General features: G+C 32.7%; 3 long non-coding RNA genes across 3 annotated transcripts; 2 read left to right on the top strand and 1 right to left on the bottom strand.

Moving 5' to 3' along the window:
- Positions 1-22,978: 22,978 nt before the first annotated feature.
- LOC143079485 (uncharacterized) lies at positions 22,979-32,328 on the bottom strand. Its single transcript, XR_012979421.1, has 3 exons — positions 31,982-32,328; positions 24,295-24,501; positions 22,979-23,299 (listed from the first exon to the last, which is right to left on the bottom strand). It is a non-coding gene; the product is annotated as an uncharacterized LOC143079485 (long non-coding RNA).
- Positions 32,329-32,334: 6 nt separating this feature from the next.
- LOC143079484 (uncharacterized) lies at positions 32,335-52,343 on the top strand. The gene is made up of 4 exons (XR_012979420.1): positions 32,335-32,448; positions 44,179-44,265; positions 46,237-46,322; positions 51,989-52,343. It is a non-coding gene; the product is annotated as an uncharacterized LOC143079484 (long non-coding RNA).
- A 13,045-nt stretch (positions 52,344-65,388) lies between these two features.
- LOC143078117 (uncharacterized) lies at positions 65,389-65,823 on the top strand. The gene is made up of 2 exons (XR_012979063.1): positions 65,389-65,549; positions 65,736-65,823. It is a non-coding gene; the product is annotated as an uncharacterized LOC143078117 (long non-coding RNA).
- The last annotated feature ends 4,087 nt before the right edge of the window (positions 65,824-69,910 follow it).

Genomic DNA, 69,910 nt, shown 5'->3' with positions numbered 1-69,910 from the left:
AACCAAATACATGAATTTGGGATAGACAAGTACCGTGACACGTCTTATCGCAATGTGAATTTACACTCAAAAATAAGAGAAAACAAACGACACAACGTTATAATGTAATACACACAGAAACGAACTATAATATAACAATGACCATATTCCTGACTTGGTACAGGGCATTTTTAAAGGAAAAAATGGTGGGTTGAACCTGGTTTTGTGGCATGCCAAACCTCGCACTTTTATGGCCATATGAAATATAACATCAAAATGACAACACAGGACTACAATATAAATAAATTGGAGAACACAATTGACAAAGAATCACACGAACAACAGCCAACAAAAGGCAACAAGTTCAAAATTTTTATACGCCAGAAGTGTATTTTGTAACATGTTTAATGTGTATTTTGTCTTTTTCGATTCCGTAAATAACCAGATAAATAGTTTTTATAATTACTTAATACCTTTTTAGAAAACACAGGTATTCAATAAACATTATTCAATATTCTAACCTGTTGAATTATAATTATAAACAATCTGATGTCTTATGAAAGGGGAAATTTCTGTTCCAATATAACATATGTATTGCCTGTGATACTCTCGTTAATTTATGAATTAATTCCAGTTTCTCAGTCCCAGTAACCTTGCTGTGGTACATAAGGCTCATTCAATGATCTTATTACTTATCAAAAGATAATAAGATTTCCTGCATGAAATTTGCACACATCAGTTATTATCAAAAAATGCTGAGAGCAGATTCAATCATTTCAAATTAATTCACAAGAGGTGTCCAATGGAAATAATTTTATATCTCCGTGTTTTAAAGAGTATGCATCGGAGAACTGGCTTTAATTTTTGCATGTTGAAAATAGAAGAAAACTGGGTATAATTCAAAATTCTAATGCATCGTTCTGATGAACCAAGTATCTACATTGTGGTCATTGAGGAAATGTATGTTTTTAATTTATGTATCATTGTCATTTTCACGTTTAGTTTTTTTTTGTTACCTATTCCGACATCGGACTCGGACATCTTTTAAACTGAGCTTAACTGGGTGTATTGTTTTTTGTTTGTTTTTCTACATTGCCTAGAGTGTTTTTTTTTTTTTTAGCTTTTTACTGTTGCTCTTTATTATTTAATGAATTACAAATGTATATTCTGCTTTATTTATTTTCTGCTTTATTTAGATTTATTTTCAAATTTTTAACAAGTTAAAACAATTTTTAGCAATATTTTGTACATGTTATCACATTGTTTTTTTTTGCATTTTGTAAGTTTAAACATGTGAATCTTTCTGTATATGTTATCACATGTACAAAATCGCAACTTGTACACGAAATATACATTAGGTTTTAAGTTTTTGCTAAATGTATTGTATTCATATTTTTTTTAAATTATTCTATTAAACTTTGTGTGATTATATATAAATATATTTCTGTTTATACTATAAGATTGCACTCAATGTTAACTTGTGCTACTTCAACAACAACTCAACGATGCAGTAGAAAAGTACTTTTTGATAAACAACCGTGGTTTGATAAAATTGGAATTAAAATAAGAGTTTTACTCGTTTGACCGAAAATAACATCAAAATAATTAATGATTAAATTGTGTGTGCTGTTTATTGAATGATAACAATTAAACGAAACTGATAGTTAACAAATGCCATTAAACAGGAAGAACATAGCTTACTTTGTTTCATACTAAAAAGGAAATCAATTAAAGTGAAAGTAATTTATTTGAAACAATAATGGAAAAAATGGCGGGTTGAACCTGTTTTTGTGGCTAGCCAAACCTTGCGCTTTTATGGCAATGTTAAATATAACACTACATCACAGGACTACAATACAAATAAATGCAAGAACATTACGGACATAGAAATACACAAATAAACATTACAGTAGAATATTTCGACATGCTAATAGTTATCAAATGTACCAGGCTTATAATTTAATACACCATACGTGCGTTTCGTCTTCAATAGACTCAGCAGTGACGCTAAGATCAAAATAGTGAAGAAAGCAAACAAGTACAAAGTTGAAGAGTACTGAAACGAGTTTATGTGAAAAATATAAAGTTACGTCGACGCATCAGATATTATAGCAATAACTTGGATATTTACATAACACAGTTATTTGGACAATATATGATTTTTATAAGAACGTTTCTAACGAAGAAAGGTTGCTACATCATAAGTCCTTTTAATTCATTTCATAACAGCTAAAACACCTTCGTATTGTAAAGTTTTAACATTCTAACGTGAAATAGTTCTTAGTTGTCGAATTCTGAATTATTGGTGTTTCAATGAAATATGTAAACATTTGAATGAAATGTATAGAAATTTGAAAATGTGGAAAGACTTTTATCGGGTCGTTGATTTTCTCATTTCGGTGTTGACATGAATATCAATAATGTGATCATTTTTATAAATTTTCTGTTTACAAAACTTTGAAATTTTCGAAAAACTAAGGATTTTCTTATTCCAGGCATAGATTACCCTAGCCATATTTGGCACAACTGTTTGGAATTTTGGATCCTCAATGCTCTTCAACTTTGTAACTGTTTGGCTTTATAAATATTTTGATATGAGCGTCACTGATGAGTCTTATGTAGACGAAACGCGCGTCTGTCGTACTAAATTATATTCTGGTTACCTTTGATAACAATTTTAATCACTGGGTCGATGCCACTGCTTGGTGGACGTTTCGTTCCCGAGGGTATCACCAGCCCAGTAGTTAACATTTCGGTGTTGACATGAATACCATAATGTGGTCATTTTTACAAATTTTCTGTTTACAAAACTTTGAAATTTCCGAAAAACTAAGGATTTTCTTATTCCAGGCATAGATTACCTTAGCCATATTTGGCACAACTGTTTGGAATATTGGATCCTCAATGCTATTCAACTTTGTAACTGTTTGGCTTTATAAATATTTTGATATGAGTGCGTCTGGCGTACTAAATTATAATCATGGTACCTTTAACTATTAAATTGTTCAAGTTAACATTTATCATGTCATGTTCTTTTATAAATTACTATACAGTATGTATCTTTCTCATTGCTTAAGGCCATATCGTGATCACATCTTTATCATTTGGTTTATTGTGGATAAATGTATCATGTGAAGGCATACTTTAATTTATGTATTTGGCTTGAGTTACGACGTCGCGTTTTACCGATTGGAACAGGATCTGCTTACCCTTCCGGGTCACCTGAGATCACCCCCAGTTTTTGTAGTGATTCGTGTTGCTTAGTCTTTAGTTTTCTACGTTGTTTTTTGTGTTTTATTACTTGTCTGTTTGTCTTTTTCTTTTCTTTTGTTTATTTTCTATCTATGTGTTTGACTGTCCCTCTGGTATCTTACGCCGCCCCTCTTTTAGACTGTGCACAAACAATATATATGAAGTAAACAATACGGTTGTGAAATTTGTCGAAATACTTGGGATTTTCTTCGCCAGAAATGAATTACCTTAGCTGTATTTGGCAAAACTTTTCGGAATGTTGGGTCTATGCAATTCTCCTTCGTACATTATTTTACGGTTGAATTCGTTTGATTCGGGTCTCATTGTTGAGTCTGATGTAGACGAAACGCGCGTTGGGCATACAAACTGTTAACCCTGTATACCATCATTCCCCATGTAAAATTATAAAAAAAATTTAAACGTTGAACGGCAAACTTATTTTATATCTATTCTTATGTGACGCTTACATTTTATGACGTCAAACGCGAGAAGCAATGCATGTGGTTTTTGAATTTGATGGATGTTCTTTGAGCTTTTTTGTTAAATATTTGTTTGTTTTGAGATTGTGACACAGTGATGACTGCTGTACCCATATTTTGACTATTTTACCTGTTGTGTCTGTTTTAATCACGCATCGTAATAAATATTATGGAATTTGATGCGACTGTCATACAAGTGAGAGATTCAGAGCTTTAAAACCAGGTTCAATTAACCATTTTCTATATTTGAAAATGCCTGTACCAAGTCAAAAATATGACAGTCGTTTGCTGAGTTTTATAATTTGATTTTGCCATTTCATTAAGAACTTTCTGTTTTGAATTTTCCTCGGAGTTCAGTATTTTTGTGATTTTACTTTTTAATCCTGGTATCTATGATGAGTTTATGTATAACCTATGTGCATTTTCTAACTTTCCATATCAAACTTGCCTATTTCAAGGAATTAAATGCACTAATTACATCGTTATAATTTATAATCGGCTTTGACGATCCATTTCTTGCTTTTATTAACCTTTATTATCAAACAAGTTTACTATCAAAATGAACAAAAATGGCATTGATTTCGACGGACATCATCAGTGAATCTCGCCCTTCTGCTATTGAAAATAGAAGAAGACTACAACAGGAAGTAAGGAAGGCTTCAAATTTCTATCTGAATGATTTACAAGATTAAATGGGTTAGTACAGTTTTAGCAATATACTTATCGTAGAGTGGTTGTATCGGATACAAATTAAGGCTTAGTAAACAAGAACGTCTGCTTGCAATGATACATGTATTGAACTCTGAAAAGCTAACGTCACAACAACGGTGACGTCGTGTACATGGAGAGCGGTAGCGGGAACACCTCATGTGCAATTCTTAACATTCTGGGGGCCCGCAAATGAATTTAATTACAATAAAATGAAAATAAATTATGAAAATTTCACTTTGAATTACTGTCTCTGAAAACTTTGAATAGCTTTAACTGTCTTTGATCATGAGCACGAATGAAATAAAATTATTTCTGTAATAAAGCACGAATAGTTAACAGTCCATGAAATTAAACGATAGTCTCATTTGGTCCACATCTTTATCTTTTCCTTTGCATCGGTCTTCGCTCGTCTGGCGGGTAGTATTTCATCACACGGTCCTGTGTGTTCATTAGATGTTAGTTCTAGAGGATATAACTTGCTAATAGGTCTAGACGTTTGACCATTTTTAGTCCGTAAAATAGCTGATCTGCTAAACCCATCTCGTCCTTGAATCAATTTGTCGATGATCCCTACATTCCAAGTTGTTCTTGAAGTTTCATCATGTATTAGAACTACCTCTCCAATATTAATGTTCTGTTTGTCCACTCCTTTAGTTCGATGTTGTTCTCTAAGTGATGTAAGGTATTCACGTTTCCACCTTGTCCAGAAATTGTCAATGATATGATTTTGAATCTGTAACAATTTATTAGCTGATGCGTGTGTTAAGTTTTTTGAATTTTCAATGTTTCCATCTAAAGTTCCGGTGTACGGTAAACTCGTAATTCTTCTTCCGTAGAGTAAATGTGAGGGTGTCAATGGTTCATTATCCGATGGATCAGATGATAGGTACGTCAACGGACGATCATTAAGAATAGCTTCCACTTCTGTGACGATAGTTTCAAGTACACGTAAACTCACAAATGCCTTTCCTAAAACTTTTTTAATACAATTTTTTGTCAAACCTATTAATCTTTCCCACCAACCACCGTACCATGGTGCACGTTTCGGTATGAACTTCCATACTGTTCCATACGAATTTAATTGTTCATTTAATAACGTGACTTGGTCAGAAACTCTATTTTCTTTGCCGAAGCTACATAGGTTGTACCATTATCTGATATCATGATTTTTGGTAACGACTTCCTGCTAGTAAATCGGCGAAACGCTAAAATAAATGTCTCTTCTGTAAGATCTTCTACAATTTCTAGGTGTACGGCCCTTGTATTCGCACAAGTAAATAGGCAAATGTACGCTTTTCCTCCAACTCCATTTTTAGTTTTAATGCTCAATGCACCAGTAAAGTCAACGCCTGTTACAGTAAACGGCGGTGAATCTCTTAGTCTGTCTGCTGGTAGAGGCGGTGGGTCCGGAGTAGGATACGGTCTTCCTGTAACCTTTCGGCAAGTGACACATTTGTGAATAATTGTTTTCACATATTGTCGGATTGCTGGAATCCAGTAAAACTGTCGTAAAGAAGTGACAGTACTTTCTAATCCGGAGTGAAGTAGTCTATTGTGGGCATCCATTATAATAAGAGTTGATAATGTATCCTTATTTGGCAATAATATCGGGAACTTGGCTGAAGCGGCAATAGGTGCGTTGTTTAAACGTCCGCCACAACGTATTAACTTTTTCTCGTCCAGGTACAATTTCAACTGCTTTACAAGATTATTTTTTGACGTTTTCTGTTGTAAACTGTGAAACACATCCGGGTAATTTCGAAGCTGTGAATCCTGTATCCAAGCAACGAATGCTATCTGAATTTCTTCTACATTTAAATTCCCACTACGTTTTTTCTCATTTTTACAGTTGTAAATAAATCTGTATACATATGCTGTTACACGTAAAAGTTTCTGGTACGCTCCATACCTATCTATATCCATGATTTTATTTATTCCCACTGTAATACTTGTCGCTGTATCGTTTGTGTTTGTTGATAAGTTATCTTTGGTTAGAGTTGTAAATATTAGAGCTTCTTTTTGCCACTGAGGCCATTTTGTAGTATCAACAATCCATCCGGGGCCTTTCATCCATAGATCACAATTTTTAAACCTTACAGCTGTCATTCCTCTTGAAAGTAAGTCTGCGGGGTTTGAATCAGTCGGACAGTATCTCCAGGAAAATCCATGCGTAAGCTGATTTATTTCCGCAACTCTGTTTTTGACGAAAATCGGTACTTGTTTCTTAGTCATTAACCAACTCAGTGTAATTTGACTGTCACTCCAAAGTGTTGCCTGTGAAAAGCTTATATGTGACTTCAAATGTTTCAGTAATCTACTCCCTATCACTGCTGCCATGAGCTCAAGTTTCGGAATTGTCATGTTTTTCAATGGGGCAACTCTGTTTCTAGACATAATCAGCGTTGACTGGTTCCCGCAAACTACATATGCACATGCTCCATACGCCTTTAAACTTGCATCTGTGAATATGTGTAGTGAAATATCTTCCGTTGATCTCCTTTCTTTAAAATACGGTCTTGAAATTTCAGTCTCTATACATTCATGTGTGTCTCGTTGAATTTCTTTCCATTCCATTATAGTTTCTGGCGATAGCGGTTCATCCCAATCCAGTTTTTTCTCCCATAGGGTCTGCATGAACATTTTACTCCTCACTGTTATCGGACTTATAATTCCTAGAGGGTCGTAAATTTTTGAAGATTGTCTAAGAATTTCACGCTTTGTAATCAAATGATCCTCCATTTCGACGTATTCCTGTTTTGCGAAAGTAAGGGTGTCCTTGTCTGTATTCCATCTAAGTCCTAATACTTTGATAAGTTTGTCATTATCAAGTACATTTTCTGACGTTGCGCGATCTTGTAAAGTCTTGTTGTTTGATGCCCAAGAGCGTAAATTAAATCCCGCTTTTGCAAATAAGGTACGAGATGTGTCAAAATATTGTAGTAATTGGCTCTCGGTTGGAAAACTTGACATTATGTTGTCAACGTAAAGATCCTTCTGTATAGTATCAGTCCATTCACATGTATTTTCACTTAGGTGCTTTTGAACAACGGCATTTAAAATAAATGGAGAACAGGTAGCTCCAAATAAGACGGGTTTGAATCGATAAACTGAGAGCGGACTTGTAGAGTCTGTAGGATTGGAAAACCAAAAAAATCTAGTTACATCACGGTCTTTCTCTTCTAATCCAACATTCAAAAACGCCTTTTCAATATCTGTTGAAACTGCCCATTGATTTAATCGAAATCTAAGTAAAATACCTGTTAACTCGTTTAGATCAGGTGGTGTATCCATTAAACAGTCGTTTAAGCTAGGAGTGTCTTGTCTTGCTCTACAGCTACAGTCAAACACTATCCTAATAGGTGTAGTCGACGATTCTTTTTTGACGGCATGATGCGGTATGTAGTGCACTTTGTTACTAGTTACTGTGTCTTCGCCTATCTTCTCTATCAATCCTCTTCTTTCTTGTTCACCTATTATTTCTCCGTATTTCTGTAATAAATGCGGTTCCTTCTTCAGTCGTTTAATTACGTTTTCTGTTCTGCGATGGGCTATCTCTTTGTTCATTGGTAATGGTGGATGCTCTTCTTTCCAGGGTAATGTAGCAAAATATCTGTTGTCATGGTAACTGATACATGTCTTCTCATATACTTCTCTTAATTCCTTATTCCCTGTTTCCTTCTCATCTATTTGTTCAATTCCAAGTGTTTCTAACTTCCAAAACTTCTCCAGGTCGCATTCTTCTGTCTTTCTTGATGTCATTACATTCATCATAGATGTTGGCTGGTCATTGTAACTTGGTGTACCGTGAAGTGGTCCTGACAGTAAATAACCTATTTTTGATTTCACGGCAGTAGGTCCCTCACCTCTAATGATATGGTTTTCTATAATTGACCAATAGTAGTCGGCTCCTACTAGTACTGAGACTTGGAAATTGTCGTTCGCGGTAACTGGATGTGCGAGTTTTATCTCGGATAAATATGACAATTTAGCAGCTTTGCGGATGTAAGTTTGGGGTGGTGCGGCGATTTCCGGTACGATCAATACTCTGATCGGCAATTTTCCTTCGTCTGTGAGCAAATAAATAGTTGCAGTTTTTAAGTGTCTAATTTTCGTACTTTCTGTACTGTCCCCGAACCCGGATAAATTTAAACTTTCTGTGCCAATTATTGATAACTGAAATTTAGCGGCTAAGTCTTCTGTGATGAACGACCTCTGTGCGCCCTCATCAAAAAGAATGTTGGCATCTAAAGATTGTAGTCCTGAACTTACAGGATTAATTGCGGTTTTGAGCATGACATTCGTGGTTGCCTGTGAATGTAAAATTGTGTCCGTTTCCTTCGCGTTGTGTTGAATGGTACTTACGTTCACACTATCTTCTTTATCTATTTGTGCATTATCCTTACATAAACTCGTGTGATGACGCTTATGACATTTTCTGCATGTTTTATTTGACTTACAATCAACCAAGTTATGATGTCCTAAACAGTTGAAGCATAGGCGGTCTCTTTTTACTATTGACATGCGATCTTTATAATCAGTTACTTTGGTACAATTTACCGAGGCGTGTGATTCGTGACAATAATCGCACTGTTTAGATTTGAAGTTAGTGTTTTGGTGATTCTTATTTTGGTGGCTGTGACTTGATTGTCGATTTCGCGGTTTTGTGTTGGTCAAAAATGCTGCAGTAGCGGTAGGATTTTCATGACTGTCTGTTGAGTTACCGGCTTCCATGATATTTATTTCATTAAATATGCCTTTTCGTAAGTCTGTTAAGCGTATGTTTGTGGACCCAAATTCTCTTGCGAGGTTTTTTCGAATTTCCCCTGGTACTTTGTTCAATATTATTGGCACTAACAGCGCTCCGTATGAATCATCAGTTTGTCCTAGTGATTCTAAACCTCTTATGTAAATTTCAATGTTGTCATAAAAATGTCGGAGGTTGAAAAGTGTGTACCTAGGCGACGTAATATCAATAAGTTCCTGCATATACCTCTGTGTAATTTTATGTTGCTGACCATATCTTTCTTGTAATAGGGAAATTGCCTTTTCATAGTTTGCATTAGTGAGCGCAAAACCTGTGACTGATTTTAGAGCGTCATCGTGAAGTAACGATTTCAAATAATTGAATTTTTGGACGTTGCTTAAGGTTGGGTTCGTATGCACGGCTGTCTCAAATGAGTCCCAAAATGATTGCCATTGAAGTATATCTCCATCGAAAGTAGGGAGATTCAACTTGGGTAGTTTGTTGTATTCACTAGTTGAGCTAAAGGATGGGCGAAAATCTGACAAACGGTAATTTGAGTTGTTCTGGTGTTCTGTATATGAAGAGTTTATAGTATGAACGGGTTGAGTAGTTTCTATGCGTGGAGTAAAACTGTCTGCGTGTGTATTCAACGATGTAGTTTTGACTAAGATAAATTTGTTGACTTGACGAATTTTACCTTCTAAGTTAAATGCATACTCATCTGCTCCAACGATCTCTGTTTCAATATCTCCGTCGTCCAGTTCCTGTACTATGTCCTCATCTAACTTGCGTAATATTTCTTGCTTCCGTTTCAAACTATCCAATATGTTTGACAAATCCTCCGTGTCCACGGTTCCATCTTCTTCCTGTTGAACGTCTTCAAATTTCTTTATCAGTCTGGAAACTGCACTTCTATGTCCTGCTCGTATCGAACGTAGCTTCAGATTCATCCTGGTCTCGGTACCAATATCGTAGAGTGGTTGTATCCGACACAAATTAAGGCTTAGTAAATAAGAACGTCTGCTTGCAATGATACATGTATTGAACTCTGAAAAGCTAACGTCACAACAACGGTGACGTCGTGTACATGGAGAGCGGTAGCGGGAACACCTCATGTGCAATTCTTAACAATACTTTTTAATTTTTGCTCCCCTAGCTCTCAAGAAATAAATTCTTGTATTGCTGTTGGTTATAGAAAACATATTTCTGCTGTTTTCGAAGCCTCAAATGGAAAATAAGATGCTTTGTCTTTCTGTGATTGTCAAAAAGTTAAGTTACAAGTGTTGAAAGTGATGATAATAGCGTAGCGTTATTTTGAGCTAACGGCCTTGCACTTTAATTGTGTCGTTCCCAACTTTCTAACGTCTTCTAAAGGAAAGTCTACCCCTTTCGTCTTCGTAAGTATGATTTGTTTATAATATCCTTGTATTTATTCCAAACTCTGCAATAGTGTCCAAAGAAAATTCAGTACTTTCAAATACTTGGTCAAAATCTATATTTTCGGTTTTTTCTTCGATAAACTGCTTACATATTTTTTTCAATATTAAATTGCAATTTTTGTTAAGATGGTAATTGGGACATTGTCTAAAGTATTGTACATTATGCAGATCATTTAAAGATGAGGAACATTTATGATTTTTTTTCTGTTTATGATAACATAAAAAACGCAAAAAATGACTATATGTTTCGGCATGCACAAACAATCCGTAGTTATCAAAAAGAGCTTCTGACTGGAATTTGATATAATTCATATATTCTTTCATCTCTTTAATAGCACAGTTGGAATTTTGGAGAATCCTGTATGGTTCCAAATGAAATTTCTTAGCCAGTTGTCTGAAACCGTATGATTGTAAAATAATTTTACTGTTGAATGATTGATTATGAAACAGTGTCGAAAATTCGATAGAGTACACAGCATTACTTATCCATTTAAGAGCGACATCAAGTACTTGGAGACATTCATCATATCTCTCATTGTTATAAAACCACGACGCTAAATTCAGTTTTGCCGTGATTTTGTCAACTTTATTCCCACGCAGCATAAACTGTAAAATTAACTTATTCAGAACGTAGTCATGTTTATTCGTCTTAGTATCTGTACATTTAAGCAATTGATAGCAAGGGTACAGTACTAGCTTTTTGAGAAATTTATGTATTGGCATATCACGTACGTCTGTTATAGAAAACTGACTATCAATGCTACATATTAGATGTTTCCACTCGAGAAAAAGAACATTTTTGTGATACGACAAAAACGCGAGACGATAGGCGTAAGCGTCATTTGCAATTCCCCATTCTTTGCCACTAATTATCTGGTGGCATTTGCTGACAGTTGAAAAGGCCCGAGCCTGCCAGATCAATCCTAAAATGTTTGAACTGACTGCATTTAAAATTTCTAAAAGTTCTGCAATTGATTCTTTTGGATATTTGTTTAGGTACATATTGCTTGTAAGAACGAAAAAATTAGGACAATTCATAGTTTTTACACATTTCCTTAGATATTCAATACATAACGTTATACATAGCATTATATTTGATGGCTGCCATAAAATTAGTTCATGATCTTCAGATACCCAAAATACTGCTGTTTTCAGTATATATGACGCAAATGCACTTTCATAACCGCATCTCGTTTCATTAAAAATCTCTTGAAATAGAATTTTCAACGCACCATATGTCATTAACTGGGTGTGGTTAAATGATCTTATTAATGCATTTTCTGCTTGTGAAAATGATAATCTCCATTCATGGCTAGTTAAATTTTCTGCTGACGACTTTGGTACAATATGACACCCAGACTCCTTTATGTGAACAACAAGCTCTTCAGAAGGCCATTCAAAGCACCTATTCCTATTTGTGAATTCAGCTGCAATGCGAGGCCATTTGTCAGATTTTAAGCAATAAACATAGTCGACTTCTATTCCCGAATTCGAAATAGATATTGATGGCCCATGTTCGTAGGTCAAAATGGCACTACTAACATTATATCTAAACTCGTTCTTTTGAACTAATTTGAACTGGCTACTACTGTAGTCGCTGTCTGAAATAGTTCCCTCGCTTACTTGTCTTATAGAAATATATCCAGGTGAGGAAGTGTCAGAAGTTGAATCAAAGAGGAACCCATCTCGAACTCGGATTGTTCCATCAATTTCATCTGCATTATCAGTTACATACATATGATCAGTATCACTGCCTTTAATGTCGAGACCTTCAGCTTTACTTCCGCTAACAAAACAGATATCTAAAGCCCCACATAAACCTGCAAATTTGTTATCCAATAAAGTCCTTCTTGTTTCAACAAGTTCCTCATCACCTATGTTTTCTTCAAGAAATTTGTACAATCTTCTTGACCTTCGATTGTACTCTCTTCTGTCGACGTCTGCAAAACGATATGAACAAATCAACATGAGTTATATGAAATTAAATACATCCTAACATTCATTAAAAGCATGTATATGTTTGATAAAAATCATTAATACCATCAAATAACAAAGGGGGACGAAATATACCTGAGGGACAGTCAAACTCATAAATCGAAAATAAACTGACAACGCCATGGCTAAAAATGAAAAGGACAAACAGACAAACAATAATATACATGACACAACATAGAAAACTAAAGAATAAGCATCACGAACCCTAAACTAAACAAAGCTGACAGGTTATCATGGTTATATAGATACAAAGAAATGCAGAAAAAAACTGAATGAAATAAGCTGATTCTGCTGCAGAAATTGACTATTTGTTTCACATCAAATATAAATATGTGTTTACGTTTAAAGATTTAGAAGCATTTAAGCCCTGGTTTTGGTCTAGGAAATCAAAGTTTGTTAGCTACAAGTAATTCAGATTTACAAGAAACAATAATATAAACTAAGAGAATATTTTTGAACATAATATAACCAAACACATAGAAAAATTGTTTCATTGGTGCGCACAAATTTTACCAAGCTATCATATGATTAAAGTTGAAGTAAAACAAGGAAAACTGAGTAATTTTACAAAATATACAAATTTCGTCATGATTTGTTGCCATAGAAACTCGATGGATGTAATTGATTTCTGAAAACGTCGACCTAAGCGTATTCAGTTAGGACAAATAAGAGAATAGGCATGTTAACTTTTTTAATTTGTTCCAAAATAAGCGCCCCAGTATTTCCTAGCATTTTTTTCGTTGCTTTTTCAACAGAAATAGAAAAAAAATACGTTGAGAATTATTTTTTGGCAATTTGGTAAAGTGTTTATATTGTTCAATTCTGGTTGAAGGCAATGATATAGGATATCTTTAAAGTAACCTTCTGCTTATAAATGATAGTATTTTGGCGGGGTAAATTTTAATGTCATGTACCCGAACGGGTTTTGACGTTATGTGTTTTCTGTGTCATTTTCGACATACCCAGCTCTTCAACTCTTTCTACATAGAGTTTGAATCAGGAACATGAGTCTCTCATCCTTCATATTTGGCTAGCAGAACGTAAAACTAACAAGTTTTCATAGTCTTCTTCATTTTCTTGAATACAAACATCAACATTTTCTTAAAGCATGTGAAAATTCACAACTAAAAGCAAGATTCGCTTTTTCGTTCTTAGACTTGTGTATATGCATAAAACGCAAATAGAAGAATGCCATCTAATCTATATGCATTGAAATGCCAATTTTTATGATTAAGACGTTCAGATCTATACAAAACCAATAGCTCCTTATCTCCTCTTTATATACAGAAGCAGACAGGTATGAAAAGACCACGTGACCCCAGGATTAAATCCCAGTACACATTTTAAACTCAAAAATAGAAATACAATATAACTAAATAATAAATCGCGAATTTAAAAATATTGAATATAGTCAATGAATAATGCACAAGAAATAAACTACATATTTTATCAATAATTTATATAAACGGTAATAATAATTTGTAATAGTCCATTATAAAGGGAAGTAAAACTGTTGACAAATTTTTAGGCTCTTCGTACGTTGAATTCATAATTTTAAAATCTTAAATTAATTTAGTAATTGATGGTCTGAGTATGTTTTACTTTTGCAAAAATTGGTATTGAAATAATGATAGACAATGATTTCGTCCTCTTTCACATGTTACACCTACCTCATATCATCTTTTAACGAGAAAGATTCCAATACAAAAAAAAATGTGGTATGATTACCAAAAGACAACTCTTCACAAGAGACAAAATGAATCAACATAAAATATATGTTTCAACAGGAACAGATACTATAGAATTGTTTTAACAAAGTTTCCAGAGAGAAGTACAAATGTATAAATCATAAATCATTTTCCTTCATACATGGATCTACCTTCATCATTGAAAATAATGCATATCCGTTATACATGTTAAAAAACGTCAGGGCAGCGAAAATACAGGTTATATTTTGCTTTTTATATATTTATGTAGCAAAATGCTGTTCTTGTGTTTTTATAAATATGTACTTAAAAACTGTAGAATTTTTATATTGGAAATTATTGATTCATAATAAAAATTTAAAAAAAAACAATTTACCAAATTCATCTTGAACAACTTAACTTAATTATTTCCTTTTAAAAGTATTTTACTATAGAATATTAATTTGTTTTATTCATTTAGTATGAAGGTCAGGTATTGAGTAATTTTACTCATATATATATATTCTTATATCTAGTTCTCATTGGTTGCAAACTACTGGCCGTTAAATTGAGTTTTCCTTTGTCCTCGCCAGGTTGAATTTACTTGAAATCTGATCTTATGAAGACGTCCATTTATATGTCCTATTAAATATTTACAACAAACCCATACTCACAGGTGGGCTTATTAGAACCCGGTTGTGTTTTCTCTCAGTCGATATTGTCTTTCGAACAGCGGTACACTACTATTGCCTGTATTATTCAACTCTTGTAACAAAGGCCTTTGACCATTATAACATATACATTTGTACTAGAACTCCAAAGAAACCCCTTCAAATTCATTAAACAAATGAATTACAGAATTTTAATAAACGTGACCGACATCACAAAATTAGATGAAAAAAAAACCCATCAAAAATCAACCTACGGTATTGATTATACAAAGTGTTAGAACCCCACGTGTATAGAATATCCCGAGAGAATCAGTGACCCCATTTCATTATCATCAAACTAGATATGACAGTTTCTACATTCGTTTATAACAGTCAAATGTTTAAAATATCGTTCACCCATAAAAAAGCATGAAGATTCATGTTATGATATTCTATGAATTCCTTGAACAATAGTTTTTAAACCTACCTTTTGAAATTCCTAGACTGTCTAAAAATTCATCTGTGTAGAAGAACTCCCCATTTGTGTAGTAAAATAGTGCAGGCATAGAAGTGATATTATCTGTGTTGAAGCGTTCTGCCTGAATATCATTGTCGTTGTTTTCTCCGTCAAGTGTGGAATCTTTTTGATAACTTCTAAAGATTTTACAGTTTGAATCAGGAATATAATTCCAATCTGCACTCTTTGAATTATTCTTTTCTGTACAAGAATTTAAGAAAAACTTACAATCCCTAAGTCGTTTCATGAGGTATTCAGAATGTTTCTGGTTTCTTTTATGAACATATTCTACAGAATCTAAAGATATTTCATTCAATTCAAATGTATAGCTTTTTGTAAAAATCGTTAATGTAGATTTTATTATCACTCCCTCCAGTATAGAAAGTGACAACAGATTCATAATCCAAAGACTTCCATATATCTCTATAGAACGATAGGTATCCAGGATCTACGTTCTTTCTTATATCTTCCATATTTTGTTATTTTCTTTGACATTTTACGAAAATAAAACGCATTTTTATATTATCATTTGGTATTATGTCTACGCTCACATATTATAACATGGTGTCAAATTAACACAACAACTAACTTAGATACATTTTAAAGGTAATGTATATAACTGTTAAAGGTAAGATACATTTTTTAAATTTAGGTCAAGACATTTAAATAAAATTTTAAAACATAATATTGAGTAGATTCGTTATCTTTGCATTGAAGACAATTGAATGCACTTCATTGCGGTATTAAGATTTATTAATGATCAATAAAAGTATATTTATACTTATAATAGTGTATTTCACAAGTTTATACAAACAAACCAAGTTTGTATTCTGTTGTCTTATATTGTTATTCTTTTCTGTAGTCTCATATTTATTTTTCTCAGTGTAATGTTGTATATTTATTGAGTCTCATGAAGTGGAATATTTTTTTTGTACTTTTAGTATGATGTTGTATTATTCTCCTTCCGGAGCTCCTGAGATCACCCCTAGTTTTTGGTGGGGTTCGTGTTGTTTATTCTTTAGTTTTCTATGTTGTGTCATGTGTACTATTGTTTTTCTGTTTGTCTTTTTCATTTTTAGCCATGGCGTTGTCAGTTTGTTTTAGATTTATGAGTTTGACTGTCCCTTTGGTATCTTTCGTCCCTCTTTTGTATAGTTGTTGGATTGAGTGGTTTGCCAATACTCCTTGTCTATGCCTCTAATGTCAGTGATCAAAACACTTACTCAAAGTGATACTTTCATAATAGAGCAAATTTCAATTAATGTCCAGATCTCATCCTTGTAATTGAGCAAATACCAGCTCCGAAAAACAATACCAAATGTAACATAAGGGATATATGTGTGTAAACCAAAAACATGGTCTTAGCAAATCATATTGGCTTAAAGCAGAAAGATATATTAGAATGAATAATAATTTTATTATAAAAAACAATTAATCAATCTGGTTTTGGCCTTAGGGAAACACTCAGCATACAAGACAATTTGTTCCTGCCTGAGCAAGTCAGCTTGCAACCTCCAGTATGAGGAAGAACCTGCCTGCCCGACAATACGCCAGCCGGGGAATGTGAAGCGAGGGTTCTCCACTTAGGTGATGAGACTAGGCGTCTCATCTGCATCCGGTGTGTCCAAGGTCTGCATGGGAATAGCCCATGTGCTAGTAGAGTAGCAGGGGTCTATCAAACTGGCGCTGGAATAAATTTGATAAAATTTTCCTCCGAAATGCTTGGGGATGAATGAAATTTTAGAAATAACCAGTGATAAAATTCCACCAAGGTCTAAAAACTCAGATGGAACAGCTGAGTGCCCCCAAGGATTTAGGATTAAGATTTATTCACCTTCAATAAAGTCATGAGAAAAAGAAAAAAAAATATATATAAAAAAATAACAATGGAAAAACCTATGTACATGATTGTGTAGATCTACAATCTTAAAACATTATAATGTTCATGTTAATATTTCCCTAACAAATCTTGTGCATATTTAATTGATGCAGATGACACTCTTATATACCTGCTGTAACTATCAGAGGACCAGCGTCCTAGTGTTTTGACCAAATGGTCTTCAATATGTGCTTTTCATGCAGTTGTGGCAGCTCCTATGCGCAGATTGTGACCATCGTAGTGATCAGGATTGAAGCCACATATACTAAGTACTTGTTTTATACAGTTAATAAAATAATTTCTTTCTAAGGTCAAAGAATTTTGTGAGATTAAAAGTGGATCAGATGGAAGATTTTGTTTAAGACTCTCTCATACTTGTAAATATTTAACTAAGATTTTAAAAGGACATATTTATCAAACTGGCACTGGAATAAATTTGATAAATTTTGTCCCCGAAATGCTTGGGGATGAATGACATTTTAGAAATGACCAGTGATAAAATTCCATTAAGGTTCAAAAACTCAGATGGAAACAGATGAGTGCCCCCATGGATTTGGGAGTTCGGATTTATTCACTTTAAATAAAAACATGAGAAAAAAAAATTAAAATATATGTTACATACTGATTCATAATAATGATACTAAATATATTATTAATGGTATTTAATATTTAAAGATTAGAAGTTAATGTTAAAATTCTTAACAAAACTGCATATACTTGTTGGGAAATCAAGCATGAAAATTTTATAAAAAATGGTATCCAGTATTCAAAACATTAAGTGATGCTATTAAAATAGAATTCAGTATCCCAATTTTGAAAATGTTATAAAAAATGATATTCAGTATCCAAACAAGATTAATTCAAAATTTTACATGTTTAAAGATTCAAACATGAGAATACTATCATTATCAAGTCAGTAATTCAATGATGAGAATGATATAAAAAGGATATTCAGTATTCAATAATCAGAATTTATAAAAAATGATATTCAGTATATTCAATGATAAGATGCTATAAAAAAATTATAATTCAGTATATTCAATGATTAGAATGCTATAAAAATGATATTCAGTATATTCAATGATTAGAATGCTATAAAAATGATTTTCAGTATATTCAATGATGAGAATGCCATAACAATGATATTCAGTATATCAATGATAGATTGTTTCAGTATCAGTTTCTGAAATGCAACAGCTGCACCAGATTGGCTGATAATAGATTTGAACATATAAGAAATGCATTCAGTATGCAATTCAGAGTGGGGGAGATATATAGTTATCAAAGGTACCAGGATTATAATTTAGTACGCCAGACGCGCGTTTCGTCTACATCAGACTCATCAGTGACGCTCATATCAAAATCTTTTAAAGCCAAACAAGTAAAAAGTTGAAGAGCATTGAGGATTCAAAATTCCAAAAAGTTGTGCCAAATACGGCTAAGGTAATCTATGCCTGGGATAAGAAAATCCTTAGTTTTGAAAAATAAATCAATGTTTTGTAAACAGGAAATTTATTAAAATGACCACATTATTGATATTCATGTCAACACCGAAGTGTTGACTACTGGGCTGGTGATACCCTCGGGGACGAAACGTCCACCAGCAGGGGCATCGACCCAGTGGTGTAAATAGTTATCAAAGGTACCAGGATTATAATATAGTACGCCAGACGCGCGTTTCGTCTACATAAGGCTCATCAGTGACGCTCATATCAAAATCTTTTAAAGCCAAACAAGTAAAAAGTTGAAGAGCATTGATGATCCAAAAGGAGAAACTGTCTGTATAACAATCTGCTAATTTAGAGAATGTGGAGCAAGGATTCTCCACGAAGAGGTGAGACTTGGCATCTCATTTGTAGATGTTTGTATGCAAGGTATGCATGGAGATATCCCATGTGCTAGTAGATTATCATACAGGCATGATAACTATAAATTCATTATTTAAACAAATTTTCCTCAACAAATTTGTGAAGAAAATGCCACTCTGTTCAGTTGAGGCAATATACAGTAATACTTTTCAGGCTTAAAAGCTCTCATCATTGAATACGATGTTATATTATGCAGTTATATATTTAATAATTTTTTCAAGGTGTTTGTCAAATTTCACAGCTATAAAGTACTGTTAGATTCTGGGGTAGATGTAGTATTAAATGCTATGTATACTGCCATCTACAATTTAAACATTGTGTGAGTAAATAAAAGTTTAAAATACATTATACTCTACAGTAAACATCACTATATCCCAAAGTATTAATATCTTTCACATCAATAAGAAGATATAAACAATCTCTATAATATCTTAAATTAATAGGAAAACTATATAGATCCTTGGTTTTGACATGTTTTAAATGTAAAGTTGTCTATTTAAAAAGTGTATGTTGTCCAATTTTAAAGATTCAAGTTGCTGGAATTAGCTATATCCCGAGTTATGGAGTAGGATTACAATCATGTTTGCTATAACATACTTCTGGACTGCTTGGGCACTGATGAGGCTGTAGTTTGTCCTTTATGGTACATCACGATTTACGGAGTAGGTTTACAATTTTGGTTCACAATCAGTAACAGTTACATACTTCTGGAATGTTTGCACGGGCACTGATGAGGCTGTAATTTAACTGCTTTGTATATGTGTAGTCAATTAGCTAATTGTGCTACATGATCTGATTGATAGGTTGGAGAAATAATATGTTCACACAGATAAAGGAACTGATATACACACTTATGTCCATGTTGAAATGCATTGAGTCTCATTTCAAAAAAGTTGAATATTTGCCATGTCTGTAATGTAATCCTGTTTGAAACATGGGATAATTCTGAACTTGATAAATGTGAGAACTAGTTGCTGAATGTGCTTTAAACCACTGATAAGTTGGTGATACTATGATAAGAATACTGGCAATGTTCATGCTCTGTATAATATGTAGGTACGACTGAGGTACAGTTGAATAAATGTAAAGTTTAATAAACAAAAGTGGAAATATTTATCCATGCCAAGTAAGTCAAGCTGTAATGCTACATTCAAAGTAAAATGAAGAACTCATCATGTTGATAATGACCAATCCTTTTGTTGCAAATCTGGTGAAACCCAAGTGCATACAGGACGTGTCTATGTCTCCATTTCCTCAGTGTCAAATATGCAATATAAGAAATGAAGAAAGGTGTCAGTAATAATTTTTTAAGGCAATATCAAAAGCTTTTGTAAACTGTATAACAATGTTGGCTCTTTATATAAATATTTTACAACGAGCAATATCAAGGGGTAGTATATCAACATAAAGGAATAGCCCGTGGTGAAATTAATACAAGTTCAAGCCACAATGAATATTTCTATACTAAAAAGACAAAGATAGCAATTATAGTGTTTCGACGCACTTTGGGTGAAGGGAAATGTTTTCTTTTCTCGTATTAGTATACAAAACGAAGAAAACTGAATAAAAAACATAGGCAACTTAAATAATTTAAATAAAATACTGACTGAACAAGGTATTAAATAAAACTGGAAATCAACATCAATTCTAGAAAACCTCCATTTCTTCTTACCTCTTAATTTCATGGTGTTAGTTCAATTATTTTTTAATTTGATGTAATTACCTTTTTTTCTGTTTAGTTGGTTTTTTTCATATTCAACCTATTAATTATGTTTTACATACATATTGTGCATTATAACTTACCTTAGGAAATAAATTGCAAAACTTGATAGTATGGCTTAACCTTTTCATGATTTGTAAACATGAAAACTTAGAAACTAAGCTTACTCCATGCATGCATGGACGAAGGTAACTAACGTTAACTTAGTCCATGCATGCATGGACTAACACAACAGACTTAGTCCATGCATGCATGCACTAAGGCAACTAACCCTAACTTAGTCCATGCTTGCATGGACTAACACAACAGACTTAGTCCATGCATGCATGGACGAAGGCAACCAAGGCCAACTTAGTCCATGCTTGCATGGACGAAGGCAACTAAAATTAACTTTTTAAAAGTTTAAAAAATTTATAAATGCAAAATATTTCAAAAAAATCAAATTTTTCAAAATTAAAAAAAAAAAAAAATATTTAAAAAAAAATTTCTTTTAAAATTTAATTCTTATAAAAATAAATGAAAAAAACATGAAAAATTTACAAAATTATTTTTTTCCAAAATGCTGAAAAAGTTTAAATTCCATTTTTTTTTTTCAAAATTAAACAAAAAGAAGAAAAAAATGGTTAATTATCACCACCAGATATAGGTACCCTTGGATATAGGTATAAATGCCACATGAGAATATTCACGTCTGCCAAAAGATTGGAATGTGTTCACATTTCATTTCAATGGTAAAAACTCTTCACTGAACAGATCAGTTGGAGACGGTCAGTTGGAGTTGATTTGTTTAACATAACCTGGTCAGTAGCTGCAATTAGTTCCTGAAAGTTCCTAATCATTTAGTAGTGGTAAGTGTTATTTTAGTTTGTTGTTATTATATCTGTAATAAACATGTTTTGTTGCACTATGATTTTTGCCTTTGTCTCAATAGCAGCTAACTTTTTGTATATATTGTACATGAACATGCATTTAGTCGTCAAATCATCAACCCAACAATGTAAGATCTGTAAATTTGCTTTCACAAATTTTTTGTTCTTCCCATGCCGGGATTCTAATCCATGCTACTTAGATATTGTGACACCAAATCTGTACAATTTTTAAACACCAGAGAAGAGCAGATGATTTAAACACTTTTGTGTAATCCAGCATTATATAAGATGTTTTTGTGTCTAATGTTATTATTGCAGTTTGAGCATTCAAAAACATGTTCATTGTGTCCACTGGTTGTGTTTGGTTGCTGTCTGCCATATTAAATGGATTTCCTTTTTTTTGTTATTTGCTTAAATTTGTCTATTAGCTTTCTCTTTTGAAATTAAATAAAAACAGTTCACAAATTAAGTGTGGTGGGCTTATTTTAATTAACCTTCATCAGAAACATACTAACAAAAATTTGAAAGCAAAGGATGTAGATACCATTATCTTGGGACTTAATAAGCCCATGTATAACGATCTTTAAATTCAGGCTTTTGCTCATTGTTGAAGACTTCAGGTGACCTGTACTTGTTTACATCAGTGCCCTACTATGCAGGGCTAGTAGTTGTCTCAATTGCAATCATTCAATGTATCCTTGCTTTTGTATCATTTAAAGAATTCAATTCTTTAATCATTTCAGTTAACACATTTTAATTTCAAAACATTCAACAGATATTTCCAAATAACAAATTTTGTAAACAACAGATATAATTGGTAACTGGTAATTATTTTACAGTCAATATGTTTTTATATTTATCAAGAGGCATCATAATCATGTTCATTAAATTCTTTCCTTGTCAGACTGTTACTGATCTCAAAACCAGTGAAAATTGCAAGTAGCTTTTAGTTTCTAGTAGTACTATTTTGATAAGATGTGTAATTTTTCGTCATTTCTTTTGATGTTCTGTCATATCCAGTCAGACTATTTCACATGTTGAACTTTACTCACAATTATATTTCATCTGTAAATGCTAAATTATGCAACTTCTAATGCAGGGAGACATGAGGGTTACTAATTTTTTAAATGTATAACTAGTTTTTATCTAATACAGTATATTTTTTAATATCAAAATAAAAATAACTAAAACTGAGTATTTAATAACAATATTTATTTGCAATTTTTTTCGTTTTCCGTTATCTAACTTTAGTTTGCCTCAACTAAATGTTATGAAACTTATAAATCTAGGAAATTTGTAGAACATATTGTTGTTAATTGACCATGTTGATTTGCCATAATTTATCACATTCACACATATTCATTGCAAAAACATCTTCTTTTTCATAAGTGTCTACAGGAGCTTGTGTTTCTGTGTCTTTTTTTTAAAGAATCATCATGATAGCTTCTGTTCCCTTCACATTCGAGACATAAATGAGATCTTCAGGAAAATATCTACTCCTTATATTTTAATCTGAAAAAACAAAACAAAAAATATGCTTAGACATAGTTTGACATATTTTTACAAGATTGTACATACTGAAATGTCTTGCCTGCTTTATTGTCATGATTGAACTTTCTGTTGCATGTTTCAATCTGAAGAATATACCACAATTAGTTCCTAAAACATATACACATGACTAAATTTTTCTTCCAACATGATTTTTATTTATTTACTAATCAAGGTGAGAGTAGACAATGAAAAGTAGATAAACATATATAGATTACCGTAGCTTCTCAACTTTAATTTGATATCAACAAAATGTATCGTGGCAACTTCTCAAATATCAGTGGTGGATCCAAGGGGAGGGTTCCGGTGGTTGGAACCCCCCTTTTTTTGAGACGATCAATGCACTTGAATGGAGACATTTAGTTTGAACCCTCCCTTTAGAAATGTCTGAATTCACCCCTGAATATAATACAGGTTACCCAATCATCACAGTTGGTTGACCATTATGGATAAACCATTTCACAGATGATATCGAATGTTTCTTACTTCGTACCTACAATCCCCTTTCCTTTTCATGAATGTGACCTACCGAAATAGACTATATACTAAGTTTGTAATAACATGTGCAACACGAAGGGTGCCACATAAGGAGCAGGATCTGCTTACCCTTCTGGAGACCCTGAGATCACCCCCAGTTTTTGGTGGGGTTTGTGTGGCTCAGTTTTTAGTTTTTAATGTTGTTTCTAGTGTACTATTAATTGTCTGTTTGTCTTTTTCATTTTTAGCCATGGCGTTGTCAGTTTATTTTCGATTTATGAGTTTGAATGTTGCTATGGTATATTTCATCCCTCTTTTTTTTAACAGGAGGTTAATAAGCTGTAATTAGCAATGGATGTTAGTAGCCATTTCATTCTTTTAAATTAAAACTAGTCTGAAGTACTGAACCATGTTTGATTGAAATATTTGTAGATGCTATAATGACACACTTCTTCAAACATCAGTAACAGTTATAATCATACCTTTGCTGACTTCAGCATTTGGTTATGTCTTCAGTTTCTTTTCTCATCTGTCATAGTATCAATATTATATATGTAGCATACCACCATCTTGATGCATTCTGTATTACAAATAGTTACTCAACAGTTTTATCGTAGCAATCTTTTGGTGTTTTTTTTATCAGGAACTACATGTTCTATATTCTGGAAATCTTACAATGCATGGAAAAGCTGAAATTATAAATTAGGTAAATAAATTTTAATTAATATGAAACGACACAATCAGCTTTTTTAATGATAAATGTGTACTAAGTTTCAAATTGATTGGACTTTAACTTCATCAAAAACTACCTTGACTAAAAAAACTTTAACCTGAAACTGAGGGAACACTTTTAATTTCTATGTTCAGTGAACCATAAAAATGGGGTCAAAAGTCTTTAATTTTGTTTTAAAATAAGAAAGATCATATCATAAGGAACATTTGTACTAAGTTTCAAGTTGATTGGACTTCAGCTTCATCAAAAACTATCTTGACCAAAAACATTAACCTGAAGTGGGATGAATGGATGGACAGACAAACAAACAGACGAAAGGACGCACAGACTAGAAAACATAATGCTTCTCTACTTTTGTAGGTAGAGCATAAAAGTTCATAAAAGAACTAGCAAAAAGAGGCACCAACAAAAAGAAACAAATCTAAAGTAATTGTCCATTAACCAGGAAACCCTTGTTTTTCCCCTTTTGTTGCTCCTAATTCATAAACAGATTGAGTCATAACTCCAATATTCCAACCCTTACTATCCTTTGGAGTTTTGTGGTGTGGAAACTTCAGGCAATTCTATAAACTGTTCTACAAATTATTGTCTGGACAATAGAAAATTGATTATTTGGGCCCCTTTTATACCCCTTTTTCCTACACCATAGGGACCATAAATTAACCCCCAAATCAATCCAAACCTTCCTTTTTGTGGTTTCAAACTTCAAAGATTTATATTTACTTATGCTAAAATTATGTTGGTAAATTTCAAAATCACATCTTTAAGGTGGTACCCAACACTTGAACTAAAATTAATTTGGCTCGTTTAATTTTCTTAAAATTTTGACAAAGTATTTACTTTGACTCTTTGACAAAAATATAAAAATTTAAATTTTTTTGAACCAACCGTTTTATCAGAAAAATTACACTGGTTATATAGCAGTTTGACAAACACTCATTTTGATCATTGAAAAGCTTAATATCCCTTTAACAACACAACGTAATTAAAACGTTTAGCTGACTTTACAGAGTTATCTCCCTGTAGTGTTAGGTACCACCTTAAAAGTTGTGTGAAATAATTCAAATATAACTTTTGGATTACCTCCCTTACACAGCTTTCAAATTGTCTTGACTATCCTTTAACCAGAAAAATAATTGTTTTTCATCTTTTTTGCCCCTTATTCACAAATGGTTTTATCTATACCCTCAGCCTATCCTAACCATCCCATAGTAGTATAGAGCATTCAGTTTTCACGCTGAGTGGCAGCCCAGGCTTGAAAAATTGCTCTTGGGCCTGTAAAAATCACGTCTACAGGCCAACAGAATCTAACTAAATATTTTCAAAAATTGAGCTCCGGGCCTGTAGATTTACCAGTTCATCGTGAAGACTGAGCATTGGGGTATAATTTTAGAAAGATCATACACTTTTACACAAGTCATTAACTTAAAAATACAAAAATGCTTGTGTTTGGCCCATCATTCTTGACTGTTTGCCCCATAACCCTAAAAATAAATTCCAACCTTCTTCTTATAATATTTAACATTGTGGTACAATTTCAGAGGAATTGAAATACTTATACACAACTTATTGTCCTGAAACTAGATAAATGCTTGTTTTGGTCCCCTTATCCTAAACCTTAGGGACCATAACCCCCAATATCAATCCCAAGCTTTTGTTGTTTTAAACATTGTGTTAAAATTCTATTAATTTCTATTAACATGATTAACTTATACTAAAGTTATTATCTGGAAACCATCCGTCTTCAAACGATGCTTAGCTGACCACAAAGACGATGTGATACCAATATAATTATATGATTTTATGGTTGTATAAAAAGGTATTCTAGACTTTAAACTAGAGGCTCTAAAGAACCTGTGTCTCTCACCTTGGTCTACATGTATGTGAATATTAAACAAAGGAAGCAGATGGATTCATGACAAAATTGTGTTTTGGTGATGGTGATGTGTTTGTACATCTTACTTTACTGAACATTCTTGCTGCTTAAAATTATCTCTATATATAATGAACTTGACCCAGTAGTTTTAGTGGAAAATGTTAGTAAAAATTTACAAATTTTATGAAAATTGTTAAAAATTGACTATAAAGGACAATAACTCCATAGGGGATTAATTGACCTTGTTGACCATTTCGGTCATGTTGACTTATTTGTAAATCTTTCTTTGCTGAACATTATTGCTGTTTACAGTTTATCTCTATCTATAATATTTTAAAGATAAAAACCAAAAACAGCAAAATTTCCTTAAAATCACTAAATCAGGGGCAGCAACCCAACAATGGGTTGTCTGATTCATCTGAAAATTTCAGGTCAGATAGATCTTCACCTGTTAAACAATTATACCAATTATACCCTTGTCAGATATATGCTCTAAATGCATTGGTTTTTGAGTTATAAGCCAAAAACTGTATTTTACCCCTATGTTCTATTTTTAGCCATGGCGGCCATCTTGGCTGGTTGGCCGGGTCATCTGACATATTTTTTTAACAAGATACCACAATGATGATTGTGGCCAAGTTTTGTTTAATTTGGCCCAGTAGTTTCAGAGTTCTAGAAGATTTTTGTAAAGGTAACAACGCCGGATGCAAAGTGATGGGAAAAGCTCAGTAGGCCCTTTGGGCTAGGTGAGATAAACATAACTTTTTTCTAGTTTATAACTAAGTGAAGGCAATATCATATATACCCAATAAATCATCAAATTCGAAACATATTTCTATGTTGATTAAAATGAAGCTTTTATTATTTGATGCAAATTTTATGTTCGGAGAGCATTCTACAGCTATTTTCCAGTATTCATTTAGGAATTACTTGATCATAAAAAAAGCGGTGTTTAAATTATAATACAGGGGACTCATATTCATTTTAACTTTATTTCGTGCTGCTACTTTTGATTTTACACAGTTAAGATGGCTCAGACTTATTCAAAGTCTCTATCAGAATGCCGTCTTATTTTAATCTTTACAAAGAGTACATGTACCTCAAATTTATCGAAAAAAATAGGGGTTCCAGACCATTTAAGCTCAAAATTTTACTTTAAATAGGTACAAGCATGTTAAAGGGACCATTTTCAATGAAATGATAGGGAAAATAGAGGTACTGACATATTTTTATGGGATATCAAATAAAAACTGTCTGTGACACCTCAGGTCTGACCTGGTCCAAATCTGTAATGTACAAAGCTGAAATATAGCTTCAAATATTAAGCAAATACAAGGACTTATATATACATGTATGCGTCCCTGGCAAATACAAGGGTCACCAATAAGGAAAAATAAAAATTTTGCCTTAAAACCCAAATTTTGGAGGGAAAATGGTGAAATTGCTAACAAAACCACATAGAAGCACATTTCAGAGATGCAAGTAAGAATTGTATAGGTTAAAATTTATAAAAAAAACATAAATATTTAAAAGTTTTTAGGAAAGTTAATTGTTCAATAACATGTAAATTATTCTCACTGATTTTTGTGATAATTGTCTTTTGATGGATCAATAATAAAAAAACAAACTTTTTGTTTTGATTTATAAGCTAATAGGCAGCTTGGAATTAATAAAAACAATGATGTCATGGATGTATGAACTGTAAATCACGAAAACAGGAATTTAATACAAGGATTTACAAGTTCGTTTAAAATTACATTTTGTATATATATTCTGAGACTTGTATTAAAAAACAAATTATTTTGTTAAAAAATAGCAATGAAGATAAATTAATACATTGTACTCCAGTGTTCTACTATCATGACAGTCTGAGTGACTAAGCAAATAGGGGAAATAATAAATTGGTTGTGGCAATACAAAAATTCAAATAATTAACATTATGCAACTGGAGTACAAAAAAAAAATCAGAGCAAATTGATCCAGGGCGAACAAGTACAAGTGTGAGTGATACATTTGTCCTGGTAAAATATGTCAGGGCGGACAAATATTACGTACTATATAGTATAAAAAGTCCATGGTTACAGAATTTACCAGTATATATTTAGTCCGATATTAGTTATATATGTCCCCAGACAAATTTTCCTAGGTAATCATGCCCTATAAAATCCTATAAAAGATTCAATTACTTGCATTTGCAAATTTAAATCTTATGTTTTAGTAATGTTTAAGAGTCACATAGTTAAATTTTTGATAAAAGTTATGTCCCCAGACTATTAATTTTCCCACAAAGTCATGTCCATGTCATTAGAAGTCCTTGGTTTAAATGTCTATGCCTTTAATTTTTAAAAGTGAATATGAATGTAATATGTTTTAACGTTGTTATAGACAAAACGAAAGAGTTGTGTATCAATCTGTTACAGCTAATTTCCTAAGGCATGTAGAGCAAGACTTAAGTTAGCTTGCTTGCTTTGTATTTAAATTGTACACTCATTAGGATAATATCCAATTAAATTCAAATATTAAATATACAGGTTAAACTATGCCTATATAAATTATATAAAGATGACCATCATGTCAATCATATTAACAAAGCTTGTATAAACAATTATACAAACAAAGAAGGCAAGCCAACCAAAGTTTTGCATTACATGCATTAGGAAATTAGCTGTAAATAAAATTTGTCTCCAGACTAATTTTCCTAGGAAATCATGTCCAGGTCATATTTTCATAGAAAATCATGTCCATGTCATTAGTATTGAATTCCTAGGTAAAAATGTCCTAGTCCAAATAATTATGACAGCTTGAAAGGCTATTATATTTTTTTTCTTTGAAGCCTTACTTCGACGAACTAAGTAAGGCGTCAAAGAAAAAAAATATAAAAGCCTTTCAACTTACAAGACGTCATAATTTGATGAAGTAAGGCGTCAAAGAAAAAAAATATAATAGCCTATCAAGACGTCATAATTATTTGGACTAAAAATGTCCATGTCTTTTATTATAAAAAATGTTATAAGCAAAGGAAACTGAATATTTATGTTTTTAATAATTAGGTTATTAAGGAAATATTCTTCGTTTTTATTGGAAAAAAATTTCTTCTATTTTCCAATCTTATCTATCAAAAAAAATCTTCTATTTTAGATATATTTTATGATACAAAAAAACTATTAGAAAAACAAGTCTTGTGACATATTTTCCTAGGAAAACAAGTTACAAACATAAATTACTAGCTATGGACTGATTTTCCTAGAAACATTTGTCCTGGGACTTTAATTCCTAGTAAAATCATGGACATGGACTTAATTAACTAGGAAAAAAAGTCTGGAGAACAAATTTTACAACCGAACCAAATTTACTGTTACACTATTCCAACTAATTATGACGTCTGGCAAGGCTATTTTTATTTTTTTTCTGGGGCGTCCGTCCCAGAAAAAAATAAAAATAGCCTTGCCAGACGTCATAATTATTTGGACTACTGTTACACTAGGACCACAGGCACTAGACGTTCCCCCTTTTATTAATTTCTTGATTAGCTACTGTCACGGTGTATTTGTATATGAGACAATATCTGAAAAAGTCGATATTTTGGCTATAAGAAAAAAAAAAAAATGTCTTTAAACCCGGTATTTTAATAGCACAAATCAAAGAACACACATTTGGGATCTAGGAACTGTTGTCTGTAATTCAAACAATTATTTAATAAGGAAACAATGGCAATTTTAAAAATGGTACAACAAAAATCCAGTTCTTTCCTGTTACCAAAGGGAATCAATTTTAAAAAGTTTCTAATGGGAATAAGGAATAAGTTTAAGACGTTATTTGTGGTTTACTAGTATATATATCCTACAATAGTTTATCAAATGCCAATTATTGATTTAAACATTTGCAATACAAAAGGTTTAGAAATATACTTAAATATAGTTCGGTATGTCAGTAACATGAAAGAATCTTGAGTAACAGGACAACGGTAACAGGACAGAGTTGGTAACAGAAAGGATTTTTCTGCTTTATTTTAAAGTTTAAGAAAAATACATCATTTTAGATTGGTCACAATTGGAAGATAACAGCAAACAATGTCATTTATACTTCGAAACTGTATTTGCAAGATGAAAAATCTGCCTAGGTAATGAAAAACTCTAAAATTAATTCCTTTCTGTTACTATCTACTATACTTAAATTGCACAATGTTCTCTGCTGTTATCAAAAGCAAAAAACCTATTTTGTTATTCAATATATATTATTTTGGAATTTATTTGATATGGTGGTGATAACTTATATTAAATGAAATGGTTGACATATAGTAGATTAACTCTTCGATTCTTCAGTGAAAATGTCTTGAACATCCTTCCTGTTACTAATGATGGTTATGCTGTTACTTTTTATCAGGTAACATGACAGAACGTAACAGAAAGGAATTACGCGATAGTTTTTGTCCTTTTTATCACATTAAATGTAAGTGTATTTCCTGTGTCCTATAACTTTTAAAAAGATGATATAAAAACACACTTAATATTGTGGTGCACACTTAAAAATATTCTCAGAAAGTTGAAGAAAAGGCTATAACAGGATAGAACACCAATAAGTATTTTTCTATAAATTCTTACTTTGGATGGGCTTGATTTTCAAACCTGGCTGCCTTTCCAACTATTTCTTTGTACTAATGCATTCAGGAAATGATGCTCTTCACAATACATAATGGGAAAATAACTCTAAGTCTTATAAACGTAACCGTGTGGTAACAGGAGGGAAAACACCTCTGGGGACAATTGTTTTTTGTCTTAAAATTTGCAAAATTTTATTACATGCTATAGTTATAATATAAAAAGACAAATTAAGGGCAAGTTTATTATATAATTTATCATATATGTGAGAATCGGACGCCTGTTTAATTAATTTGGATATTATTTAAATGATTTAGTTTTCAAAAAAACACAGGGGACAACATGATTTTAGGGGGGGTTGAACATTTAAATTACAATATTTTATTGGAAGAAATATAAGAATGAGTGTTTAATTGGCAAGAGTTGGTGCATTATATAATTTAGTTCATACTGAAACTTGAAATTTTCAAAAAAGATGGTTGAATAAAAAAATAATTGCTGGTGAAGTGGGGGACATGGAAAATCGACTTTTTCAGATATTGTCTCTTATACAGAAGAATTCTAGAGTTTTGTATCACTTTGACAGTCAAATCCTGACACAGCAGCCCAACTGAGACCAGATACCATTTTTATTCATGAGTTATGATCAGTATCAGATATAAATGAGGGGGGGGGACAGGGATAAGGGAGACAGGGAGAAAGGAGGTAGGAAAAAGGGGTGGGAGAAAGGGGGTAGGAGAAAGGAGAGGAAGGTTGGGAAAAAGGAGAAGTTGGAGAAAAAAATAAAATATGAAGAAATAAAATATCTCTTTTTTCCGGTAAATTAAAAAAAATAAAATAAGGAGAAGAGGGGTAGGAGAAAGGAGAAAAGGGGCGAGAGAAGGAAAAAGAGAACCCCCCTGTCCTCCCCCTCATAAATGCATTTTCAGATCCTTTTTTCGCTTGTTCTATTAAAATCTTACCACGAAAATTCCTTAACTCTCTTTTTTATTTAATTGAATGTTGATTTTGTTTGCCTCAAAACAAACTGTTTTTCCTGTGAATAATTTTCAATCTCCTTGCTTCTAGTATGAAAAATTTGCAAATCATCTTTGACAGACGACGCGAGCACGAATCGCAATCTGTCAACAAAGTTCTAAATGCACATAAAAATAGTCCGCTGTCGAGTTTTAATTTGATTTAGAATGACAAGACATTTCATCGTTCTTTGTAGAACAAACCATGATATCAATACACATTTGTATTTTATTGATCTTTCTAGGGATGTTGCGACTTTAATAATAAATATTCGTGTAGTAATATGCCCTAACTTTTCTGTACGAAAGGAGACCGTAAACGGTAAAGACAGAGCAAACGAAACTTGAGGATGAAGATGAAGATGTGTTGATAAGATCTGATACGTAAAATGCATAAAACTTAAATTTTCTCGGTAAAAAGTCACTTACTATTATTTCTCTTTCAAAACTGCCATTAAGAAACACGCATTAAAATACCCGTTTGGAAAAAGGGGGGGGGTCTCAATGGAAGATTCCGGGAACGTTCGGCCTGATATATATATTTATCTTATCTTATCTTATATATATTTAGCCGTCATGTTAAGAATGTAAATTATTTGAATTAATATGGGGAAGTTTGTTGAAATGTTCGCCGATTATGGCCAGATAATTGTTTTCCATTGATTTTTGACTAATAAACTTTTGAGCTGCAAAAAAAAACCCAGTTTCTTTTAACGGAGCTATCCATTTGATTTTTATGGGGGGGGGGGGCTGTAGATCATGTCTTTATTTTAAAAACAATAATAAACAAATATTTGTTTAAATGTAAAAAGAAACTACATGTGTGTTTTGTAGATTTTAAAAAGGCTTTTGACAGTGTCTGGAGATCAGCTCTGTTCTTAAAATTACAAAATAAAGAAATACAAGGCAAATTTTATAATATACTGCATGACATGTACAAAAATGTACTCTAATACCTTATATTCATGTAAATATCAAAATATGTTTACCAAGCCTTTTCTTGATAATCAGGGTGTCAAACAAGGTGACAGTTTAAGTCCAACTTTATTTACTGTAAATTCAGAAATTATTGCGAGGTTTTGATTATTGCGAAAAATGCGACAGACTTGTAAACGCAATAATTTTAACTCGCATTTTAAAATCATTGATATGAATTAAACAGGATTTTTCTCAAAATCATTATAATTAAAATCGCATTTAAGTCTAAAATGACAAAATCGCAATAATAAATGCACGCAATAATTTCTGAATTTACAGTAATATATTTGTTGATGACATAGAAAAATACTTAGATACAAACTTAACTAGTGCAGTAAATTTAAATGGTCAAAAAGTGAACCATTTATTGTATGCTGATGATTTATTATTGATATCGGAATATGCAGATGGTCTCCAGAACTCTCTTGATTCTTTACAAAAACATAGTACTGAATGGCACATTTTGCATTGAAGTCAAAACTACCATATAGTGAAAATTTGTCTGTTAAGACTTGGCTCCAGCTTTTTAATTCAATGATAACTCCTATTTTAACTTATGGATCAGAAGTATGGTTATCAGAATTCAAACCAAATTTTGAAGCATTTATAGACAAAAGTAAATTAGACAAAACACAAAACTCCATATTTAAAAACATACTTGTGGTTCATGGAAAGTCTTCCAATCTAGCAGTGCGGTGTGAATTAGGCACTTTACCCATTTGCATTAAATGTTATCAACTTATGTATAAATATTATGAGCTTCTCAGTAATATTGGTGAACAGTCGGGTTTCAAGGCTGCTTTTGAAGTGGACAAAACTCTCACAAATAGAGAAAATTCATGGTCTTATAAACTATCTGAATTAATGAAATATATTGCAATACCCTTTAAAAAGCATTGTAATAGTAATTTCAAACAGAAACTAGAAGATTTCTACAAAAATAAAATTATATTTGAACTTTCTAAAATAAAAGATGGACACTGTGGTAAACTTTTATTTTTTAGTAAAATTTAAACAATAAGAATATTTAAATTTTAATATTCCTAAATACCTTTAACCCTTTCCTCCATAATGACGCCTTTTGACGCCACCCCCCTTACTCAATAATGACGCCTTTTGACGCCTTTGTAGTACCTCAGTTGAAACACTTTGACTACAAAGTGTCTGCAGTTGACTTAATAAAATTGGTATCCATTATGAAAAGGAATATCATAGGAATATATATATATCCGACTCAAATTTATTTGATGAAATAGTTGTTTTTCCCAATGCCTTAATACTTTAAAGCATATGTTCAGCATTTTATCAAAAAATCCTATGCGAATCAAGTATGCAAAAAAAAAAAATTCAATGGAGGAAAGGGTTAATTGAAAAAAAACTCACTAAATTAAGAATAATGCACACTCATTAGCAATAGAAACTGGGAGGTATGCAAGACCAAAAATACCATCTAATGAGAGATTTTGTAAATTTTGCACAGGAAAAATTGAAAATGAGATTCATTTCTTGATTGAATGTCTGCAATATAACAAAATTAGATCTAAATATAAAATTAATGATATAAATTTAAATAATTTGGATGAAAATGTTACCAAAATGTTAAATCCTATGTCTGAAAAGGAATTAAAATCTATTTGTATGTATATTGAAGAAGCTCTTGATTTGAGAGACCACCATACCGTTTCATCAGATAATAATCCTTGACAGTAGTTTGTCCATATACATATATATATATAAATATCTTATATTGTGTGTTTTAAGTAAATATATGAAAATCTAGAATAATACTGAAATATAAGTCTATGGTATCAATATAATCAGTTTATAATGTATTTGTATACAGTACATGTATAGAATTGGCTTGACTTGTTCCATGAATCTTTATTTTATTTGTGTGTTGTTTTAATATTATTAATTATCTGTATTTGGACCACGCCTCTATTGAGCTCTTTCCAATAAAATATTGAATTGAATTGAATAAACAGGAATCTTGGGAGGGGGCACTTCCTATACATATAAGGTGTCAGCTGGGAACAGTATATTTAATACATGTACACATGTTCCCAATGCATAGTCGGATCCTTGGCCCCCCCCCTCCCCCCTTTCGTGGGAAAAAAATGGTTTATCAGAGGCAGATTTATCATTTAGGAGGGGGCCTTCCCCCCCTTTTTTTTTGGAAAAATTTGGTTGCTTATATAGGAAATCACTGAAGCGTGACTGGAGCGGCCCCCTCTTAGGTCAGTCAGTGGGCCCCACTTATGAAAATTTTTGGATCCGCCACTGTTTATATATATAGGGAATCATTGAAGCATGACTGTAGCTTAAATTTCACATTATTATACAGTTTTTTATCAGAAGCTTTATTTTGGCTAGCATACCAATTGCTAATATATTTAGTGTGAATTAATTTGCTAGATATGTTCAAAAATTTATATTGTCCGAAATGTTTTACTTCTTGTTTAATTTCAAAAACTTTTTCTACTAGCAAATGAGAACTGGCAGAAGAAGTTATGTTAGATTTGTGAAGCTCTTGGCTGCATTTATAAGCATCTTTCAATAAACTGAATTCAGTTGTAAGATTTTCAAATCTATACCAGTATTTTACAATTGACTTTACAATATCATAATGTAAGGGGAAAAGACTGAAGTGGGGATCCCCTCTTAGGCAGTCTATGGGCCCCCTCTTATGAAAATTTCTAGATCCGCCATTGTTTTCTAGTTTAAAAATATGTGAATAGGTGTTGAAAATATTAAGAAATATATTAAGTCAACAAATTAAAAAGAAAATGTGGTACACTGTATGATTGCCTATATGAGACAACTCACTATTATGTTTCTAGATAGGCAGAATCAGGGGGCCCGGTCTGACAACACCTTTTGTTAGAAAAATTTAGTTGATTGTATAGGGAATGACTCGAGTAGGGACCCCCTCTTAGGCAGTAAAAGGGCCCCTCTTATGAAAATTTCTAGATCCACCATTGATTTCTAGTTTAAAAATATGTGAATAGGTGTTGAAATATTCAGAATATTAAGTCAACAAATTAAAAAGAAAATATGGTATATACTGTATGATTGCCAATGAGACAAATCTAGTCTCTAGACAATAGACACAATTACATTAGAAATTAACAACTTTAGGTCACTGTATGGCCTTCAACAATAATAAAACCAGAAACTACTATCTATAAGTTACAATAAGGAGGCTCGAGGGTACATGTATAAAAATTTAAGAGAAAAATTTATTTTTTCATTACAAAGGAGTAGATTCAGTAAGACCCCTTTTTGGCCCCAAAATATAGCAGTTTTACAAAATTGTGAAAATGTAATCCTTCAGCTATTTATTGGAAAGTAGCTAGCATGCTTCTGCTAAATAAATATAGGATGTTTTTGACAATACAATGCATAAATCAGGTACTACATGTACTAGCATCATTAAGTTATGCTAAATTACTGAAATCTTCAAAATTTTAGATTTTTTGGTAAATTTTAGACGGTTTCTGTCTTAAATGAAAGTGTAAATTTTCCCCTTACATTATGATATTGTAATTATTCGTGTTCATTTATAATATTGAAATGTTAATTATACCCCATGCAACGAGTTGCGGAGGGTATAATGTTTTTGACCTGTTCGTCCGTCCGTCAGTCCTGTTTCTTGTCATCACAACTCCTTTCAAACCATGCATCAGAATTTCATGAAACCTTTTCAGATAATAAGGACATACTATGTAGTTGTGCATATTGACGGGAAATTGCGATTCAATTTTTTTTCTAGGAGTTATTTACTTTAATGTACTACTGCAACAGTTTGTCATCGCAACTCCTCTCAAACCACACAACAGAATTTCACGAAACCTTTTCAGATAATAAGGACATACTATGTAGTTGTGCATATCGACGGGAAATTGCGATTCAATATATTTTCTAGGAGTTACGCCCCTTTGAACTTATTTACTTTAATGTACTACTGCAACAGTTTGTCATCTCATCTACTCTCAAACCACACAACAAAATTTCATGAAACCTTTTCAGAAAATAAGGACATACTATGTAGTTGTGCATATCAACGGGAAATTGCGATTCAATTTTTTTCCTAGGAGTTACGCCCCTTTGAACTTATTTACTTCAATGTTCTACTGCAACAGTTTGTTATGGCAACTCCTCTCAAACCACACAACAGAATTTCACGAAACCTTTTCAGATAATAAGGACATACGATGTAGTTCTGCATATCGACGGGAAATTGTGATTCAATTTTTTTTCTAGGAGTTACGCCCCTTTGAACTTATTTGCTTCAATGTACTTCTGCAACAGTTTGTCATCTCAACTCCTCTGAAACCACACAACAGAATTTCATGAAATTTTGTAGATAATACATGTAATAAGGACATACTATTTAGATGTGCATATTGGCAGGAAATTAATTTTTCTTATACAATTTTTTTTTCTTACACTAATTTAATTTCTCCAATGACAATGTGGGGACGTGGGGTATGTGAGTGTGCTCACTAAGGTTCTTTAATTGTATTTAATGATAAAACACATGTAAAGGTTGAGGATGAACACAGATGTGGCCACTTTCATTTTTTGACAAAAACCATCAGAAAAGTGACATTTTTTGGCAAATTCAATAGATTTTTCATACGAAAGCTTGAATCTGAGCGTTTTTAATGACTAAGTCAGTCAAAATCTTTCACATTAACTAATTGAATCAATTGAAATAGACAGTTAAGAGTTTAAAAAGTGTCCAAAATCTTTCGTTAGATGAATTTGAAATTTGAGGCCAAAATCGGAACCTTACCTACTCCTTTTATTTGTTACCTTAAGTAGTTGTTACTTTATCATATGGTACAAAAATAATTTAAAAAAATCAATTTTTGATGGCCTCAGATGAATTGTAAAATGTAGATATCATTAAAATTGCTCAAAATTATCTCCCTTTGGTATAAAAATGCCATTTTTGGAACTCATCCGTGACCTTTATTTTTATATATTTGAAAAAATTTTCGTCGTATATTGCTATCACGTTGGTGTCTTCGTCGTCCGAATACTTTTAGTTTTCGCACTCTAACTTTAGTAAAAGTGAATGGAAATCTATGAAATTTCAACACAAGGTTTATGACCACAAAAGGAAGGTTGGTATTGATTTTGGGAGTTTTGGTCCCAACATTTTAGGAATTAGGGGCCAAAAAGAGCCCAAATAAGCATTTTCTTGGTTTTCGCACTATAACTTTAGTTTAAGTTAATAGAAATCTATGAAATTTTGACACAAGGTTTATGACCACAAAAGAACGGTTGGGATTGATTTTGGGAGTTTTGGTTTCAACAGTTTAGGAATTAGGGGCCAAAAAAGGGCCCAAATAAGCATTATTCTTGGTTTTCGCACAATAACTTTAGTTTAAGTAAATAGAAATCAATGAAATTTAAACACAATGTTAATGACTACAAAAGGAAGGTTGGTATTGATTTTGGGAGTTGAGGTCTGAACAGTTTAGGAATTAGGGGCCAAAAAGGGACCCAAATGAGCATTTTTCTTGGTTTTCGCACCATAACGTTAGTATAAGTAAATAGAAATCTATGAAATTTAAACACAAGGTTTATGACCATAAAAGGAAGGTTGGTATTGATTTTGGGAGTTTTGGTCCCAACAGAATAAGGGGCCCAAAGGGTCCAAAACTTTGTTTGATTTCATCAAAATTGAATAATTGGGGTTCTTTGATATGCCGAATCTAACTGTCATGACTGTGTATGTAGATTCTTAACTTTTGGTCCTTTTTTCAAATTGGTCTACATTAAGGTCCAAAGGGTCCAAAATTAAACTTAGTTTGATTTTGACAAAAAATGAATCAGTTAGGTTCTTTGATATGCTGAATCTAAAAATGTACTTAGATTCTTGATTATTGGCCCAGTTTTCAAGTTGGTCCAAATTGGGGTCCAAAATTAAACTTTGTTTGATTTCATCAAAAATTGAATAAATGGGGTTCTTTGATATACCAAATCTAACTGTGTATGTAGATTCTTCATTTTTGGTCCTGTTTTCAAATTGGTCTACACTAAAGTCCAAAGGGTCCAAAATTAAACTAAGTCTGATTTTAACAAAAATTGAAATCTTGGGGTTCTTTGATATGCTGAATCCAAAAATGTACTTAGATTTTTTATTATGGGCCCAGTTTTCAAGTTGGTCCAAATCAGGATCTAAAATTATTATATTAAGTATTGTGCAATAGCAAGTCTTTTCAATTGCACAGTATTGCGCAATGGCAAGAAATATCTAATTGCACAATATTGTGAAATAGCAAATTTTTTTTTAATTAGAGTTATCTTTCTTTGTCCAGAATAGTAAGCAAGAAATATCTAATTGCAAAATATTGTGCAATAGCAAGATTTTTTTTTAATTGGAGTTATCTTTCTTTGTCCAGAATCAACTTAAATCTTTGTTATATACAATATACAATGTATATTCACTTTTTACTACCAACTGATAAATTAAAATAATCTTTACCATTCAGTGATAACAAGTAGTTTTTTTACATCTTAATATTTTATGATGTATTTAAATGAGTAGTTATTGTTGCAAACTCCATTAGAAATTTTAATTGAGATTAGTTTTGGAATAAGGGAAAGGGGGATGTCACGGTGGGTATGGTTGTCCTGCGAGAGAACGTTCTGTGCTGGTGATTCGGTCCTGACGGGTGCTGGTGATCAATGAACAAATGTAAACAAAGACGAAAATGATGATTTTTGACGTTTTCACTCATAAAAAATGGAAGAAAACAGTTGAGATTTTTCAATTTTGTTTCTTATGGGTTCATATTTAAACCATTAAAAAGTTGACTCTCTAAACTGTTTCAGTAAGCGTAACACAAAAATGCTCATTTTCAGAAAATCTAGCACTGAAAAAATAAAACAAAAATGCTCAAAGAGTCCGCTTTCTACACTGCAATCCACACGACAAAACTATTTTGTGAAAAAACTTTCCAATTTATTAAAATTTAGCATTTTCTCAATTTATTCATGTCCTGATACTGTGCTGGTGGGTCCTGTCATTGTGCTGGTGGGTCCTGATACGGTGCTGGTGATTTCGGATAAGAAGTTGGTCATATTTGAAACAAATGTTACAAAATCAATAAAATTGGGCAGATAATTGTTGTCAATAGGATCTATGACTCCTATTTTAGCTCTTGTGCATCCATTTGGCTGTTTAATGTGTGTTTTCAAATGATCGTAACTTGTATTACATAATTACATAAAAGGGCAACATCTTTCGTCAAATATCAGATAACAATATATAGTATCTAAAATAAGAATAGTTTTATTAAGATATTAAATGCCCCTTACATTGATGCTTCAACAATGGTCAAAGCCCATGCCGCATAGACATGTTTGTTAGCGCTCCCATACCCTCCCCACTTCCACCCAACCAACCCTCCTCATTTCCTCCGTCATTGTTACAGTGGTGTACCAACACAACAATTTATCACATAAAATAATAACACAAAGACACACATTATTGAACAACGAATGCTCGCAGATACTGAAAGCTAGTTCAAAGCCGCATTTTCAACTAATAGATAAACCATGTTCTCATATACAAAAATCCTAATCGTGTCGATTAAAAAAGTCTTAAAACTTAAGTTCACATTTTAATGTTTGATGAAGCAGAACTTTAAAAGTGTGCAGTGAATCTTGTGCTCACAACAGTTATTGTCATTATTATGTTTACATAAGACTTATAAAGGAATTAAGAAGGTACCAAGAAATATTTTACAGTTCAATTTAATGATCATGAATGGAAGGAAATGGTACGGAAGTTTAGATAGGACAAAAAGAAATTGATAGTATTTTTTGGCGAAAGACTTAAACGCTTCTTTGCATTATATAGTACAGCTCTTCTATAAAAGCATGCAAAAAAAATTTGATTGACTTGCTTGCTATGTTTGCTTGGATGTTTTCAAACAATAGGTAGGCGGAGTTTCAATACATACTGGGATTTGATTGGACAAATACAAACTGACAGGAATTGAAGTTAATGTTTATTGTCGAAACAAATTCTAGTATATAGTAAACAGACTACTTACCTGTCGTTTACAAACATCCAAACAATCATAGCAAGCAATTTTATCAATGGTTTGCTTTGCATATATTAATAGAAGAGCTGTAAATTCTAAAAAAAATATTCTTGTTGTCGTAGATGGTTAAATCCTCAACAAAATCTCAATAACTTTGTTGGAACGAATAAAGGTTTTAAATCAAATTTTCGTGGACTTTCACATTTCCATCTTCTTTTCTGAAATGTTTTACCCAGCTCATACTTGACAGGATTGTTTTCCTAGTAAAAGGTGTAACCAATGAATTGAACACAAGTTAAAAATTCCACAATACTATATAATCCATTTTATGTGTCAATTTGTTCGAAAAAAAGTCGAAAAGAAGAGAGTTTTTTTAATGTCATGATTATCTGTCGCTTTCTAGATCTATGCTTAGCATTTGTTTCAGATGACATGGACTCCTCACCCTGGTGATCCTGCTGCCTTTCATAACTTTATCCGTATACATATATTAATAGATAAACAAAAGGCTGCAACTGGTATTTTTGTATTTAAAATGATTCGTTGTAACGAGAATATTTGTGGTGAATGGAAACTGTGAGGGTAAAAATCTTAAATTGCTTATAAATGTTGCTGGACCCAGTTTCGTTATCTGATCTGAATTTTCTGAAATGTGCAAGGTAGATAGACATTGGCCTTTTGATTTTTTTTACTCGGTAAGTTTTGCCCTAATTGCTTGAACTTTTGCAATATTAAAGCCGATTTCAATGAGTGTGTAGACAAAGGGAATATCTTTGGTTATCTTGCTTGCTGAACAGAAAAGTCATTGTTAGATTATGTAAACTACCCTACTTTAAGAGTAGACTAGTCCGATAAATGACACATCTTTCTGTCTGTAGGACCAGGCTACTTCGAAAGGAGGGTAGTATACCTTACTTAACAATGACTTCACGGTTTAGCTAACAAGCAAGCTGACCAAAAATATTACCTTTGCCTACATACTCAATGGAATCGGCTGTAACTAAAAACTCTAATACATTTTAACAGACAGTGGTCATGTTTGTTGATGAATATTGTTTTTCCTAGATTCACTCTTGAAAAATCATTTGGTAACATTTGGTCAAGTAATTTCAGAAAAGATCTTTTTGTAATTGCGGACGCCAAGACAATACATGAACCTCACACGACCCCTCGACACAGGTGAGCTTAGATATGATCTTATAGCGATTCAGGTTGATAACCAGTTGAAACTAGACCAGTTTTTGTGTGTGTAGATTTGTATTGTTTTAAACTGTTATGACCTTTTAAAGTTAAATGTAGGTGTTTAATCTAAGAATTTATTTTTTAAACTTATATACTTGTTTTATACTCAATTGGTAGTATGAAGCTACGAGATATTTTAATTTTTGAAATTGACATATTCTAGTCTGCCCTTTCATAAAATAGTGAAATTTTTTTTAGTGTTCTATCGAACTTTCGAAAAAAATACCTGATAATTGTTCAGACAAAAAAATTATGTTGCAAAAATCTTACAGATACAGCAAGTGATTCTTAATAGCTATAAGATACATTTTTCTTTTAAAATACAACTTTTAAATCTTACGGGAAACTATTCCAAGCTTAAAACTTTCACTGTAACCTCGCTCTAACTTATCCCCATCCCCCCCCCAAAAAAAGAAAACCCCAAACAAACAAACCCGCAATACTATTGTCGTTCTTATAGTCAGCACTTGTTCACAAACAAATGTGTTTTAAGCTGCTAAAGACATATGATTCAAACGCTCAGAACGTCCTTTGTTCTATATTTTTGCTCTCCATTTTTATGCAAAACCTTTTACATTTTTATTTTATGGGTTATTGTTGAAGGTCGTACGATGACGTATGGTTGTTAACACATACTTCCTTTGGTTTCTTATGGAAATTTGTCCATTGACAACAAACATACCACATCATCTACTTTATATAAGTATTGTATAAATTACAACGTATTTTGGTGATCTTGCAAAATGATCGTAATCCCGAAAATCGTAAACATATTTTCTTATCTTAAAAGGGGGCAAGAAGGGTTCCATTAACAGGCCAATAAATAAGATTACAGTTAATTTTAAAAAAATAAAAAATAGGGGTATTTTTTTCTCTCATAATAACAGTAAACAGATTCACAACAATGTCAATTTCAAGTAAGCTGACAACAGTTAATTAGTCAATAACAGCACAGCATCAATGATCTTGAATATATGTCACTTTTAACTAAAATATAAAGGCACAGAACCAGGACATAGGAGCACAGAACCAGGACCGTTTTTCTTATCACCAGCACAGCGTCAGGACAATTCCGTTTAACGAACTTGCACGACTTTTGCAATATAATATTGTTGTAATATACTTTGCATGGTACTTATGACGCATCAGAGAAAAATTAAGCAACAAAACAGTCGTTTTATTGCCGTTCTGATACAATGTAAACAAACCCACCAGCACAGAATCAGGACCCACCAGCACCTGACAGGACCAAATCACCAGCACAGAACGTTTTCTCGCAGGACAACCATACCTACCGTGGATGTGATTAAAAAAATTGGGTTCAATTTTTCTCATTTGAAATTTCATAAATAAAAAAGAAAATTTCTTCAAACATTTTTTTGAGAGGATTAATATTCAACAGCATAGTGAATTGCTCTAAGAGAAAACAAAAATTTTAAGTTCATTAGAACACATTCATTCTGTGTCAGAAACCTATGCTGTGTCAACTATTTAATCACAATCCAAATTTAGAGCTGAATCCAGCTTGAATGTTGTGTCCATACTTGCCCCAACCGTTCAGGGTTCAACCTCTGCAGTCGTATAAAGCTACGCCCTGCGGAGCATCTGGTTTATTATTATTTTCAATTAAGCTGTTCTTAAACTAAACTATTGTAAAATTTGAGCGATTTCTGTAATTAAGTTCTCTTATTTCGATATTACCTCTATTTCTGCTATTAGTTCAACAGAAAAAAGGTACCTTTACAAAAATGTATGCTTCTTTCGAAGGCAGGTTGTGAACGGTGACCCCATTTTTTTTTATTAAGTATAAGATTTAAGTACGTTTATCATTTTTACAGAAACAATTTTTCCTTGTAGATGTTGCAGATACATTCATACAAATTATGTTGAAGAAACAAAGAGAAAAGGAACTTGGACTGTACCAGTTTGTTGGCAGCTTCTAAGGTGAAGTATACTTATTTAAATGTTTTGTAAAAATAAGAAGATGTGGTATGATTGTAAATGAAACAACTCTCCATGAGAGACCAGTGAGACAAAAATTAACAACCATAGGTAACTGCACATCCTTCAACAATGAGCTATACAACGTCAAGGACTTGAAATTACCAATGAGCAACTTAGGGCCTGATTTATTAACAAAACATTGAACGATAAACTGTTATGATATACAGCAACAAACTACTGAATTACAAGCTCCTGAATTGAGACAGACACATGGAGTTTGTAAACATTAAAAATGGTTGCTGGCACGAAACCCTCCTTCTAACCTATGACAGTGGTGCAACATTTCAACTAGCAAACTATAAAAATCATTTGAAAAGGGCTTAATTCTAAGATCAATACAAAGTCAAAGCACAATAAAAAATCCTAAAACAAAAACACATGAAATACACATCTGAGATTTATAGCAGTTACTGAAAGCATGTTCTAATAATCAATATTTTATCCTTGTCCTTACACAATGGGCTGAATTTCTCTTAAGGGCATACCGTACAGTTTTGATCCTGTATTTACAAGTTCGTCAAAATTTGCATATAGGCTATTTTTTACCTGATTAAATCAAATATGTAATAAAAAATATACCTTCATGTGCTACTTTTTGAGAAAAATGAGGTCGAAATTTTGTATATTTGCTCAAAATTCAGATATGTGGCCCTATTTTCTTTTTTCGAAAAAAAGACATAATTTTTTTGTTATAAAAGATAAACACAATTTTTTTTTTTGTTAAAGTCATGAAACGAGTGAGTGGTGAAAAATAATGTTTGTCCAATTCTTGAACCAATGGATGTATACATTCATAAACTTAGTCCTATGTGCAGGATTTTATCATTATTTTCGCAAATATATCATATAATCGCCAATTTTTTTCTCTGTCTGTTTGTTATGATTGAACAAATATGGCTGCTCATTAAATGCTGTGATTTGAAGCCGTGATTTGAAGCCGAGTTTAACCGATTGTCACCTTATAGTAAACAAATTACAAAAAGCATGGGTATTGAGCACGTGTTTAACATGTATAGTCAGATATTTGTTTATTTCAATGACAGATCCATGCGTATTGTGGTCACCGGATTTTTACGAGGAGGGTTACGCTTAGGTCACTATGCATACTGAAAATATGTCGGCAAATTGCTTGCTGGCAGCAAGCAATTAAAAATAAGTACTCTTCTTCTAAATGTGGACAAATTAAAAAATTTTCATCAGAAAAAAGTATATGTACATAAGTTGTTTAATGAAAACTAACCATTTAGTTATAAAAAACATATGCATATTTTTTTTTAATTTGAGGTTTCTTATGACTTTAGATAATAGGTAATTTCTGTATTTTATAAGTATCCTAAAAAATTATGCATTTTTTATTCCGAAATAACTCGTATTTATCAAATGTTCATGAATTAAGGAAAAATATGTCATTTTTGGCTTTATGTTTATCAAAATTAAAAGAAATCCTTTATTTACAGTTTTATAAAATTTGGGTCACATAATCTCCCTGCAAATTGAAAGTCAAACAAATTGCTGTTTTGGAAAATGGGGTTCCATGAACTCGTTTTCAAATAAATTCAGTTTGAATGATAAAAATCAGTTGAAAAATGCATTTTTCTCTGGTATGTTAAAGTTTGATGTCGCGAAAATAACATTTTGCATTAGCAACGTCATTACCTCCTCTGTAACTGTATCGTATGCCCGTAAAAGCTAACCTAGACCTATAAATGAATGATTATAGCCATCACTTGATGTCATCTAAACAAATAACATATAGATGGAGAGAAATTTTAGTTTAAGTCGCAAAAATAATCACCAAGAAAAGATCATCAAATAAGTATCATGAATGGTTGAAATTGTCAGTCAACTCCTAATTATTTAATAAATTAGAGTTTTTTGTAAGGTCTAGTTTTAATTAGGATTTTATTGTAGATAAAGGAGGTAAATTTCCTCTGTTGACAAAAAAAATGGTTGAGGAGTCGGAAAGTTTGACTGAAGATTAAGGATATCAAATGAAGGTAAACATAAATTTAAAGTAATGTTTATATTTGTATTAATACATGTACCTCGAGTATGCATCAAAGATGTATTGGGCAAGATGGTAATAACTGTATGTGAAACAATAAAATTTGTTTAAAGTGGGCAGTACATGTATATTAAAACATACCATCAACATTAGCACAACTAAAAATGCAATCATAAAATTTTAAAGCATCTGCAAAGTTTCATAGAAATCTGTGAAAGTATGACACAGTATCCATGGTATCAGTTATTTGATGTCCATGTCATTCAAGGTGGATATTGTGTCATTGGCAATAGACAAATTTCCTATTTACATGTACCCACTTTAATCGGAACAAATTTGAGGATAGGTTAACTGTTTAATGCATATATGCCATTATGTTTTCTATACATGACTAAATCATCAGAAAACAGTAAACCTTCCGCCAAAATTGCACCATTTATATTTTTGAATTTACTTCTTTCGGGTGTTTGTAGTGACAGAGTACCAAGATGTCTTACCACAGAGAAGGTATTAAAACCTGTTGAAAAAACATAGAATCAGAGTCAAAAGTTGATAATGTGAAAATAGACTATTATACCACATCATCTTATTGTCGAGCCTGCAACTTTTGTTGCAGAAAGCTCGACATATATATGATGTTCTGGGGGCCAGCAGCGGAGTTAGCTGAATTCTTAAAAGCTTTATATTTTAGAAGGATGAAGACCTGGATGCTTCATACTTTGAATATATACCAAAATGCCTCAGGTTACCAAGTTTCTCTCAGTCACATGTCTAATGTCCTTGACCTAATTTTCATGGTTGAGTGTCTACTTGAAAAAAAAGTTAAGATTTTTATACGACTGCAAAAATTCAAAATTTTGGTCGTATATTGGTATGAGGTTGGCGTCGTTGTCGTTGTCATCCGAAGACATTTGGTTTTCACACTATAACTAGTAGAAGTAAATAGAAACCTATGAAATTTAAACACGAGGTTAAAGACTAGAAAAGGAAGTTTCAAATTGATTTTGGGAGTTTTGGTCCCAACAGATTAGGAGTTAGGGGCCAAAAAGGGCCCAAATAAGCATTTTTCTTCAGTTGGTTTTTGCACAATAACTTTAATAGTATAAGTGAATAGAAATCTATGAAATTTTAACACAAAGTTTATGACCACAAAAGGAAGGTTGTTATTGATTTTGGGAGTTTTGGTCCCAAACAGTTAAGGAATGAGGGTCCAAAGGGTCCAAAATTAAACTTTGTTTGATTTCATCAAAAAATGAATTATTTGGGTTCTTGTATATATGTCAAATCTAACCGTGTATTTAGGGTGCAATCAACAGTTTTTTTCTATGACGCCATATTTTGAGGGACCATCTATAATTGACCCTTAGTGGTGTTAATGTTAATGAAGATACTTGTATAAAACTAGATATCATTAGAATCAGAATTTTCTCTAGTTTATAATGAAATAAAAATAAATTGTACTTTTAATAGTACCAAAAAGTTTTATCCAGAGAAAATGGAAAAAACATTGCCTAATCTATGCATAAAAAACATGAAATCAGGCCTTGTGCACACCCATGCAGACATGATACATGCACATTTTTCATATTCAAAACAGTATGAATTTCATAGGTTTTTACCTGGTCTTTCTAAAAATTTATGCTTCAGGCTACGTTCGCCTGCTTTCGAAAAGAGATACAGTGGGTGCAAATAAGTTTTGCACTTTTCACTGCCAAAAAAACAGGATGTTTACAGTTTGTCTCCCCTTAAAACATATGTATTTAATCTAATTTTTTAAAATTATTTTAATCATTCAACCTGTTTTAATTGAAGCTAATTAACTTAATTTTACAATTAAATATAAAAAACATGATACTGTTTTTACCAATTATGTTGATAAAAAGGGACTTCCCTCCAAGTCTATTTTTAGTCGGGGGAATTACCCCTAGTTTTTTATACGAAACTGTTTATAGCACCCTTAGATTTTTAATTTTTGGTCCTGTTTTCAAATTGGTCTACATTAAGGTACAAAGGGTCAAAAATTAAACTTTGTTTGATTTTAACAAAAGTTGAATTCTTGGACTTCTTTGATGCTGAATCTAAACATGTACTTAGATTTTTGATTATGGACTGTTGGTCCAAATCGGGGTTCAAATTAAACTTTGTTTGATTTCAACAAAAATGGGGTTCTTTAATATGCTGAATCTAACCGTGTATTTAGATTTTTAATATTTGGGCCCGGTTATCAAATTGATCCACATTGACATGCTTGAGGTTTAAAGGGTCTAAAATTGCACATTATTTGATTTCATAAAAAATTGAATGCTTGGGGTTCTATGATCAATTCATGATGATATGCTGAATCTAACCATGTATTAATATTTTGGATATTTGACCATAATAGGTAAATGTCCAATTTAAAATTTATAAGTTTTTTTCTTGCCTTGACGGAGTAAAAAAATGAGACATAGGTATGGTGTTCCCCGCGGCGGCAGCATCAACAATGTATTAGTTTGTGATTAGGTCAATTTATGGTGAACCACTAGTGGTAGGTCAATGATATTTGGTATGCAGTTGTATAAGCATTGGCATATCTCATTTTCATGGAGATTTTTTGACTCCGCCTCCTTAGTCATGGTCTATAGACTTTGATAATTTTGCTAAGTTATATGTATTAGTTTGTGATAAGGTCAGTTCAAGGGGAACCATTAGTGGTAGGCCAATGTTAATTGGTGTTCAGTTTTATAAACATTAGCACATCTCATTTCCATGGAGAATATTTGGCCCTGCCCCCTCAGTCATGGTCTATTGACTTTGAAACTTTTGCTTAGTTTACATGTATTAGTTTGTGATAATATCAGTTTAAGATGAACTGCTAATGTTAAGTCAATGATATTTGGTATGCAAATTTATTGTCATTTGAAAGTGTTGTTTTCATGGAGATTATATAGCCCCACCCCTGATCATGGTTCATTGACTTTGAAACTTTTACATAGTTTAAGTGTTTAGGTTCGTTTAAAGGGAACTACTTATTATGAGTCAATGGTAATTGGTATGCAGTTGTATTATATTTATCATTCGCACATCTCATTCCATGGAGATTGTTGAGCCATGTACCTTCAGTCATTGTTCATAGACTTTGAATATTTGCATAACTTACATGTTAAAATATTGCTATTTAATTTCAACATTGCATTATCAAAATTAAATGAATATTTGCATAACTTACATGTTAAAATATTGCTATTTAATTTCAACATTGCATAATCAAAATTACATGAATATTTGCATAACTTACATGTTAAAATATTGCTATTTAATTTCAACATTGCATAATCAAAATTACAAAAAGGGAATACATATCTCTGTGATAACAGTTTATTAAGTGTAAGTTCTTAGACCACATTCATTCTGTGTCAGAAACCTATCTTGTGTCAACTATTTAATCACAATCCAAATTCAGAGCTGTATCAAGCTTAAATGTTGTGTCAATACTTGCCCCAACTGTTCAGGGTTCGACCTCTGTGGTCCTATAAAGCTGTGCCCTGCGGAACATCTGGTTTGTAAAGTGAAATTCTCTTATTATAAGTAATAGGATAACTATATTTGATATGTGAGTACCTTGCAAGGTCCTCATGGTTGTCATACAGTTTTCACTTGACCTCGACCTCCTTTCATGGATCAGTGAACAAGGTTAAGTTTTGGTGGTCACATACCTGCCAACTTTTCAAAATGCCCATGGGGGTTTTGCGTGCAAGATGGCTGTCATAGTCATAAAAAACCTTCAAGTACATTTTAATGTTGTTTTTTGGCTTCTTCATATTTTTATTAGCCTAAAGTCATCGTAAAACTAATTGTTTTGTTTAAAATTGTAAACAAAATTGCTCTTTCAAAATTTGAATTTGGGAGCCTCCATGGGGGAAATCCCCCGCAAATAGTGACAGTTGGCAGGTATGGGTCAAGTCCATATCTCAGATACTAAAAGCAATATGTCTAGTATATTTGGTGTATGGAGGACTGTAAGGTGTACATGTCCAACTGACAGATGTCATCTGACCTTGACCTCATTTCCATGGTTCAGTGACCTTGACCTCATTTCCATGGTTCAGTGATTATAGTTGAGTTTTTGTGTTTTTTTTTTTCTGTTTTTCATATACTATTTGCAATAGGTCTAATATATTTGGTGTATGGAAATAATAACAGAATGATTGTTAGGTGTACATTTCTAGCTGGTATGTGTCATCTGCCCTTGACCTCATTTTCATGGTCAGTGGTCAAAGTTAAGTTTTTGAGTTTTTGTCTTTTTATCTAATACTATATGCAATAAGTCTACTGCTATAATAACTATATTAGGTGTATGGAAATATATTAGTTGTATGGAAGAATTATTAGCTGTATAGATGTGTACCTTGTATGGTTCATCTCACCTTGCCTGTCCTTGGTCTCATTTTCATGGTTTAGTGGTCAATTTTTTGTTTTTTTGGTTAATGTTAAGGTTATGTTTCAATTGTAATAAAGCTTTATTTTAAGGACTACAAAAGAAGGCGAGACATTTCAGCGTGTGCACTCTTGGTTTTATATTAAACCCTAGAAAGAAGCTACAGATTAATGTTAACTGCAAAAATACTAAAATCCTTTATTAATTAGATCATGTAGATACAGGAAATGAAATATTTTGAAATTTTTTATCATAAAAACGGTTATGCTTATATATTCAAGTTTCACTAAATTCCAAGAAGGGTTTCCACAAATAACAATGACTGATTTTCAAAATGATCATCATGTAAAAATGAAGAGATGTGCTAAGATTGCCCATGAAAACTATCTTTATGAACAATGACAGTTCAGTGGTTTGCTTTCAGCCTTTTATAGCAAAAATAATTACCATATATATTGTAATAAGCTATAAATAAAAGCCCCCCATTGTAAAATGTTAAACAATTAAAAAGTAAAAAACAGCGTCCTGATCTTTATAAGTTTGAAGAATAAAATTGAGTCATATTATGGTATGATGTTGTTGTTAGCGATGTATGTCGACACATATGGTTTCCGGATAATTATATAGTTTAAGCGAATGGATATCCATGAAAATTTACACAAGGTTTAATACCAAAAAGGAAGGTTGGGTTGATTTTTGGGGTGATGGTACCAACAGTTTAGAAATTAGGGGCAAAAAAGAAGCATTTTTGTAGTTTCCAGACATTAACTTGTGTGCCAGTGTACTAATCTCTCTGAAATTGTTCTTCAAGGTTCCATATCACAAAGGGTAGACTGGAATTGTTTAAAGGGGTAATTGCCTCAAACGTTCAGGAAATAGGGGGTCAAAAACAAGCATTTTTCTAATTTCCAGACAATATTTTGTGTTTAAGTGTATGGATTTCTTTAAAATTGTACTGCAAAGTACCATACCACAAAGGAAAAGGTTGGGATTAAGTTTTGGGGTAATTACTGAAAGGGGGTTGAAAAAAATTGGGGGAGGGGGATTTTTTTTTCTCATAATTTTGATCAAAATCCAAATACAGACAGTCTATCAAGCTTGAATATTGTGTCCAAACATGCACCAACTGGTCAGTCAAATAACAAGGCTGCGCTGCACATCATTTTCTTAATCATATTAATCTGACATGTTAAAGTTTGTACATTATGAAGTTACTAACCTGTTGATTTTGTGTATTTCAGATTATTATTAAAAAAAGAGCACTTTGAAGTACTAGGAGAATTTGAAAACATCTTGGTGAAATAGTCTGACTGATTATGACAGAACATCAAAAGAAATGACGAAATATTACACATCTTATCAAAATAGTACTACTAGAAACTAAAAGCTACTTGCAATTTTCACTGGTTTTGAGATCAGTAACAGTCTGACAAGGAAAGAATTTAATGAACATGATTATGATGCCTCTTGATAAATATAAAAACATATTGACTGTAAAATAATTACCAGTTACCAATTATATCTGTTGTTTACAAAATTTGTTATTTGAAAATATCTGTTGAATGTTTTGAAATTAAAATGTGTTAACTTAAATGATTTAAGAATTGAAGTCTTTAAATGATACAAAAGCAAGGATACATGGAATGATTGCAATTGAGACAACTACTAGCCCTGCATAATAGGGCACTGATGTAAACACGTACAGGTCACCTGAAGTCTTCAACAATAAGCAAAAGCCTTAATTTAAAGATCGTTATACATGGGCTTATTAAGTCCCAAGATAATGGTATCTACATCATTTGCTGTCAAATTTTTGTTTGTATGTTTCTGATGAAGGTTAATTAAAATAAGCCCAGCACACCTAATTTGTGAACTGTTTTCTTTTAATTTCAAAAGAGAAAGCTAATAGACAAATTTAAGCAAAAAACAAAAAAAAAGGAAATCCATTTAATATGGCAAACCAAACACAACCAGTTGACATAATGAACATGTTTTTGAATGCTCAAACTGCACTATAACATTAGACACAAAAACATCTTATATAATGCTGGATTACACAAAAGTGTTTAAATCATCTGCTCTTCTCTGGTGTTTAAAAATTGTACAGATTTGGTGTCACAATATCTCAGTAACATGGGTTAGAATTCCGGCATGGGAAGAACAAAAAAATTGCGAAAGCAAACTTACAGATCTTACATTTTTGGGTTGATGTTTTGATTTGCATGTACATGTACAATATATACAAAAAGTTAGCTGCTATTGAGACAAAGGCAAAAATCATAGTGCAACAAATAAAATTGAGAAAGGAAATGGTGAATATGTCAAAGCGACAACCACCCGACCATAGAGCAAACAACAGCCGAAGGCAACCAATGGGTCTTCAATGTAGCGAGAATTCCCGCACCCGTAGGTGTCCTTCAGCTGGCCCCTAAAATATGCATAATAGTACAGTGATAATGGATGTCATACTATAAACTCCAAATTATACACAAGAAACTAAAATTTAAAATCATACAAGACTAACAAAGGCCAGAGGCTCCTGACTTGGAACAGGCACAAAATTGCGGCGGGGTTAAACATGTTTATGAGATCTCAACCCTCCCCCTATACCTCTAGCCAATGTAGAAAAGTAAAAGAATAACAATACGCACATTAAAATTCAGTTCAAGAGAAGTCCGAGTCCGATGTCAAAAGATGTAACAAAAGAAAATAAATAAAATGACAATAATACATAAGGCTACTAGCAGTTAACTGACATGCCAGCTCCAGACCTCAATTAAACTGAGTAAACATGTTTATTACAGATATAATAACAATAAACTAAAATAACACTTACCACTACTAAATGATTAGGAACTTTCAGGAACTAATTGCAGCTACTGTCCAGGTTATGTTAAACAAATTTTCAGCTCCAACTGATCTGTTCAGTGAAGAGTTTTTATCATTTAAATAAAATGTGAACACATTCTAATCTTTTGGCAGACGTGAATATTCTCATGTGGCATTTATAACTATATGCAAGGGTACCTATATCTGGTGGTGATGATACACAGTGATAATTAACCATTTTTTTCTTCTTTTTGTTTAATTTTGAAAAAAAAATGGAATAACTTTTTTCAGCATTTTGGAAAAAAATAATTTTGTAAATTTTTCATGTTTTTTTCATTTATTTTATAAGAATTAAATTTTAAAAGAATTTTTTTTTTAAATATTTTTTTTTTTTTTTTTTAATTTTTGAAAAATTTTATTTTTTTGAAATATTTTGCATTTATAAATTTTTTAAACTTTAAAAAAGTTAATTTTAGTTGCCTTCGTCCATGCAAGCATGGACTAAGTTAGCCTTGGTTGCCTTCGTCCATGCATGCATGGACTAAGTCTGTTGTGTTAGTCCATGCAAGCATGGACTAAGTTAGGGTTAGTTGCCTTAGTGCATGCATGCATGGACTAAGTCTGTTGTGTTAGTCCATGCATGCATGGACTAAGTTAACGTTAGTTACCTTCGTCCATGCATGCATGGAGTAAGCTTAGTTTCTAAGTTTTCATGTTTACAAATCATGAAAAGGTTTAGCCATACTATCAATTTTTGCAATTTATTTCCTAAGGTAAGTTATAATGCACAATATGTATGTAAAACATAATTAATAGGTTGAATATGAAAAAAAACAACTAAACAGAAAAAAAGGTAATTACATCAAATTAAAAAATAATTGAACTAACACCATGAAATTAAGAGGTAAGAAGAAATGGAGGTTTTCTAGAATTGATGTTGATTTCCAGTTTTATTTAATACCTTGTTCGAGACAGTTTTGGTTGAAATTGTTTGATTTACTAGCTTTTATTTCCGAAAATGAAATTTCAACCAAAAAAAGTTTCATAACTTGATTACACATACAATTCTTTTTTACGGAGACAAAAGTAAAGAGGTAACAACTTGGTCAATGCCACTGCCTTTGGACATTTTGTTTGTTGATATGCCTCATAAAGATGAACAAGAAAAGGATCTTGGAATTATTTTTCAAAATGATCTTAAATTTTCTCAACATATATCAAGTAAAATAAATAAAGCCAATGGTATACTTGGGCTGATTAACCGAACTTTTATCTTTAAAGATCAATATACATTTTTAAGACTATACGTTGCGTTGGTATGACCACACGTGGAATATGGAAATACAATATGGTATTCGCATTTAAAGAAAGATATTAATGCTGTAGAAAAAGTGCAGATGAGAGCAACTAAATTAATTCCTGATATACGACATTTAAGCTATGAAGACAGATTAAAAGTACTTAAAACTACCTTCCCTAACTCACAGAAGGCGAAGAGGTGATATGATACAAGCTTTCAAAATATTAAAAGGATTCGAAGATATATCTTATGAAAGATTTTTTACTGTCATCGGTACAAATACCCGTGGGCATAATTAGAAATTAGCAAAACCTAGATGTAATACTTCTTTTCGATTAAGACATTTCTCACAACGAATTATTAATGATTGGAATAACCTACCAGTTGAATTTATTTCATCAAAAACTGTGGAAGCCTTTAAAATTAGTATAGACCGTCATTGGGAGTCAGTCATGTATCAGTTAAGAAATTGATGAGGACACAAATAGTTTTCTATATAACTTTTTAATTGTGTGAAATATTGCACCAAATCATGCAGGATTGATGATTGTATCAGTTTTGAAAGTGTACCAAAATATGGTGGGCTAAAAAGGATATGATCCTTCCATATGAGCCCCACAACGATCTTACAGGTATCTTACAGGTATCTTACGATCTTACAGGTATAGAGATGGATCAGATAAGCCGAAAAATCAACAATGACTCACGTTTGTTAATATGTCAACGTATAATTGTTCCGCCTGACAGAAGTTCCACTGAAACTTGATTATAAATTATGTGATAATATCTGTTTCTTTTGGAACAAATATTCTATAAATAAAGGCAACAGACGTATACCGCTGTTCAAACTACCGTTTTATTCCGTAATATTGATTCCAGTAGAAATTTTCAAGAATATTGTTTCGAATTGGAACTTATTATGAAGGAACTTATATTCTGTGACAGATAAAAGTGTTATTGTTCACTTTTAATTCTGTATGTAAAAGTGGCCCTACTCTGACACAAAATAGTGCCTTTGGTGTCACTGTTTACCTAAACTAAACGAAATAAATCCAGAAATGAAACTTTTTTTATGAAAGAGTTTTTTGAGCCAAAATTCACTTGTCAGGATTAATGCGTTCCATAGTATACTAATTTCAAATTTTCAGAAAACCAGGGGTTAATTTTGAGGTATCTCTGTTTTGAAGGTCAGATTTCTCTCATACGACTTTAAAGGTAGTTTGAAAATTGGCACGTAGAAAGATTATACATATACTATTTAGGATATACCAAGTTTCTATGAAGTTAAACTTAAAGTTTACAAAACATTTAGAAAGCTGTGAAAATTGAAAATTTGATTTTTAATCAGTGGTCTGACAACTATGTTGTGATGTATAATCCGCAAAAATATTATAACTGATTGGGAAAATGATCAAATCAATTTTAAAATATCTGATGTAATCAATTAGATTAATTAATTGATTTGATAATTGTGGAGAGTTGCCCAGATGTTTTATCATTGTTGCTTTCAACTGTTGTAATGGAGTTAACAACTATAATGATCGACATTTAAATAAAAATGTTTTATATTAAAAAAAAAGAGGTTGCCTACTACAGACCATTTTGTAAAATCTTTTTCCACACAGTTGCCCATGCAAAGTAAACTAAGGCAACTGTTTGCCTAAGGTGATCTGGATGACTACTACCATGTGCTGTCGCGAGGAGTGCTTGAACAGTGCATATGCTATACTGGCAACAAGACAGGTGCCTGTAATTGAGTGGTTGTCGGTTGTTGCTGTGTTACATATTTGTTTTTCGTTCATTATTTTGTGCATATATTAAGCCGTTAGTTTACTCATTTGAATCGTTTTATATTTGTCATTTCGGAACTATTTATGGCTAACTATGCTAAGCTCATTGTTGAACGCCGTACGGTGACCATAAGTTGTTAATATCTGTGTCATTTGGTATCTTGTGTAGAGTTGTGCAATCATACAAAATTTTTATTTTTATATTCACACACTCGGTTTTCTTTTCAACTGCAAAACTGACTTGTTATCAGTGGTAAAAGAGCCTATGACTCCAACCACACTATATGCAGAAAGGGCCTAAACTTTAAATCTACACAGTTAGATTTGGCATATTAAGGAACCGCAATAATTTTCTTTTTGATAAAATCAAACAAGCTTCAATTTTGGACCCTGTGAACCAATTTAAAAACAGGGCCAAAACTCCAAAATCTTAATACACTGTTAGAATAAGCATATTAGTATTGAAGAATCTGAAGAATAAAGACTTGAATTAAAACCTATTGGAATTGATCAAGAGAAAAGTAAGTTTTACAAAGTATTGGCTTCCATTACTAGAATAATTTACACTTAATCAGCGTAGTATTAACCTATGTAATGTTAGCATGTCGAAATGTCCTATTGTAATGTTTATTTGTGTATATCTCTGTCCTGAATGTTGTTGCATTTACTTGTACTGTAGTCCTGTCATGTAATGTTGTCATTTTAGTGTTATATTTAACATTGGCATAATAGCGCTAGGTTTGGCTAGCCGCAAAACTATGTTCCACCAACCATTGTTTCTTAAAATGTCCTGTACCAAGTCTGGAAAATGGCAGTTGTTATGTAATAGTTCGTTTCTGTGTGTGTTGCATTGTCGTTTTATATCGGATATGTTCCTTACGTCGTAACTACAATCCCCTTCCCTTTCATAAATGTGACCTACCGAATTAGACTATTTACTGGATTTGTTATCACACAAGCAACACGACGGGTGCCACATGTGGACCAGGATCTGCTTACCCTTCCGGAGCACCTGAGTTCACCCCCAGTTTTTTGTGGGGTTCGTGTTGTTTATTCGTTAGTTTTCCATGTTGCGTCATTATGCTGTTGTTTGTTTGTCTTTTTCATTTTAGCAATGGCGTTGTCAGTTTGTTTTAGATTTATAAGTTTGACTGTCCCTTTGGTATCTTTCGTCCCTATTTTAAATCTTTGTTGCCCTTCAGTGTTCTGTTGTTTCGTTTTTTACGTCATATTGTTGATGTGTTTACCTCAGTTTTAGTTTGTATCCCGGATTTGTTTTCTCTCAATTAATTACTTTCAAACAGTGGTAAACAACTGCTGTCTTTATTCACTGTGTATATTGTTTTAGCCTTCTCCACTCCACCATATACAACTCGTCTAAACATCAACCCAACAATGTTAGATCTGTAAATTTGCTTTCGCAAATTTATATATATATATATATATATATATATACGAGTCTAAATTGAAAACTACGTTCAAACCTATGATTGCGTTGGATAAAAACCGCAATTTTTATACGTGTGCATGTAAAAAAAATTCGTTGTAGAAGGGTCTAAAAACAGCACAAACAACATTTTCCAAAAGACCAAAAAAATGAAAAAGTATATTTAAACAAAACGCATTTGACTAACAGGTCGAACAACTGATGTTCTTTAACCCTGCTGACTGCCATTGGCGATTGCCAAATAAAATTGATCTTAATATAAATTTAATACTAAACAGAAAAAAAAATGATTTGTGGCCACGATGTTATATATATATATAACAAGTGAAAAAGGGTACAACATCACCATTAAATAACTATAAAATGAACAAATATTAGATATTTCGGATAAGAGATATCCTTCTTCATTAAAAGCACGATGTCAAATGAATCATATCAAAATATTCAAACTGTTAAACTTTTTCTAAATCTTGAAATTTATACAATTTAAGCAATCATTACAGACGCTGATACAATTTTAGAATTTCCAAACACGGCGCAAAGATAACAAAGATATGCCAAATGAAAAGAGTTATTTTCGATGTGAACTGGCACAACTCTAAATTTCCAAAGGTTGTGACATTTTAGATGTTATAACTGCATTGAGGGCAGTCCTCAAACAAAAAAATCAAAAATGTCCTAACCGATCCAACTTTGTATAATATTTCAAATTTGTCAACGGTAGGACAATTGCAACAGAAACTACATATTTAAGCCTCCCAAACGAATAGCAGTCTAATAATGATTAGAAACATAAGTTTGATCTAAAGAGGTAAAATAATTGAACGTGGCTACGTACTTATACATCCATCCCGAATGAATGAAGCCCTGTCATTTAAACTGGTATTTTAAAAAGAAATTCGAACTGTAAAGCCAGTACTAAAGCCGGAGTTACTGGAAACAAGTGATGACAGGAAAATGAGGGACTCATTCTATGTTTTTTTTTCCATTTATGCCCTATGGAGAAACTGTCCGTAACTTTCTCATCCAAAATCTTTCCAGAGCGACTCTGTCGACCTTCGACCAACCCTCGTTATGGTCTATGAATGTGATGGTAAGGTTTTTGAGATAAGCCTGTGTGTGCCCAGGTGATCTCAAATGACGACTTACGGGTAGGTCGGGCTTGCAAGTTTAGAAACTTCGATGACCATTCATGCGTTTGTTGAACGGCTGCTCTGTCTCGCCAACATATTGCATGCCACATCGACACTGAAGGAGGTATACAACATTCTGGGTTTTGCAAGTTACATTGCAAAACATGGTGTACATAGACCCAGTCGAGTGGCAAGTAAATGTTTGAGTATTTAGTATTTGTTGACAAGTCAGCCAACGTCTGTTACCACACGACTTGCACCATCCTGTAATTGAGCATTTTTTATTTGAGGAGACGTCAGCTCTAACAAATAAGTCTTTGAGACTTGCTGGTCTCCGAAAAGCTAAGACAGGAGGATTGGGAAAGATCTTGGATAATTTAGGGTGTTTGGCAATATTTTGCCAATTGGCACGGATCAAACGTGAAAGGTTAGTAAAGGCTGGATTGTATGTTAGAGCAACGGGACAATTTTGCTGCGCCTCTTCCGTTTGTACTGTAAGAGGTCATTGCGGCTGTTATTGTTAGCGCGTGCAAACCCCTTATCTATGTCCAATTTCTTATAACCTCGTTTTGTCAAAAATCCGCGACGTTCCTGTAACCGTTTCGTGACAGCCTCCTCAGAGGAGCAAATCCGCTTGACTCTGAGAGCTTGACTGTACGGGATACTTTTTGTACAGTGTTTGGGGTGACAGCTTTGGGGAGAAAGGTACTGATGTTTATCTGTGGGTTTACAGTAGAGGTTTGTTGATATGACACCGTCCTTTATAAATGTGGTTGTGTCTAAGAAAGATATCTTAGAGTCGGAAATTTCATACGTAAATTTAATTGAATGGTGGGCGTTGTTTGCATGTCTGATGAAATCATCCAGTTTTTGTTTGGATTCAATCCATTTCATGTCAACATCATCAATGAAACGGAACCAAGACAAAGGTTTGGATAAAGATGCTGCAATAATTTGTTTTTTTCTAATTTGCCCATGAAAATATTGGCGTAAGACGGTGCCATTTTCGTTCCCATCACTCTCCCGTTTATTTGAAGGTAATGATCACCATTAAAGGTGAAATTGTTGCATTTCAGGACTAGAGTAAGCAGCTGGACTAAACATTCAGTAGGTGGTTCTAAAATGTTGCGCTAGTCCCATATTTTCCTACAAGATTGTATGCCGTCATCATAAGGTATGTTGGTATACAATGAGGTGCCATCTAAAGTGACAAGGAGGATTTCCGGAGGAAGAGGGTTCATGGATTCCATTTTACGAAGATAATCTGTACTGTCTTGAATGTGGGAAGGAAGATTTTCTACATCAGATCTTAAGGAGGCTCGAGGGCATAAAAATTTCAGAAAAAAATTAAACATTTGGTTTTCATTACAAATTTAATTTGTTACCTTTTGTAGTTGTTACTTTATCATATGGTACAAAAATCATTCAAAACAATCACTTCGTGTTGGCCCCAGATGACTTTAAAATGTATAGATTATTGAAAAAGATCCAAATTATCTCCCTTTGGGGGAAAAATGCCATTTTTTGGCTTTAATGTTGAAATATCTTTTTTAACTCACCGGTGACCTATATTTTTTAATATAATTTCCATATAAGCTGTACTTAAACTAAATTATTGTAAAATTTGAGCGATTTCTGTGATAAATTTCTTTTTTTATTTCGATATTACCTTTATTTCTCCTATTACTTCAACAGAAAAAACCATCTTTACAAAAATGTATGCTTCTTTCGAAGGCAGGTTGTGAGCGCAAATGAACGATGACCCCACTTTTTTATTTTATTTTTCTATTAACTATAAGATAAAGTTTATTTATAGAAAAATATAGGCAAAGCCTATATAAATGATTTAGACCCGCGAACCCCCTTAAATGAAAATCGACGAATTCCGAAATTTTCTCAGTCGGATGGCCGTTTGCGGTTACAGTGGGTCTACCAGGGTTGTTAACCTTGTGTATTTAATATATATATATATATATATAGATACAAACAAGTCTCAACAAGTGACAAACCATACAATATATATGCCCACTGGATCTCAGAGTGATAGAGATACATGGTTAATACAAATATTTATATAAGTCTGAAAATTACTCAAAACAGTGTTAGAGTTAGATTTTCTACTGACAATTTTTTGTTCGTCCCTCAGCGGGATTCGAACTCACACCTTTGATACACTACAGCACCAATCGCTTAGCCTCATGTCCAGCGCTCTAGACCACTCGACCACATCCGCTATATTAAAATATAACTTCAATAGTCGTAGTGTTACCTTGTCACGGAAGGCTTATCTAGAGATAGACATGAGACACGTGTTTTTTTAAGCGTGTATAGATGTTATATTATTATTTTTATACACAATGTATTTTTCATTTGTCAGTAATCTAACTCAACAATTTTTATATATCATATGGGATCATAATGCATTTCATTATACAGTCACTAGAAATAAGTATATCATACAAACAAGTCTCAACAAGTGACAAACTATACAATATATATGCCCACTGGATCTCAGAGTGATAGAGATACATGGTTAATACAAATATTTATATAAGTCTGAAAATTACTCAAAACAGTGTTAGAGTTAGATTTTCTACTGACAATTTTTTGTTCGTCCCTCAGCGGGATTCGAACTCACACCTTTGATACACTACAGCACCAATTGTTTAGCCTCATGTCCAGCGCTCTAGACCACTCGACCACATCCGCTATATTAAAATATAACTTCAATAGTCGTAGTGTTACCTTGTCACGAAAGGCTAATCTAGAGATAGACATGAGACACGTGTTTTTTTGTAACCGCAAACGGCCATCCGACTGAGAAAATTTCGGAATTCGTCGATTTTCATTTAAGATCAGATGTAGAAAATCTTCCTTCCCACATTCAAGACAGTACAGATTATCTTCGTAAAATGGAATCCATGAACCCTCTTCCTCCGGAAACCCTCCTTGTCACTTTAGATGGCACCTCATTGTATACCAACATACCTTATGATGACGACATACAATCTTGTAGGGAAATATGGGACTCGCGCAACATTTTAGAACCACCTACTGAATGTTTAGTCCAGCTGCTTACTCTAGTCCTGAAATGCAACAATTTCACCTTTAATGGTGATCATTACCTTCAAATAAACGGGAGAGTGATGGGGACGAAAATGGCACCGTCTTACGCCAATATTTTCATGGGCAAATTAGAAAAAACAAATTATTGCAGCATCTTTATCCAAACCTTTGTCTTGGTTCCGTTTCATTGATGATGTTGACATGAAATGCATTGAATCCAAACAAAAACTGGATGATTTCATCAGACATGCAAACAACGCCCACCATTCAATTAAATTTACGTATGAAATTTCCGACTCTAAGATATCTTTCTTAGACACAACCACATTTATAAAGGACGGTGTCATATCAACAAACCTCTACTGTAAACCCACAGATAAACATCAGTACCTTTCTCCCCAAAGCTGTCACCCCAAACACTGTACAAAAAGTATCCCGTACAGTCAAGCTCTCAGAGTCAAGCGGATTTGCTCCTCTGAGGAGGCTGTCACGAAACGGTTACAGGAACGTCGCGGATTTTTGACAAAACGAGGTTATAAGAAATTGGACATAGATAAGGGGTTTGCACGCGCTAACAATAACAGCCGCAATGACCTCTTACAGTACAAACGGAAGAGGTGCAGCAAAATTGTCCCGTTGCTCTAACATACAATCCAGCCTTTACTAACCTTTCACGTTTGATCCGTGCCAATTGGCAAAATATTACCAAACACCCTAAATTATCCAAGATCTTTCCCAATCCTCCTGTCTTAGCTTTTCGGAGACCAGCAAGTCTCAAAGACTTATTTGTTAGAGCTGACGTCTCCTCAAATAAAAAATGCTCAATTACAGGATGGTGCAAGTCGTGTGGTAACAGACGTTGGCTGACTTGTCAACAAATACTAAATACTCAAACATTTACTTGCCACTCGACTGGGTCTATGTACACCATGTTTTGCAATGTAACTTGCAAAACCCAGAATGTGGTATACCTCCTTCAGTGTCGATGTGGCATGCAATATGTTGGCGAGACAGAGCAGCCGTTCAACAAACGCATGAATGGTCATCGAAGTTTCTAAACTTGCAAGCCCGACCTACCCGTAAGTTGTTATTTGAGATCACCTGGGCACACACAGGCTTATCTCAAAAACCTTACCATCACATTCATAGACCATAACGAGGGTTGGTCGAAGGTCGACAGAGTCGCTCTGGAAAGATTTTGGATGAGAAAGTTACGGACAGTTTCTCCAGAGGGCATAAATGAAAAAAAAACATAGAATGAGTCCCTCATTTTCCTGTCATCACTTGTTTCCAGTAACTCCGGCTTTAGTACTGGCTTTACAGTTCGAATTTCTTTTTAAAATACCAGTTTAAATGACAGGGCTTCATTCATTCGGGATGGATGTATAAGTACGTAGCCACGTTCAATTATTTTACCTCTTTAGATCAAACTTATTTTTCTAATCATTATTAGACTACTATTCGTTTGGGAGGCTTAAATATGTAGTTTCTTTTGCAATTGTCCTACCGTTGACAAATTTGAAATATTATACAAAGTTGGATCGGTTAGGACATTTTTGATTTTTTTTGTTTGAGGACTGCTCTAAATGCAGTTATAACATCTAAAATGTCACAACCTTTGGAAATTTAGAGTTGTGCCAGTTCACATCGAAAATAACTCTTTTCATTTGGCATATCTTTGTAATCTTTGCGCCGTGTTTGGAAATTCTAAAATTGTATCAGCGTCTGTAATGTTCGCTTAAATTGTATAAATTTCAAGATTTAGAAAAAGTTTAACAGTTTAAATATTTTGATATGATTCATTTGACATCGTGCTTTTAATGAAGAAGGATATCTCTTATCCGAAATATCTAATATTTGTTCATTTTATAGTTATTTAATGGTGATGTTGTACCCTTTTTGACTTGTTCCCGGCGAGGGAAGAACCAAAAATTTGCGAAAGCAAATTTACAGATCTAACATTGTTGGGTTGATGTTTAGACGAGTTGTATATATATATATATATATAAATTGCGATACAGACGTGTAAGCTGATGACCCAACTATGCATACATCAGGATGAGTATTGCTGATATGCAGTTAAAAGTACAAGATGAAATCCAGTGTGTTGAAAAAGACTGTCATGAAAATAAAATGTTCATAAATTCGGATAAAACTAAATGTGTAGTTATCGTTACAAGACAATGGCTGAGTTTCTATCAAGCAAAACCAGTTTTAACTTTTCAGAATAATATTCTCTAAAAATTTTCAATTTAAAAACAATTAAGTGTTAGAATTGACTCTTATCCTCTATATTAATTACTTATGTTCATTAATATCAGCTACACTTAATTTTATTTCTAAGACATTTCTAAATATTGAGTCCAGAAAATTATTGTATAATAATTAGGGTTTTATTCTCCCACTGATAGAATATTGTTGTATTATTTGGAGTGGTTGTGCTAACATGAGCTAGTAAGAATTATAAAATTGACGAAAAGTGCCCATAGACTAATTTTGTGCTGGACGGCTTTAGGCAAGCTTTGGTTCCCTTTTGCACTTACTGTAGTAATATTTTATAGTGTTACACACACATGTTGTTGTAAATGCACTGTGAATATAGTATCATTGGTGAAGTTTTGGAAAACAATGAAATACCTGTATAGCAATTTAGTTGATATATGATAACTATATGTTCATTAGAAAAATGTGATGTACAGAGCACAAATACTAATGTGACGTAACGTTCATAGTTCATGTAGACGTTATAATTACATAAGCCTGAAAATATCATGGCGGGTTACATATGTCTTTAGCCCCTGCTTAAATTGAAAATCATCCTAACTTCATATATAAAGTCAAAAAAATATTCTACGCTTTAAACAGATAATTAAGAAAATGTGTTTACAGTGACTGAACGAGAGCAGATCATTTAAAAAGGGGGAGATTACATATATTAGAATGTGATTTTAACTACAGCATCGAACATTTTTTTATGTTCAATTTGATCGTATATGATGAAGGTTTTATTATCGAAAAATCTTACGGAGGAAACTTTTATCATACATTTTAATACATTGTATATCCTTTAGGTGAGCAAATCCTCTGCAAGATGAAAATAGTCAAGATTGTGTGTGCAATGTTCATGATGCTTCTATAAGTTTTAGCAGGAACAGTTAGTGGACATCCACCACCAGGACGACTTGAATTTAACAGAGTAAAACGGGATGCTAATGACAACACTTATGATAAAGGAAGGTAACTTACAATTACAAAAAGAATGATTATTCATGATGTTGAGTTTTGAATTACCACTACTACTACTTCTACTTCTTCTTCTTCTACTCCCGTAATAATAATAATAATAATAATAATAATAATAATCATTCAATTTCATTTATTATAATTAAAGTAACAATGTTAGAAATAATTTGTATTTTTCAGGTGAACAGAGATTAGATGGGCTTTGACACCACAAACTGGATATTTCATCATTTAATAATAGAAGCTTAATTAAATCTAATATATATAATTATTTTTTTATTTCATCTTTAGTGATACTTTTCCATATGTCCGAACTGCTCTCAAAAATTGGTATTTGACCCAGTTAACACAATAATTTATGACTCTACCATTGTTTTTAAGTGACAGGATATTATCAACAGTATGATTTATATGATGTTTAAATCGTGTTTCGATTGAGACATTTGCCACAAAACCTATTAATATGTTGAATTTTATCAACAATATTCGTGAAGTTTAAGATATGTTGCCTTAAGCTTGTTCTATCAAATTGTCATTTAGACCCAGGGTATATGCTGTCTGCAGTTATTATAGCCAAGACTCTTCAATAATCGTTCAGGAATGTTAATTCCGTTATGTCATATTCATTTTACGGATAATAGGATAGCATATATGTTGTTATAATTACAATCGCTTTACCTTTTTCCGCGAATTCGACTTACCGAATAAGAATTATTACCGGGTTTGTACTAATACGAGCAAAACGACGGGTGCCACATATGGAGCAGACCTGCTTTCCTTTTCGCAGCGATTTAATCACCCCCAATTCTTGGTACGGTTCGTGATGTTCTGTCTTTAGTTTTCTATGTATTTTTCATGTACTGTTGTTTGTCTTTTTGTCTGTACCTCTATTTTTTTGTGTAGCCATTGCCTCGTTAATATATAAAAGAAGATGTGGTATAATTGCCAATGATATTACTCTCCACAAGAGACCAAATGACACAGAAAACTATAGATCGCCATACGGTCTTCAACAATTAGCGAAGCCTATAACGCACAGTCAGCTCTAAAAGGCCCCGAAATGACAATGTAAAACAATTCAAACAAGAAAACTAATGGCCTAATTTATGGTTAAACAAAGAATGAAAAACAAATATGTAACTCATAAACAAACGACACTGAATTACAGGCTCCTGTCTTACTACAGGCATATAGAATGTGGCGGGGTTAAACATTTTAGCGGGATCCCAACTATCCACCTAACGTAGGACAGTTTATTTTTGACTTATGAGTTTGAATGTCCCTTTGGTAAATTTCGCCTTTTTTCAAATTGTATACGATTGCTCTTGTTGATTCGGGATTCTTTCGAGTTTCTACAAAGACAAAACAGACACAGTTATAATACAAATGAATAAATACATATTTAGGAACATAAATATATGTAGAGCGTGCGATGGTAACGTTGAAATGTGATGATCTACACTTAAGTGTGATGGTCCCTACGCTGATGTGCTATAATCTATTTGACGCATGGTTGTCATTCTAAAGTCAACAGAAGTGCAATCAAAATGAAACTAGATTTAATAATTGTTAGTACGTGGTGTATGTACATTTACCTCCATTCTTCATGGTCTATGGATGTCCTTACAATTGCATATCAAATGAGATATCGTCCTCTTTGATTTTCTTCATGTGAGAATAATTCTGCATTAGCATTTGATCTGTAATACGTTGTTGCATTTATAAGCTCCTCGTTTACCGCAAATATACAATGAAAAAATGTATGTAATGCTGTAATTAAAAAACATGTCACGCCCAATCGTTTGTTTTTTTTTCCGTTGATTTAAAAACAACTTTGCTGCAGAAGATTCTCTCTCCCCTATCAACATATCCGTATCGTTTTACGAGTTTAAAAAGTTTATAAGCCTCTTGTCAACTTAAAAAACTGGAATACGGTTTCTAACATACAAATTGACATCTACTTCGATATGAAAAAATGCTATCAACAAAAAGGCGTCACCATGATACCATCTCACTTCAGCGTCAAAACATCACACCTCAGCATGACCATCGCGGTTCGGAGTACCAATGCGGTTCGTAATACTATTGCTGTTCACAGTCCTACATATAAAATATGCATCCTCTTTCATTTTCCATATATATACAGGTGAAAAAAAACTGTCAAAATAGGTGCAACTTTGGAATCACAAGAAAAAATATATATATCTTGTATTACATAAAAAATGGTAGTTATACATGTTTTGTGCATGTTTTGGTTTTGGTAAGGGTATAAATATTTTATTTAAAAAAATAGCCATGCGATTTGAAAGTAATTGATTAGCAGTTTCTCCATCCTTATTCTCCTTTTTTATATTTCCTGCTTATGTATAATTGACTGACAACAGTTTGTGGCTACTGTATGTGATAAAATGTAACAGTAACATCAATATGGACAACTTTATCAACATCAACATCTAACCACAGCAAATCAATTTTTTGTGTTTTATCATATACTAAGCATTAATATGACAGCTTTAGCATACCTTGTATGTGTAATGAACGGAGGACCACAAGTCATAATTTCACACCCAAGCTGATAACCAAGCTTTAGGAAGTTCGAAACAACTTGTTGTATTGCACAAAAGTAAAGAAAGGGGGTATTTTTTTTTTGAAATATTTTTATTTGGAGGGATCAATTTGCAACAGCATAGTAAAAAAAATTTTTTTTTGGAGGGAGGAGATTCGCTAAAGCATATCACTCTTGGTGGATCAATCTGCAACAGCAGAGTATATTGCACAAAAGCGAAAAATGAATATAAATTCAAATCATATAACCAATTCTTAGTGGTTTGACTACAGTTATTCTGTGTTAAAAACCTATTATGTGTCAAATATTTCATTATTTGATGAGACTGTCATCAAAGTGAGAGGGTTAGCGCTATAAAACCAGGTATAATCCACCATTTTCTACATTTGAAAATGCCTGTACCAAGTCAGGAATATGACAGTTCTTGTACATTCGTTTTTGATGCGTTTTGTTATTTGATTTTGACATGTGATTATGGACTTTCCGAATTGATTTTCCTCTTAGTTCAGTATTTTAGTGATTTTACTTTTAACAATCCAAATTCGACTTGTACCAAGCGCGATAATCGTCTTCATTTTTGCTTCCACTGTTCAGGGTAGGACATCTGTGGTCGTGTCCAGAAGCGCTCAGAAAAGCAATTCATTTAGAAACATTTTAGATTTGCCATGCTACAACAACTTAATAGGACTATAACATGTCTTATATTGTTTACGATCTTTTTGTTAACTCTTCTATGGATATTTAGAATGTTTTGGACTTTTAGTAATTCATCATATATTTTGGCGTCTATCGTCTTACATTAATAAACTGGACAGGCTAACATTTACAAAAACATAAATCGTCGCAAGTTATAACAATGTGTTCTATGTCGATATTTGATAAAAATGAAGACATTCTATATTTGAAAACCAAATTGTACGGCGAGGAGTGATTTTCAGTGGTGGTAGCTTAGACGTTCAATGAATGAATCATAAGATTTTTTTTTGTAGTCGTCATCAATCTATAAGAAGACTATAGCTGAGGTTTGACAAGATAAATAAGTGGTCTATTGTAAGTTTAGAAAGTCTGGTGGGATGGTGCCGATTCTTTTTAGTAAATTTTGTTGTCATGCAGCTCTATTTAGATGCTCAATCTATTTAGGTTGAAAACCAGATATTGAGTGTGTTCTTTTATCCGTGGCAACTGTCAGGAATTAATCTCTGTTTGCCTGCATTTTTTTGAAAGAGAACAACGATATTAGGAAGTTACTATTTTTCCCCTAAGGATTTAATTCTGACAACAAGAAAGATGTCATTTATAAATACATTTAATAGTACAGGAACTTGTTTAGATTCCCGAGGAACACCTATATAGTTATCTTGCATTTGACTGATATTCTGACATATTTTTTCACACTGTATTATCCTCGAAAGATATCTTTTAAGCAATTCAAAAGAAGATGGGTTATAAGGTCATATTTATAAATTTCCAAAGAAGAAGATAATGTAAAAGATAGTCAAAAGCTTTACTGAGATCCATCAATATTACTGCTAAATAAACTTATCATAGATACCAGGACTAAAATTTGTATATACGCCAGACGCGCGTTTCGTCTACAAAAGACTCATCAGTGACGCTCGAATCCAAAAAAAAGTTTAAAAGGCCAAATAAAGTACGAAGTTAAAGAGCATTGAGAACCAAATTACCTAAAACTTTTGCTAAGTGTTTATTATAACCAGTGCCTTTTTCCATTTTCCAACTTGAGCATCACTGATGGCTCTCATGTAGACGAAACACGGGTCTGACGTAT

This window comes from Mytilus galloprovincialis, chromosome 6 (assembly GCF_965363235.1).
Source record: "Mytilus galloprovincialis chromosome 6, xbMytGall1.hap1.1, whole genome shotgun sequence".
In the NCBI taxonomy this organism is placed as follows: domain Eukaryota; kingdom Metazoa; phylum Mollusca; class Bivalvia; order Mytilida; family Mytilidae; genus Mytilus; species Mytilus galloprovincialis.
The sequence above is the reverse complement of the archived record's forward strand: the minus strand, read 5'-3'. Positions and strand labels throughout refer to the sequence as shown.